Consider the following 72089-nt stretch of genomic DNA (forward strand, 5'->3'; position numbering starts at 1 on the left):
CTGGATGGCAGAGCCCAGAGAGTGGTGGTGAATGGTGCCACATCCAGTTGGCAGCTGTCACTAGTGGTGTTCCCCAGGGATCAGTGCTGGGCCCAGTCCTGTTCAATATCTTTATTGATGACTTGGATGAGGGGATTGAGTCCAGCATCAGTAAGTTTGCAGATGACACCAAGCTAGGAGCAGGTGTTGATCTGTTGGAAGGTAGGAGAGCCCTGCAGCGGGACCTGGACAGGCTGGATGGGTGGGCAGAGGCCAATGGGATGAGATTTAACAAGGCCAAGTGCAGGGTTCTGCACTCTGGCCACAACAACCCCAAGCAGCACTACAGGCTGGGGACTGAGTGGCTGGAGAGCAGCCAGGAGGAAAGGGACCTGGGGGTACTGATAGATAGTAGGCTGAAGATGAGCCAGCAGTGTGCCCAGGTGGCCAAGAGAGCCAATGGCATCCTGGCCTGTATCAGGAACAGTGTGGCCAGTAGGACAAGGGAGGTTATTCTTCCCCTGTACTCAGCACTGGTCAGACCACACCTTGAGTACTGTGTCCAGTTCTGGGCCCCTCAATTCAAGAAAGATGTTGAGGTGCTGGAATGTGTCCAGAGAAGGGCAATGAAGCTGGTGAGGGGGCTGGAACACAAACCCTGTGAGGAGAGGCTGAGGGAGCTGGGGTTGTTTAGCCTGGAGAAGAGGAGGCTCAGGGGGGACCTCATTGCTGTCTACAGCTACGTGAAGGGAGGTTGTAGCCAGGTGGGGGTTGGTCTCTTCTCCCAGACAACCACCAATAGAACAAGGGGACACAGTCTCAAGTTGTGCCGGGGTAGGTCTAGGCTGGATGTTAGGAGGAAGTTCTTCCCAGAGAGAGTGATTGGCATTGGAATGGGCTGCCCAGGGAGGTGGTGGAGGCACCGTACCTGGAGGTGTTCAAGAAAAGCCTGGCTGAGGCACTTAGTGCCATGGTCTAGTTGACTGGATAGGGCTGGGTGCTAGGTTGGACTCGATGATCTTGGAGGTCTCTTCCAACCTGGTTGATTCTATGATTCTATGATTCTATGACTCCATTGAGTAGGTAAGTAGTCATATCCTTCTGATGCAGAAAATGAGGCACAGAATTCCCCAGCCTCATATAAAACTGCATTACACATATACAAAGGCAGGATTCAGACTCTATTTTTTTTGGCACTAATTGTTTTTAAACAATACTGGAGTACCATAATTGCAAGGTCACATTCCTTGATTACAATAATGAAGTCCAGAGTTCATTGCTTCATAAAGTTGAGAAGCACTAGGAGTGAAGAGTGCATAAACACTTAGACTGTGAAGTACACATTTTAGTAGTTGGTAGGCTGTACAAGTTTGCTTTGCTTTATAAGACAGGACAGGCAGAATGTGCAAATGAGGTTTGAAATCTGGACTGCAGATATCCTCCCAGTTGGGTTAGAAGTGTCTGTGTGGTATGTTAGAAACTCCACAGGGGCTTTTTGTCACACTTGTACTGCTAATTCTCTTAGTTGCTTTAGCAAAACAAGCTGATTCTAAGCATTTTGCTTTGCTATGCCCACTGCCAGCCTCAGTCTTTACTAACTTTCATTGTATTTAGATTTTACAGCTGCAAAATCAGTGGACTCTTTTCAGTCAGTTGAAGGCATTCAGTCATCTCAGCAAGAGAGCACTAATGAACAGCAACTGGACAGAAGCTGTCTCTTCAAAATCAAAATAATAAGAGCTGTGTCTCACCTATGCCCTGCACAGATGAAAGTTCTGTGCCTGGGTTTTGCTAGGGACTGCTTTCCTCTCTCTCTGAGCCTGCACTCCAGCCTGGGCTTCATTGTTGGTGGAGTAATGGTGAGCGAATTCCCTGGGGCATTTTCATCTCTCTTTCCTTGTGTCTGCAGAGCATGCCAGCTAGCAGTTCCCTTAGGAATTTCGGCTCAAGCTGTTGCACACAGCCTCTGGCTGTTGGGAGCTTTATCGGCCAAGAACGCCACAGCCAGCAGATAGTGCTGACAGAGAAGCTTCTGCAGGTGAAAAGGCACATGTGTGGTTTTAGCATGGGCAGGATACCATTTTCCAGGCATGATAATTTAACAGAATAAGAGGTAGTAACTGTTTTGGTGGAGGAGCCATCTCGTTGGTAGAGGAAGCAGGCTTTCAGCAGGCCTGACCTGCCACGCTGGCTGTTTCTCTTGACACTGCGTAGCATCTAGAATCATAGAACCATACAATCAGACAGGTTGGAAGAGACCCCCAAGGTCATCCAGTCCAACCTTGCACCCAGCCTTGTCCAATCAACTAGACCATGGCACTGAGTGCCTCATCCAGGCTTTTCTTGAACACCTCCAGAGACGGTGACTCCACCACCTCCCTGGGCAGCCCATTCCAATGCCAATCACTCTCTCTGGGAAGAACTTCCTCCTAACATCCAGCCTATACTTCCCCTGGCACAACTTGAGACTGTGTCCCCTTGTTCTGTTGCTGGTTGCCTGGCAGAAGAGACCCACCCCCACCTGGCTACAGCCTCCCTTCAGGTAGTTGTAGACAGCAATGAGGTCACCTCTGAGCCTCCTCTTCTCCAGGCTAAACAACCCCAGCTCCCTCAGCCTCTCCTCACAGGGTTTGTGTTCCAGGCCCCTCACCATCTTCATCACCCTTCTCTGGACACGTTCCAGTATCTCAATATCTCTCTTGAATTGTGCCCAGAACTGGACACAGGAGTCAAGGTGTGGCCTGACCAGCATTGAGTAGAGGGGAAGAATAATCTCCCTTGTCCTACTGGCCACACTGTTCCTGATATGTATTATTATATATCATCATTTTAGAATAAAATAATTTAGGACTGCAAATCAGTCTCTGTCTTCAATGTTTTTTTTCCACTGACTTTAACAGTCTGTACAATATTTTTTTGGGGAGAAGCAGTTGCCTTTATGAGCTGCTTGTATTTTTTTGTACTGTACATTCCAGCTTGATGATTGTTAATTAGTATCATGCTTATGTGTAGATAACTGTGTTTTACTGCAAGCAGAATTACCTCTCTTTCTAATGACCCCTTGCTGTTACTAAATTTCTGTTCTAGTAGTTGAGGGTGAAAGTTCATTTTCTTTCTCTCGTTGTGTTTCTTCACTACCTTTGTTTTATCTGAAGTGGTTGACTGGCAAAAGTTTCTCTCTTGTAAACAAGCAGATTAAAGACAAAGGTGTTGGATTAAAGATGACAGTCTGATCCTATGAAAGACAGTACCAAATCTCCCATAAACCACGGTGAAAACAATGCCAGGATGAAAAGGGCTCTCTAGGTGTAATATTAGTATGATTTTAAAGGGAAATGGAATGCAATATCCATTAACTTTCCTCTTCTTTGGGGCTATCCTTTTTGTAGTGTAGCTCTTTTGATGAGTTGGAATAACAATGCTTTCATGCAGGGAATTTATGATGCTTTGTTATAAAGCAAAAACAGTGTAAGACCTCACATTACTGGTCTTAGTTTGAACATACTTGCATGAAAAAAACAACCCTGTTGAATAGATAGACACTATCTACATATAGATCCTGTACACATGAAGGTTCTCACATACAACATATAGACTAAATTAAGGTTGTGAGAAGCAAAAGAGGCAGGTAACCTCCTTTTTCTCTCTGTAGGTTATCCTTGGAAGAGAGAGGCAGAGGCAAACATGCTTGCCACACGTCAAGGGCTCACCCCATTGAGCCCTGGCTTGAACAGACTCATAATGGCTGGCTTACTTCTGGAAATAATTAATTAAGTGCAACTACACTGAGAAATATTGGATCTTTTCCAGTTTGAAGTTGGTGGCAAGCTGCAGCTAGAGAGAGAGGAGTACAATGTTACTCATGTTTCTGCTGTTGAAAGAAAAGCACAGAGAAATGATATTCTGTCATTTTTCAGCTATTTAGTCTTCAATCATCTTTCTGATAGCTTAGCTTTTGATTAGAAAGAGAAGTGTTTTCTTTAATGACATTTTCCTGACACCATTTGGGTTCAGCAGTATCTTACCCATGCTTAGGTTTCTCTTGGAAGAGCATCCTGGCTGCTACTGGCTGTTATGGAAAACATATCATGGCTCACTGTATGGTGGATTGGTGTACAAGGGGAAGAGATATTGTGCCACAGCTGGAGGTTTGAAGGTGTCACCTATTCCTGGTCCTCTGGGGTAGGAGGGAATTGCCTTTCTGCATAGGTCTTTCTAGCAGAGTGACACTTCACTGTTTAAACACAGTCTAACTGTCCTGCTTCTACTTTATTTTAGCTTTATGATGCTATTGATCTGACATATTTTTCTATGTATTGCTTTTTTAACAGTATTTGGAATAATACTTTATGTATTATTGTTCCCTGAAGTTTTTGAAGGCATCATTTTCATAGGTATACAATAGGAGATGGTGAACCAAAAAAGAAAAAAAAGTTCCTCTTCATACTTTTAGCTCATGAAGCAACAGCACATCCATTGAAATTGAAATGAAAATGAGGACTGTGTCACACACTATAGCTCTCTGGAAAGCTACAGTGGGAGTCTAGCAGTCCAATTCATTCCTTTGTAGAATGTACTAAGGCTAATGGTCTTGCTGGGAGTAAAATGTATTTTTTTGCAGAACGGTTCCAAGAACAGACTTTGCTCTTTACCAGAAAACATAAAAGAAAACAAATGCTTACTGTGTCTTTAGTATGCTAAATATTAAATTCTTTGCACAATGGAATGTTAGCAGTAGCCATAATCATGTTTTCCTTTCATCACCTAGTGAACACAATTTTAAGAAAGGGCTGCTGTAATTATATTTCAGATGAAAGGAAGCAGAATTTCTGGATAATATTATAGTTGGCCTGATTGTTTTGTTGATAGAGAAAAATAAAGAGGGAGACCAAATGAATACTTATTTAATGAACGACACATTTATTAAGCAGTGCAGACTGTACATAACGCATTTCATTTTGGATGCAGTGCAGTAGGCTTATTTTCTTCAATCACATTTCTTAATATTTTACTAGGGCTATTACATTCCTTTCTTATCTGTCCAGCTATTCAATTATTTGTATAGTATGTCTATAGCACAACACTAAAGCATTTAGCTTAACTACAGTTGCCAGTGCAGGTACAATCAATGTCAGCATCCACAGACTCCACGACATCCTCAGAAGCTGATTTCTTATCGCTGCTTCTCTGCCATTCGGGCAGGCTTACAGCAGTATCTGTCAGAAGACAAAAGGCATTATTAACTAGCATCAAGCAAATTAACACTTTTCAAGGAAATACTGTTTTGATGGCTGCCAACTCCCTCATCAAGTAAAGAATGAAATCCTGCCCCCACAACTGACGTCTAACTGACTCATTGGCGTGGAGTGGAATTTTCATCCATGATATAATTATTATAACACTTCCCCAAACCCCAAATGAATAACATTTCACAAAGCACAAAGACAGCAGGCAGGAGGCTGTAGAAGTGCTGGAGGTAGCCACCATCAGTATAAGACCACCACGTAGTAATACACATCAGAAATCTCTATGTTAGTGCTGCACACCGCTGTATATTTCCACTGACTATTTGTCGCAGTTCATTCTGAAGGATAAGCCCTTTGGAGAATTTTCAGAGCTTCATAAACTTCTAATTAAAGTTTCCCATATATTGTGAAATCTGGCAGCGCATTGTCAGTTACAGTATTAACCTTACCACACTGCTTTATCAACAGCAGCTTGAATAAGCCATATCCCTTAATACTGAAATAATCTAAATGGAATAATGATACTCATCCTCCCAATAAATATTCTTAGCTAGCTGAAGTTTTATCATTGCATCTGGAAGAATATTAGAACATCCATTTAGATTAAGTTTTTATAATGAGAACAGTAAAGCTTTCATAATTTTACTTCCATTTGTTTTAGCTCTTATTTGGACAATACATTTATAACATGCCATCTCTCATCACAGGGAAAGCTGGAGACCCCTATATGGGTTCAGGTTGTATCAGTTACTTATCTCTTGAAATCCTGACATTCTTTTTGGCTAAATTATTGTCCAGTCTGAGGCATAGGTTTTGCATAATAAACTGGATAATAAATATTTCCCAGAAAAGAGCTGCAGATGCTAAAAAAAAAGTAATGTTTTCAAGCTCTGAAATGAGAAATGCTATGAAATATGCTTTTTATATAAATTAATTCTGGTTGTGACTCTTACTATTGGCCACACTCTGGGTTTGATAACTGCTGCTTCTCCAAGTGACTGAGAAAAGAAATTAAAAAAACCCCAGTTTTTAAGGGATGGCCTCATATTCCTACCGATCCTTAGCCAGAAAAAAAAAAAAAACAAAACAATCAGCTTGCTAGAAAAAAAAATCACAAAATGGTAGCTCTGTCCTTCCTCTTCTTCCTTCTTCCTCTCCACCCCTTTCCTTAGGATAAATAAATCTAAAAAGCCCAGGATTAGGAATGCTGCAAGCAGACTTCTGAGCCTCTGCTTCAGTAAATGAAGCAGAGAAGCCTACAGTTGCTGTAAAGGCAGCACTAGCTGTGACAACTAACATATCTTTTTTTTTCCCCCCTGTTTTTTGTCTTTTCTCACACATTTTTATGAGAGAATGAAACAGCTTTATTATAGCCTAATATACTGAGGCAATGAGTGGCCTGGGGTGATGACATTTCAGAGATATGGACTTGGATACACAAAAGAAATCTGTGAAACATGGGTATGACAAGATTTTGGAAGTATTTTTTTGGTTGAGTGCAGGTTTTTCTTTTCATAAAAGGATACATCCATTCACATCTCAGGGAGCTGCCAGAAAACTATTAGCACTCTCTCTGTGCTGCTTGCTGAATAGGTGGTTGTAGATGGCTCGCTGTTATAGAAAGGTACTCATTGCTTTTATGGACTGATCAGCACATTGCAGATACTAGTAACATGAGCCAAGTGTGAAGTTCTACACAGATGTGTATCAAACATAAAATACCCTGTTCCTCTCCAGTTTCACTGCACTACATTGGCCTCAGTGAAACTACACTGCCTTATCCCAGCCAGTAACGAATATAGCAAACAATGGTTGACACAGACAGCAGACCACTTCAGTGGATACTCCCTAATGGTAGCTTTTGCTTTAAGGTAGGTATATAAATACTGTGTAATTCATTAAAAGACTATATCTGTAGATTCCAGGCTAGATTCTCCTCTCATGCTTATATTAACTTCAGTGTCAACCTGTGTCAGACAATGTATTGCACCCATGACAAAATGGTATAAGTGAAAGGAGAAGTAGGTGTTTTTAAAACTTTGGGGCACAAGTGTGGGTGTATAAAATACCTTTTAAACCAAACCATTTTTTGGAACAATCTAGAGAACATTTCAGGAATGCTTTTCTTTTTTTGCTGATGTATTGCATAGTGACATAGCATGGCAGCCTAATCACAGCAGTCATGTCACACAACTTGACTGATTTTCAGTTGCCTTGCTTGCCCTGGTGTAGGCAAAATTGCAGGCTGTAATGTGCATAAAAGGACTCAGTGTTGCTTATCTCAACTTTATGAAGACACTGAAAAAAATGGGAAAAAAGATAAAAAGAAAAAAAATGGCATCGATCACAGCTGCCACTTCTGCTAGCTCAGATGTTTTCCTCAGATGATGCTGCCTGCCATCATCTAACCTAGCTTTTAGCTGTCCAGTACTGTCAGTGGTTATAGCAAATACTAATGGGATTAAACCCAGCATCTCAGAGAGGAGCTGGAGCAATACAGGTCTTTGTGTGGCTGTGCCGTGTTTTGTTCTTTTGAGTGCTCTGACAGAGCTCCTACAGTACATGACACAGGGAGAGAAAAATATCATACCTTTTGGGAAACAGTGGAAGCCAACCTTAACTGAAGTTTTTTCGATTGGAGTACAGTCTTTCATACATTTCAGTACTGGGTCAACAGAGTAGCACGTAGATTCCTCTCCATCAATAGTAGGGTTTCGATTCAGCTTCACATAGCTGCGCTGCAGCTTGCACCCTAAGAGGAAAAGGAAACATAGTTAAAATTGTAGAAATAAATTCCAATTGATTGTTGCAATAATAAAGGTCCATATTTTCTCTTCAGCTTTTATTAAAACACAGGTGCCTGACAAATCATTTTCACAGTAGCAAGGTTATCAAGGTAGGCTGATAATAAGTTGGGGGATAGAGGAAAGAGTCTGAAAGAGAAGCTATTTTTCAAATCTAATTGCACAATATAACCCAAATGGAATAATGTATATCCAGGTTTTTATAACTACATAATACACAGAAAATAACCTCTCATGTCTGAAAGCTATCAAGAACAGATACTACAAGCACAATGGCTACTTCATTGCATTAGGAAGAATGTCAGCTGTAGTGAATAGATTAAAAAAAAAAAGAAGCAGCATTTATGTAATAACATCAAGGATAATTTTTTTATTGGATGATTTTTATAATGCTGCAATTATTTCACTAGAAAGGTACAATGTAACTTAACAGATCCTAGCTGTTTCTCTTTCCTGACACACAGACAAGTACAATTCTGCTGCCAGAGAAGTCAAGGAGAAAAAAAACATTAACTTCAATAAAGTTATCTCAGGTCCAAGGTAAATGGAGACCTGCAGAACAAAACGGTATTGATGTTATGGGAGACTGTCATTGTATTTCCAGCTACATGTGATGAACTTCTTTTCATATTTGCCTCAGATTTTACCCTCAGATGGTGTAGAACAAAAAAGGAAAGTTTTTATCACTCTGAAAATTTAAGTAAACTAAAGATTTGACACCGCATTAATAGACTGCAACTTGGATTAAATGAAGTCTGGAGGTAACAACTGAAACTGCTTTGATTCAGTGGTGAAAATCACACTTATTTCAGCTGGAGCTAGGTTAGGCCTTATTTTGCCTCTTCAAGGAAAAGAAAGCTACTCAGTGTGAGAAATGATAGTAGAATAATTTATTTGACATTGAACAGCACATGATACAAAGGCTTTTGTTGTGGTATATGTTGTCTATATTCACAGACATTGTTTTAAACAGTCAGTGGTTAAGGAAATTACAATTGATACATGTTGCAATTTTTGTTTCTAAATAAAAGATTGCTGCTTATATATATTTTTTTTCTAGCTATTGGGAGAGTAAAAGTGAAATCATACTCATAAAGTGTTTTCATATGTACTCACCACCAGAGCAGGTTTCTTCTAGCAATACCCATGAATGAACAAAAGCAGAACTGCTGTGTGCCAGCTTATGATTTGGCATTTGGAGTTCATTGTGCTTTTCTCTGTCATTATTTCCACAAACTCCACAGGTCTTTCCTCTCATCCATGAAGCAACAGTAACCTACAAAACAGCACATCTTTGTAGTGAATGCTGAAGTGTTGGTCTGCTACACTGCCAAGGTACTAAACAGAAAGAAAGCAGTAATGTTCAAAGCCAAATACCTTAAGTACCACACCATCAAAAATCACACTACTCAGTCCATGTGCTGGAGCTTCCACGATAATTGTTCTTCCATGTTCATAAATTCTAACATCATCTGTAAAAAGATAGACAGTGAATTGTAAGCTGTCCTGCTGATTCTCAAATCAGTAGAGAAACTGAGCAGTGCATTCTCCTTCACAACGGTAGGTTTGCTGCAGGGTTTTTTTGGTGGTTGGTTTGGGTGTTTTGGTTTTGGTTTGTTGGTTGGTTTGTTTGGGTTTTTTTTTTTTTTTGTGGCAAGAGAAAGCAAAAAACAGAAGAAATGATGTCTTTATGTGCAAAAACACTTTACTGCAGTTCCCTTTAGTTGGAACTGACTTCTGTATCCAGTCTGCAATGTCACAAGGTTATAAGGACATTGTTGGTGCTCCAGCTAAATATCTGAACAAAAGCATCTGTGATTATAACAAGAGTTTTTTCTCTAAAAAATCACCAACCTGAACGTACCATACACAAAAGAAAGGACTTTATTTACCCAACAGTTAGGGTGAAGGACAGTAAGTGTGTATATACTGAAGGAAACAGGCATGTGAGTCAATAGAAATCTTAAGAAAGTGAAGTCCCTAGCTTTTCTTTAATTCCACTTTGTTTTCATTACGTTGATATTTTTCCATGGAATTTATAGAAACAACTTGAAGTTACTGAGTTTCCAGGCCAGTCCTGGAACAGCAGGTATCGTGGCTTACCTTTTTCATACACAGAAACTTTGCTGTGTGATAGAACTGCTTCTTCGTTGCATGTCACAAGGAAAGATGAATTTGTAACAGGACAGATTGTGATGTTCCTTCAGAAAGAGAAAAAAAACCCCACAAGATATGAACAAAATGTGAAAAAAAAGTGAAAAGGAGAGAGATTTGTGACCAAATCAATTTGAATATTTGAATTTTAAATGAATGAATGAGCTGCTTTCTTCTCAAAGTGCAAAATTCATTGGCACTTTGGGTTTTGAGATTCAGCCTTTAAAGAAAAGACAGTATGGGGACTTAATGAGCACATTATCATAGAATAATGGCTTTGAAGACAAATGGAACTAAGCCAAAGTGTCTCAGAGGAGGATTCCTTCTGAATATCCCACCTTTCCCCAAATACCTGATTGGAAACCACTTTCACCTAGAAGCTAGACAGTTCCCATCCCCAGACTAATTCCCTGAAACTTTATATCTAATTCCTGAGACTTCAGGATAAACCACACTTACAATGAGGTTGTATTGATGTGAACCTTTCTCGAGAAAGACTGAGGATCAACCTTTCTTGTAGTAATGATGAATTTGGGGTGTTGAGTACAGTCCTGGGCCACTATTAGGTTGCAGCTTTTATTGAAAGAATATGTATGGCTCATGTGGTCAAATGTTTTGAATTCTCTCTCTGTGACTTCACATGTAGCTGCAAAACAAAACCAGAAGAGAAATGGCAGATGTGCCAATGACATATGGGATTCTGCAAAGTGTTGAAAGCTACCTCTATGAGATTGCACTACAGAGCAAACAGGAAAGAATCATCATTTCCTTGGCAGAAGCTTTCAATGCTACCAGTCTGTAAGGACAGAATAGCAGTGCAGAATAACTAATATACATAGACTATATTAGTATTGATTTTAATTACTGGCTAAACACAAAATTCAAGCTAACAGGGACTACAAGGTACCAGATTCTAGAGAAACTAAAAATGGTGACTAACCATGATAAAAAGTAGTTCACATTTCCCACAGAAGTGCTAGGAACCAACCACCTAAGACTCAGATTACTCCTTTTTGAATAAAATAAACAAGGCAGAAAGCACACGAGCTGTTTTGTGCCTCTCAATGAGAGATGGCACCCTCATAGAAGGGGCAAAAGACAACCTCTAGTTCTTGCAGATGGATATGATTCCTGGGCTCTGAATATTTACATTGGTTTGAAGTCTCTTCATCCACCTGCCAACAAATATACTTCTAAGTGAAGGAATGAGCTTTTCAGAAAACAAGGTTAGAGATGCTATGCTTCCCTAGAAGATCTCTATGAGGAAATGCAAGACTCAGTCATGGCAAAGGACACATCTGTAGACATTACTTATTGAAGAGACAAGCATATAAGTAATATTTACATTGATCTTCTTTTGCTATTTGTGAAGCTATTTCTGAGAATAAATTCCAGGCAGTGATATCTGGACTCTCATACACTGGAGGCTGGCCTAAAGGCAGAGTGAGGGGTAGTCGGAGAGCCTGATAGTAAAGTGTTACCTAAAAAGGCAAAAATGAAAATACAATCAGGTAAATTGAAACATACTGCTCAAGAGATGACTGCAAACAAACAAACAAAATTACTCTCATCTTGAAAAAAAAAAAAGAAGCTGCATTTATGCAATGCATTTGTGATAGTCTCTCTAGGACAGACGGAAACCCTAAGCTTCTGTGAGGAGTCCTTGTCTTCTGGTCACACTTCTTGAGTTTTAAGGACATTGGAAAGTAACCAACTTGGATGAGTCATGGAATCATGGAATGGCTTGAGCTGGAAGTGACCTTAAAGATCGTCTTGTTCCAAGTGCCCTGCTGTGGGCAGGGACACCTTCCATAGACCAAGTTGCTCAAAGCCTCATCCAACCTGGCTTTGAACACTTTCAGGGAAGGGACATCCACAGCTTCTCTGGGCAAACTGTTCCAGTGTCTCACCACTTTCACAGTAACCTAAATATACCGTCATTGTTTAAAAGCATTATCCCTCATACTATCACTATAGTCCCTCTGCTTATTTCCTGTAGTCCCTGTTTAGGTACTGGAAAACTGCTACAAGGTCTTCTCAGAGCCTTCTCTTCTCCAGAATGAACAACCCCTACTCTCTCAGCCTGTCCTCACAAGGAAGGTGATCCAACTGCCAGTCATCTTTATGGCTCTCTCCTAGACCCACTTGTGCAGGTCCATGACTGTTTTCTGCTGGGTGCTCCACAACTGAATGCAATACTCCAGGTGGGGTCTCAGTAGTTTCAGTGGTAATTACGTGATTTCCTTAACAACAAGGTAACAAGTTAAGTAACTGAGTACACTGATGGCTGCATCTATTAGAACGAACAGCATCCATTACAGGCTGAAAACTCACATGATGGGCATTGTGGTAAGATCCCTCACTAGCTACAAATTACATTTAGTGAGAGAATCAAATGGATGTCTCGTGTGCCTACTTCTTTATATCACATACTACAGATCCTGCAATACTGAAGAACCACGGCAGGTTAAAGACACACTAATTTATCTGTGTTGGAATATCTAGCTGTTATTTATTTGCCAGAGATCCACAGGGGAAATTTTTCAAAGTGGTGTATAGGGATTTGGTGGACAAGGACCAATTAATCAGAGAGATTCTGCAGAGCCAGCCTGTGCAAGCTACTCTGAAAGTGTAACTAGCTCCTCCAGCTTGATAAAGGCAGAGTTGTGTTTGTAGCTATCATAACTTGCTCAGACCTGTCTCATCAAATATGGTTACTGCAGATGTGGGACTTCAGTGCCAGCACGGACAGATGCTGCACATGGCTGCAACAGAGTGTAGGGTGTTCTCAAGGCTTCCATTATATCTTCTGAGGTCCCTGTGCATCCCACACAGCTGGTCACATTGGGAAAAATAAATTAAAGTGTGAGTGCAGAACAGGCGTACTTGAGACAATTCAGATCTAGCTGCTGCTCTTGGCACGGAAATAAATTAGTCAACTACAGAATCTGATTTTCAGCTTATTGCTACATTGCTTCAAAGCAGCACAAAATCAAGAGTACTCCTGTATGTGTTTCAGGACTCGTGTAGTGTAGTCAGGTATATAGGATTGTCTCTAAAAGGGAATGTTTTGCTTTTTTTCCTTTACATTAAATAACAAAAGCTTATTAGTTGAAAATCCATTCAAGGTAAGGAAAAGAAAATAAAAATTGACACCTACCCCAGGAGCTTTAATTACTGTATCAATTGTTCGTGGAGATGTTGCAGCTGCCCTTACTATAATTTCATGAGATGGATTTCTTTGATGTGCTTCTGAGAAGCCCAACATGAGAGCTGTACCAGGAACATACTGCATGAATCTAGAGATAAACGAGATGTGAAAAGCTCAGGTAGGTGAGCAAATGCAGCAATGGGAAGACTACTGGCAGTTCTAAAAACATAGGGGAACAACAGAAGAACCGAAAAGTCAAGGAAATAATACTGTGGATCAAGTGAAATGGTTGATTTTATCCAGAAGAAACATATTGGTTTTACTTTGCTCAAGAGTGTTTTCTGAGGTTGAATAGAAGAATATTTCAACCCCTCCCCCCCCACACCATTTTGAAATAGAAAACAATTTAATATGGAAAATTAAATTAAAAATGTCAAGTTCTTAAATATTTGGGGGATATCTTTAATATGAAACATGGGGGAAATGTAGAACACATTCACAAAACTATTTTGTGCCATTGAACTTATGTTTTCCATCTAAAGAAGCCCCAGATCAAAACAAAACCCACACATGTTTGGGCTGAAAAATGTTACCCAGCTCTTTCAGAGTTTTTAGAAAGCCAAATAGCACAAGAAAGGCAGAAGGACAACTTAGGAAAGAGCAGATTACATACACTGTGCTTGTCTTTTTTATCCAGGATGGAAGATTTCCCCATTGCACCTTCAGCTGCACAGCTGGCTTCTTTGCCAGTTGGCCTGTGGTAGCTGCGGCTGCTATCTTGTAGTCCTGGCACTCTTTGCCCCATCTCAGTCTGGCCTTTACAAACAGGGAAGAAGTCAGGCAGACTTCAGAAGTGAATCACAGAAGCACCCCATACCATTTAAAAATTCAAGTTTTTCTTCTTTCAAGACATTTCATAGCAATTCTTTATGTTTCCAAGTCTTCCTTTTGCTCTAAATACTACTACAGAGATTTTTTTTCTTTTGCCTGCATCTGGAAAAATCTGGGGCATAGTGCAAAAAATACATCAGGTTTGTCATCATTTTCTGAGATTACCTTAGACTTGGTAACTTCATATAATCAATTTGCATTGTCTTCTGTAAGACAACTACAGTATAATTTCTATTAGCCTTCTCCAATACCTCTTGATTTGAACCCCACCCCACTTTTTTTTCCGACTGAAATATCATGCTGAATTTGTTAATCACGGCTGCAAAAAGCAGAGGTTTGTAAATTGTTATGCAAATGTCACTTCCATTAAAAGGAACATGGGAAGCACAGCACAGAGAGATGAAAAGAAGAAAATGAAAGACTTGTTCCTTCATTTATGGTGCTCTCTCAGGCACCAACCCAAAGTAAACCCAACTTTACTTTTTCCATCTTTTCATGTAATCTTATGACATACAACATTTAAAATGCATCTAAGTTATGAGTCTTCTGAAATGAATTACATAGAGAAAAAACAGCCAGAATCCCAGACAAGCAAACTCATAGCAGAACAAATGATAAATAGGTTGTGATGAAGCAGTTGATTTTTCAAACATTGTTTATCCTTCTACTGATCGTATTTGGAGGTACTGTGAAAATCAGTATCCTGCCAGATTTTGAACTGGGTATTTTGGATTATTTTTTTATTCAAAAGAATGGGAGGAAGGTAGGAGCATTTTCTGAAGCGTTACAAACTTTGTGAAGCATTTCAAAGTATGTATGTTTTTAACTGTTGAGTTCTAATCAGCAGCTGCTCTGCACTTATTCAGTAAACTCTGGGTTTTTGCATGTGTCTCTGGGTGAAGCTGCCTGCGAGCTTACCTGTGCTTTCAGAGGCAGTATTACAGCATCAGCACACACTTTCCAATTGGTTTCAGCCAGCTGAACCACAACTAGTTGCACATCAACTTTGGCAGCATCGGAACGAACATATGCTGTAGCCTGATAACCTTGATTTGTGTTGTCACTCCTTACTGCCTGTGCCACAATCGTAATGCCAGGTGGAATTACGTCTCCCAGGAAGTTGCGCTGAAAAACAATCCCCAACCATCTGTGCTTAAGTATTTCTGTGTATTCACTGGGAAGCCTACAGTCCAGTTTATGTGTGCTGATAGCAGGAAGCAGCCCTTCATCCATGAGGTATTTCTATATCCCCAGTATTTAAGGATAAATTTGACTGGAATCTTGATTATTTCATTGCCTCTAGGAATTTTCTAATACATGATTGTTTTGGTGTGGGTTCTTCCAATCCATTTTTATGCACATAGTAGAATTATTTTCTCTTTAAATTACAACACAATTCCCTTCCCCACAATTTGTAAAATAATTTCCAAATCCAGGCTTTCACATACTGCAAGAACCTTTAGAAGGTTTAGAAATGAAGAAAAATATACCCAAGCAACCAGCAAACAAAATGCCAAAGCCAAGAGAGTTTGGAAAAAAGTGTTTTCGTGGGGGAGAAATCTCTCACTGGACTTTGACTTTCAGTGTACAAACTTGACTTGCAGAGTACTTCCGGACCCTAAGTCTCTCAGGTAGTTGGAATGCTACCACATTCACAATTCCTGTTCTGCAGCCAGGAAAGTCCAGCTGCTCATTTGCTCCATGCAGATAGTACCTCACGTGTCAGGCTGGAATCATGGCTGTGGAGGATACTGACTCCTCTGTGCCCAGCATTTCCTTCATGGTGGTGGCTGCTGCTGCTGCTGCTGCTGCTGCTGCTGCTGCTACTGCTGCTGCTACTGCTACTGCTGCTGCTGTTACTGTGGCTACTTCCTGAATCAGAGGAAGATGATGATGATCTACTTGATATCTTGCGATCTGGATGCTATAAAACCAAAATAAGTTAAAAAGGTATGACATGGCCTTCAGTTTTGCAGTGTAGATATCAAAATCAGAGCTATAAGCTTCCCTCTATAGGTAGCAGACAGACATATCTAAAATGTTATTTTTACTATCACAAGCAGACATGAGATATGTTGGGTTGGAATACATCTCTGACCCACTTGGACCCTTCTGCAGACAGGAAGGCTGCATAGAGAGTGATTGCAAATGGCAACATCACATTGCCCAGGTGTGATGTTAGGGAAAATAAAAATCTGACGCCTAATAAGTGGTGAAATAGATCCATTTTTTTAGAAATAAAAAAGAAACTACAATTTAATTAAAATCAACGTAAATCATCTTCCTCATTCACGTGCAGGATACCCAATAACTTTACAAGTAACACCTCCAAACCCCACTACACCATCATCCTTCTAATATATACTTAGAATACCTCTGTGCCATAATACACACTGAACCTAGTTTCTGACACAATCCACATACCTGATGATTTTGCCATGATGGTCTAAAAACTGTGGACATAGCTATTCCTATTGGAAGATCTCCCTGTTTTATAATTTCCCCATGGTTTTTATTAACTTAGTTTTGGCTTCATTGTAGAGCATCTAGCCCAAAGGTATGCTAATTGAAATTTGGGGATTGCAAGTGCTGCAGCAACAGTCAGTATTTTAGTAAGAAATTTGCTTATCTTGGTTAGCAATGTTGTTATTGAACAGTATGTAATGCTCAAGTGAAACGAACCAAGCAAAGGCCTTAAGTAACATAGAATCAGAGAATGGTCTAGGTTGGAAGGAACCTCAAAGATCATCTAGTTCCAATACCACCACCACCTCCCCACCCCCCTGCCATAGGCAGGGACACCTCCCACTAGAACGGGTCGCTCAAGGCCTCATCCAACCTGGCCTTGAACATCTCCAGGGAGGAAGCATCCACAACCTCCCTGGGCAATCCGGTCCAGTGTTCCACCACCCTCACTGTAAAGAATTTCTTCCTAACATCTAGTTTGAATCTCCTCTCTGCCACTTTAAACCCATTATCTCTCATCCTGTCATTACAAGACCTTGAAAATAGTCCCTCCCCAGCCTTCCTTTAGGCCCCCTTCAGACACAGGAAGGCTACTATAAGGTCTCCTTGAAGCCTTCTCTTCTCCAGGCTGAAGAGCCCCAACTCTCATAGCCTGTCTGCAGCCACCATGGGGAGGGACACTAGAATTAGGGACCTACCTGAGGGATGTGAGCAGACTTGAAGCGGAGTTGGTATACTTTTGGAAGGTGATATTCCTGCAAAATTCCAAAATAAATTATTTCCTACAGCGCAGTAAGGTTCATCTTCTAACAGAAGTCAAAGCATTAGACAAATTTACCCGTTCTGTGGAGATCTTGTAACCACTGTTAAACTGGGACTTGATATGTTTTTTCTCAGCTTCTCTGTCATACTTGCTTTGGCGGTAGGAAGCAGCAGTGCTTTCACTGCTGCTGCTGGTGTCACTGCTGGTACTTCTGCTGCTACTCTCTTTCTTATACTTCTGCACACGGATGGTTTTCTCTCCTTTGGCAGTGCTGGCATTTGGAAATTGTGTGGCCTTGGACTGTTTCTTAACCTTTTTCTTTATATCAGATGCTTTGCTACTGCTGCTACCTGTGCTGCTTCTGCTGCTTCCTTTGCTGATACCACTACTGCTGCTGCTGCCCTTCCTGCTGCTGCTACTGCTTTTGCTACTGCTGCTGCTTTTGCTACTGCTACTGCTGCTGCTTTTGCTGCTACTGCTTTTGCTGCTACTGCTGCTGCTTTTGCTGCTACTGCTGCTGCTTTTGCTACTGCTACTACTGCTTTTGCTACTGCTACTACTGCTTTTGCTGCTGCTGCTACTGCTGCTACCGCTGCTTTTGCGGCTACTGCTGCTGCTTTTGCTACTGCTACTACTGCTTTTGCTACTGCTACTACTGCTTTTGCTACTGCTGCTACTGCTGCTTTTGCTGCTACTGCTTTTGCTACTGCTGCTACTGCTGCTACTGCTGTCACTACTGCTGCTACTGCCGCTGCTACTGCTGCTGCTACTGCCACTGTCCCCAAAGGGATAGAATTTCTTTTCTTTGGCTTTGGATTGCCTTGCTTTCAGATTTATCTGGGTGTCTCCTTGTGGTGATGTGTTGTCAGAGTTGCTGCTGGAGGAGCTATTCGTTGTACTCTCACTACTTCCACTGGTGCTGCTGGCACTTGATGATGAACTTCTGGATTTTCTTGTCCCCTAGTCAAAGATACCATTTGAAAACCAAAATTAATTTCTGTGTTTCTGCAGAAGGTTGCAAGTAAAACCAGATACAGAGAGCTATGAATCTTCCTGCTGCTTTAGAAGACAAGATTTATAATAATGTGTGAAAACCACGCACAAGTAGAGTGATACACCAAACCCTTTGGTGGTAATGAGCATTGTTCATCCTACAGCTACACAAAACTAATGTTGATAATGACAGTGCTGTAGCTGTGGCTATCTCAGGGCAAGTTGTGTAGATAGGCATCATAACTTTTTGCTAGTTGCAGTAACTGGAAAGAACAGACTGCCTTTTGGGCACACAGCAGCTATTTTGTGTCTAACAAGAGATTTTCAGAAATACAACCAACCTGCTTTTTCCTGTCATGCCAAAAGCCTTGTGCACTGAAAAGACATGCCAAAAGCCTTGTGCACCCAAAAGCCTGTATTTTTTTGTCTTATATTTTATATACCATCATGACAAATAAAGATACTTAGTAAAAGAAACTAAGATTTCTGTAATGTCTCCCACAAATCTAGAAGTTGATTTTTACAGAAGTACCTGGTCATCTGTATCATCGAGGATTTTCTTCACTTTTCTAATTACTTCTTTGCTGGAAGATGTTTCTGCCTTTGGATCTTCAAATGCCACTAAACGTACCAATTTTGTAGGAGCTTGGTCTCCTGCCTGAACTGTGACTTGTATTTTTTCAATAGGTGCCTCTGTGTAAACTGAAATTGCACAATAATTAGTATTAGTTTCAGTATTAGCAATTGAATAATAGAATAAATCAAAATTTGCTATAATTTATTTAGCCATTCCTCCCCAAATAAAAATATGAAAGCTCATTACATATGATACTAAGCAACTTTGTTAAAACGTTTCTGCAATACTTAAAACACATTCTGGCACAGCACATGTTAAATTACTAGCATGATAACAAGTCAGTACACAGAATGATAGTGTATTTAAAGTCAACTGAACTGAATTGTTTAACTACATAACACTGTGGGATAGTGAATTAGGCATCAGAAAGGAGGAGGCTCAACTGTAAAGAACAGCCCAATGGTTAGGTCATTAGTTTGATACCGAGGAGACCTAGATTCAATGGCCTGCTGTGTTTTTACTTCTTGTGATCATGGATTAAGACATTAAGGATTAGATTCTGGCAGGGTTAATCCATGATTGCCTTTAAGAGGCTGGGTGTTTGTAGCTACAGGACACTGCATTGGATCTGCTGCCCATGACCAATTGCTCTGTGCTTGCATCCCAAATCCAGTGATTTAGGATACATCAGACACACTCTGCAGGCACAGATCAGCTCTGCTTGATGCTAGCCATGCTGGGTGGCATTGCTGGCAGAGCTGGGAAATTGCTGCTCAGACAAGTGGGGGGAGAAATGCATTCCTACTACGAGCAGTCTGCTGGCAGTACTGGTAAAACTGGGAGGTATTCTTAGTTGTACTTAAGATACAAAGATACGTACGTACATATACAAATATATATATGGATATACACCCCCTCTACCCACCCACCCATCACTTTCTCTTTTTCATTGTGCACAGTAGTATTTACCTGGCTTGAAGCTCACTCTAAAGCTGTGCTCTCCAACAAAGTAATAGAGAGGCACGTTTTTGATAAATGCTGCATGTACACTTTTCTTCTCAATGCACACTTGAACCCCAAATGTGCTTGAATTGGAGCACACGGACTGAATGTATGGCTTTCTGGGGGAAGAGAAGTGTCCAAAGGGAAAGGAATCTCCTGCTGAAATATCTTCTGCAGACTGTCTGTCCTATTAGATAAGACATGTGTCAAGTTAAACTGAACAACAGCAAGGGATACTTGAATATTCTGAGTACTCTTTTACAGTTATCATCATCAGGAATTAACCAGTTTATTTAACACAGCAAGGCCATAACACAGAACAGCTTGATTTTCAGTTGGGCAAAATTAGAAACTGAATGACTTGATTAGGCTATCTCATGTAAAAAGAGCTTCAGGCTATAAGAATGGAAAATTATATCACAGATTAATTATAAATATTTAATTTTGTTTTCCTAGAGTATTAGACAAGTTCTTGATACATCTGAATGTGCTCTAGACTGACTGGAGTTCTTTCCTTTGATTTTTGATTGGGGCAAACAACAGAACCCTTTTCTATGTCCATGAAAATTCTGTCTCAGTTGACTTAACATGAATGTGAGACTGTACCAGTCAAAGCATATCAGATGTCAGAAATTTCCACTCAAAACTATTTATATATGCTAAGCAATGCTTGCAGAGGAACAAATTAGAATTCATTAAAATTAGAATCAACTCCATGAAATGAAAACAGAGCAAATAGCTAAAGACATATAATCATAAGCTTTCGTTTCACATCTAATACAGCTTTGCAATTAATTCTTTTTACTCAGTTTATCATGTGTCACAAGATTCAAAATGTTGTATGAACAACACTGAGAAACGGTAACTTTAATGCTGGTATTTCCCCCCCCCCCCCCCCACTAATGACACTGGAAATTGCTCCAGTTAGTGCTGTTATGCAGTTGCTGTTCATTTCAGAATAACTGTAGAGTGCTGAGTCTTTAGGTAGGGCAATACACACAGCCAGAAAGCAGGAGAACACTCCTTGTTCTAGGATATTGGACATTGCTCTCACTGATGTTATGTTTGCCAATTGACTTCTCCATAGGCAAGTACTGTACTCATCCTCTTTATCTCTTTTTACTTTTTTTTCCCTGAAAACCCTTCAAAGTTGCAGGACCACAATGAAACCAGAACAAGACAGAGTATTGCTCACCTCTGTCAGCCTTTCACTGAGTGAATTGTCACAGTGATCCCTTCACAATGCTGCCCATCATAGAAAGCCTGTACTGGCTTTTGTAGAAAAATGTAGCTCAGGAAATCATTTGAGTTGACACACAAACTGTCATCCATCTTTGAATCAGGACACTTATAAGCATTAAATTTGGCTCTACAAGGTAAGCAATGGAGCGCCTCATGGAACATTTGTGTTTGCCCCAGGAAAGTGATGCTTACATAATATTTACAAACTATTTTAAGGATTGTGGGCCTCTCCTGTAGATGGCAGTGCAAAATTAATTACCGAAGAAAATGCTTCTGCTTTTGAAAGAGTATTGCAAGCCTGGTACATCACTCTCCAGATTTTAAAATAACATTACTAGAGGACTATTTGTGTTATTAGATTGAACTTGACTTATTTTGAATGAAGCAACATTGGTCAGAGACGAATTGTGCATTTTCCTGTGGAGAACAGAAATAGTCTCCCAGTGATCAAAAACCCCAAAATGAATAGTCAGACACTACATCATTTACCCTGATGTTATCAGTCTCTCCAGATGCAGAATCGGAATCGAAAGACATCTTCATTATGTCAGGCACTGCTTCAGGTACAAGAACTGGAGTCTTCTTACTAGCAGCCAGATCCCCAATATTTCTTGTAATGGCAAATGTCTTAGATCTGCAGAATAAACATTAGACAAATCCTGTACCGATAAAGCACTGCTGAGGAAAAGACCTGAACAATTCCTTGTAGCATGTACTCTGCAACAAATACCACACTTTGCAAATTGCTTGACAGATGCCGTGTCTTTCCTGTTGTATTTTCAAGGACTGCTAAGAGTGAATAAAGACATGGACCTTTCTCAGGGGCAGATCACTCAGTTAGGCTTTTAGAAGCATGTGTACAGGCTAAAAGCATTGCAATTAATGGTGTTTTAAAATGCCTAACACCTTGAAGAACAACCCACTTACTTAGAAGCCTGACTGTGGATTATATGATTAAAATTTCAAGTCTCCTGTTCTGATCTTCTGTGCATTTAGAAGCACTAACATCTATCTCAAAATTCCCCACATGCTGTTTCTCAAGTATGAAAGTGATCTGCTTGCCCTGTGGTTTTTGTGGTCTGCCAATAGAGGTGGCCTTTGTGACAGTGAATGGAAAGACAGTCTGCAAAACGGTCTCTATTTTAATATGGTCCACACTGTACTAGCCTGAGCAATTCCAATCTAACCTATTTGAAAGATGAATTTGTATTCATCTGATAGCCTTCTCTTCCTCTTGAAGGCTCCTACTGTGCTGTGTGCAATGTAAAGCACACAATTGCTCTTCATGTGGAACACCTCAATAAAACGTATGTCACCTGTGGGCTTTGTTTTCTTTCCCATCTTTCTCTCTCTTTTTTAGATAAGGACATGACAGCAACGCTCCATGCTGGGTGATAGGAGAACCTTGAAGAATGAAATTGAAATAAAATATTCTCCCTAACAAGCTGAGGGGATAAAAGAAAATACAAATCAACTTGCATTTCAGATGGCTCATCTGGGTACAGGGACAAAAAAAGGTAATGGCTTTTATTTTAATCTCATTCAATAATTCAAATGACCACTGAACTGCAGGCTGGGTCTCCAAGCAGAAAGCCCTGGGGTTTCTTTTCCATTTTTTTTTTAAAGCCAATAGTCTACTCCTGTCACCTAATGAAAGTGGAGGATCGATTCTTCCCTGTTGAGCACAGAGAGCCGACAAATGTAGCTGCATCACAGGTGACACATGTCAATGTCTGCAGAATCACACAGCACAGTAAAAATAGGCTGCAAGAGCCAGCTCTGGTGATTTAACAAGAAAAACAGTCACAAAGAAGGCCTAAAGCTATGGTATGAAAGAATCTGTTCTCTCTGATCCCACATAAGGGAGAAAAAGTAAAAAGGAGATTTTCCAATATGTATTAGTGTACTTTTTTGGATGAGAGAAGAAGCTGTGCTATAGTATAAGCCAAATTCACTGCAGGGGTAAGGGACAAGCAATTCAGCTGTGTTTGGCTGATGTTTCAGTGAATGTGGCCTTGCATACATCCTTAACATGGTGACAGAAGTGCTCAAAGCCTGTTTAAAACAAGAACAAAACCAAAACTCAGTGAAAAACTATTTCCTCGGGTTTTAAAGCACAGCATGATATAAAATCTAAATAAAAGAGAGCAAGAGACAATCCTCCAACCAGACCTTCATCTGTCTGTCTGCCGTGGTGAAGTGAAAATTCTGCCTTTCCTATGCATCGTTCTTTTGACCTTGGTGCAAAGGTGTTATAAAACCAGAGACATAGGTTAGTAGCCATTTCCCTTCTCTGTCCCCAGGCACACCATGCTGCCATGCCAGCTCACAGTGTTTGCTGGCTCTTCTGTTATTTTCTGCAACAGACACTGTGGAGATGTTGCACACAGTGTCGTAATTCCATAATTTATCTCATAGATAAGATGCCCATGTGAAGAAATTTCTGCTTATCCTACAGTTGAAACAGTCAGAAAAGCTCTATGATGCAAGCTCTATTCAAGATTATGTATATACTTCAGTAGCCTGTCATTATGAGTATGTGATGCATTTGCAAAGTGCATTCTCTGGCAATTCTCCATGTTTATACTTTAATCACAGGGCTTTAAATTCCCCTGAAATTTATTTGATTTTTACTTCTTTCTATACATTTTATTTTAAAGTATGTTTAAGTAGCCATCTGTAGTATACTAAATAATTATGTTAAAAGGACCTTAAAAACAACTATTATTTTAAATTAAATTTAACTTTGATAGGCCCAAATTGAATCACATGCTATATTTTCTCTCCATGGTACGATTACTTTTTTTTTTTTTCCTCTGATTTTTGCTATAAAATGAAGTCTGTAATGTGCTGATTTGCATCTGGAATGCAACTTCTCCATCACCAAAGTTTTCTTTTTTATTTTCCTTTAGAGTCTGTGATTGCTCACCTGAATATTTCTTCTGCTTCTGAAAGTTTATACAAATCCCACAGCTGTGACAGGTTATAACTTGTACAGTGTGTAGGATGTAAGTGAATTTAATGCTATTGAACACTGTTTGCTTCCTGTATCTGGATGTGAGAGATGAAGGGGAAAATAATATCGCATCCTGACTAGCTTTAATGACATGGTAGAAGGTAACCCACTGACCATCTAGGTAAAGTGCCCAATACTAAAATATTTTGAACAGAGCTCACAAACAAATGAAAGAGCAATAGTTTTCTTGAACCATTTCTTTAAATGGGGAATTTAAAGCTAACAAGGGAGGGTGCCAGAATCTCTCTAAAAGAGTCAATTCAATAGGCTCTTCATTCTTTGATGCATCGATGAGGAAGGAAGAGGAAGTCTATATTAAACTAAAATTTTTGACCCATTCTATAGAGAAATACATATGTATAGATATACACACACCCACATATATACACACACACACACACACACACACATATATATATATATATATATGTATTTATCTCTATGTCATGCCTGCTTGTTTCTGTTCATACCTTTAAGATTTTATTTTGCTTGGTCTTTGACCTCCTTGGTGAAGTGGTTCAGTGTTACATTCTCTAGTTATTGTACTCATTGCTGTTTCATTGCTCTGTGTGGTTTCCACTGACCATTAGTTTTGTAACAGTGAACGAGAATGCTTTTTGGAGAAAAATTGATGGTGCTAGAAGTTAGCTAGTGAGTATTACCTTTCTCATACACTTGGCATTATAGAGCTATTTCTGAGCGACTACTTCACCTTATAAATGATAACGCTGCAGGGGCTAGAGCAGCGCTTGGGCTGGAACTCAGGGAGCCCTTTGCTGTAAACCCTTGTCTCTGATAGTAACTCATTTTATGCTTTCTGGCAATGCATTTAACCCTTTTTGTGTCTGATTTGATTTCTCCTTAAGACAAGGGAGGAAAATATTTCTTTGATTTGCAGGGAGGCTTCTGCTAGCATTTATCACTCTGCTTGAGGCTCTAAATTCCCTATGAGTGTCCAATACTCTCATTTTGCTTCAGCATCCTTCTGAGTTCATTAATATCTTACTCCCTTCTTCACATGGAGAATCAAATTAATACCGTATTTGATGAAGTGTAGGAATCACCTAAGGGAGGAGGGTGTGATGTCAAATGATGGCTAGGTTGGTCTGTGTCCATTGAAGGGCAAGAGAGAATGATAACCAGCCTAACTGATGGCTAAACTGAGGAGACCTGTTCAGCTACTGCAGGCCAGCAGCCATGAATTTTAATTGTGGGTAGATCAAGCAGCTGAGCTTAGTTTAAAGGCTTCATTCCTACAGCAGAAATTTCTTAGCATTTGTGAGGATTGTATAATAGCTGATTTCTGTTATCGGTGATATTTTTTCCTTTGTGATGAGTTTTCAGCTTGTCCTTCTCAGTATTTTTTCATGTGTGTGTGATGGCTTTCTAGGCTTTGGTCTACTGCTTTGATTCCTTGGGCATATTCTTTCTGTTTCCTCTGTCTCTTTGTGCTTGTATTTCCATCTGTTTTCATTTCTTTGGCATCTGGCTACAACAGTTTTCCAGAGTGTATTGTAATTGTGTGCAAAGATAACAAATCAAGTAGACCTAACAGGTAAGAAAACCAAGCAGCCTCCACAGGGAAACAAGGTAAAAAGACAAGAAACACCAAATCCTCTATGCTTCAAGGCTTCAAATGCAAATATATATGGGTTTTCTGTTATAACTGATAGGATTCAGGTGGCTTATATCTTATCTAGTGTCTCTTGTCCAAATATATGTATTGGGATAGAAATGTTATGCCATTTGCATTTCAAATAGTTTATGGTTCTCTACAACTGAGATATTATCCTAAAGAGGATTTTCAGGTGAAGACCACAGTAAGTAATGTATATTTTCAAGGAAAGCCTTTGTACATATTGCTTCACTTAGAATAAATAAATAACACCAATCATTGCGAGTTACTCAAGCTGTCAGTCAAAGACAAGATCCCTAAGCAAATGCTCTGTTTGACATGGAACGACATAGAAAGATAGCAAGTCTTACCTTGCAGTAATTACATTAGTCTCATCTTTACATGGTGGAATTTCAATTTTGATGTTTTTCTCTTTCACATTAACAGCAGCAAAAACATTAACAGGTACATAGGCAGTCACTTCGCTTTGTGCTTCCAGCCCTGCCTGAATCAGGTGTGTGTTGATCCCCGTTACAAAGGTTATCTTCTTAGCTGTGCTGGAAAGGTAGAATCAGAGTAACATTAAGTTTAGACAGCAAACAGCTGTTGCTTTTTTATGGCCCCTGGCTCTTGGAAATATTATTTTTGTATTTTTTTAAATAGCAAATATTTACCTCAGGCTCACTTTGGATCGCACCCTGATGTTGGCATTTAGTAAGTCAGTTAATCTGAAATCAGACCTTGGAGAAGGTGTGATCTGCGCTTGAACTATGGCAAAAAAAGCAAGAGGATGTTAAGAATTCCACCCAGTCCTGACAAGTATGATTGCATTGTTCAGGTTTTGAAATACATTACCATTTCCTGCCACTTTTGTGACAGAATAGTAATAGAAGCTGGTCTCTGCTGGGAACCCAGTACATGTGGGCACAATACGACGAATCTCTGAAGCCAGGAAAGCCTTGGTCCACTGTCTCCCTACACCAGTTTGAAGGGTACTGATTATTCTTTTTACGGAACGGATGTTTTCATCAGGTCCATACCATGTCTGCAATTACAGAGTTCAATTTGTCTAAACAAGCAGAACTTGAATATCATGATCTGTGTCATTAACTATGCCTCTGGGAAAAGTTTGCCAACAATGATTATAGCTAATCCTGGTCAAAGCTTGACCTCGTTTGCCTCGATTAATACTAAAGACAAAACCCACTCTTGAATTAAAAAGTTATAGAAAAAAAGAGAGGCCACGTATGAAAGCCACAGTATTTTAAGCTTCTGATGCTTGGTGGTAGTGTTTTCAAAATGATACCTGCAATGCATTTTGGATGGTGTTTTTATCAAGTTCACCAAAGAACAGCTCTTGGCCAAACATCTTCAGGTATCCCGATGCAAAAGGCTTGTCACTGGAGAATGCCTTCCAGTCAGAAAGCTGCATCAGGAGAAGAAGAAAATCTGTTTCTTCATAATATTAGGGCAAGTAATACTTAACAATTTTCTTTTCCTAGAGAATTTACCGTTTTCAGGATTTCTTTGAAGTCATATTTTGTTTCCCAGTCCTCATTAGAAGAGTAGCTTTTTTTAGCAAATATCTCCTGAAGTCCTTCAATTGCTACTCCCACCTGTGGGAAGAAGTAAAATATAAATGCCAGTTACATGATGGGGTGAGAGGGCAACCTGCAGGTAGACCAAATTACCTCTAAGGGATCAGCCACTCTGCCAAGGAAATGTGTCCGTAGTTGGGATATTGCCATCGTTGGAATTAAGCTACCTGCATTATTCAGTACCAAGTATTTAGCTGCGACTCCACTCATGAGTTGCTCTGAAGAGAGATACACAGTAAAACAAAGCACAGTTCATTTGTAAAGTCACAATGTGCAGATTGTATCAATTTACTAATTGCATAATTGAACACATACAGTGTTGATATAAGAAAAGCTAGGAAATCCAGACACAAAACTAATATTATAAAGCTGTCACAGACAGAATAATCTGCATTTTTTTAACTACTGATGGACAAAATTACAAGCCCTTTGCTCACTGCATGATGATTATGATATTTTTCCAGTTGCTTCGGCTACATCATTTACATGTGGTCAGATTCTCTAACATCAGCTTATGAAACACATCTAGAAAATATTGTTTAGGGCAAAGGGGATCAGAAATGCAAACAGATTTGCCACCCTTTGCTAATACTTTGGAGGAAGTGGTAAGTACAGATGGTGAGGTGTATACTTGTCTCTCAAATGACTCAGTTCCAAATGCTGTAACTCCTTACATGAAATTCACTACTTAAGTAATTGTTAACTTATGTGTGAGCGTTGGATAACTAAAATTTGTGCCTATTTATTTTCTGTACTTTATGTTTATCATCTGTAATGACCATAGATACAGATGACCAGTGCAGAACACAGTCATGTGTTATTCCCAATCTGGCACAAGTCTTTACAGTTCTGTTTTCTGAGTTACAGTAATTCCAAGGCTTTTCAGAGTTTCCCTTGGTTTCAATAGGAAGGAGGCTGACATGATATGTAGGCATCTCTGTTGTGCTGCCTTTATTCCAGTTCTCCTATTTTCCCATACTAGTTGGAAGACAGGGTAATATTTCAGGAGTCTTCTATCTCCACATTAGACCTTGTCACCATATAGTGATTAAATCCCAGCGCCACTAGAAATCAGCTTTGGAAACCCAGCACAGCCAAGATAATTACAAAGCTGTGGAAGATCCAGACCAATAATTTCAATGCCAATACAGAAATTACTGAATTGCAGGAGATGTATTTGCAAACATTATGAGGAGGAGTGAGTCACTGACCTCTTTCAAGAAAAGAAATGCCTAAATTATCATGAATCATTTAACCAGAAGTTAAAGATCATTACTTTATTCACAAATGTCTCACAGTACTTCTGTAGTGACACTCTCTATGTTTCAGATATCTCACTTGTGACTCAACATTTTCTCATCCTCTTCTGAATCCATGCATGAAAACAGGGATCTTTGTTTACTCCTCATGGATGAGTTGTTTTGTAATATATTACTGGAACTAATTTTGATTTCTAATTAGCATTAACACACTGGGACATTACTAACAAGCTGACTTGAGACTTGTAATGTGAAGATCAGTTTTTCTCTGACAGCGAGAATGCAGTTACCCAGGTGTCACATGAATTGGATGCTAGAAGGAAGCATGGTACTTTTAGTGAATTTAAAGATATTTCTTTTGGTTCTAACCCATGAAAACTGTTAATTAAAAATCTCATAGTACTTACTAATACTTAATAAGAAGCGTTGTTTATAAATGATTATGAAGAATTTACTGACTTGAAAAGTGTCAGGATATTGTCCATACCTGTAATATGACATAGTGCTAATGCTCTAAGAAAAAAATTACCAGTCCTACTGACAGTCAGAAGAGGCACTGTAGCCAGTTCACTGTGAGAACTTGCATCTATCTGGCATATATATGGCACCTGCATATATCTGTCTAAATGTCTTGCCCCAAGGAAGCGAGAAAATAAAATCAATGATGACAGAAAGAAGTGTACCTATGAACACTATTAAGTCTGTGCTTATTAAGAGTGAGACTCTCTCGGTCCTCATATTGAGCAGAACTTGGGTCATCCCTTTGATTTCAGTAGTAGTGTGCAGAACATGAGGCACTATTTGTGATGGCCATATGTGACAGATTCCAGATAAAAGATAAATTCAACTGACATTATTGCCTGCCATTAAAAATTTAGCACCTAGCACAAAAAAGATCTGTGATGCTGAGGGAACATTTTTGTTTTTAGCAAGGAAATAGGTATTGCATTACAGTTGTCACTATGGTAACTCCTTCAGGATGGACTTAGATTTCACCTGTAGCTAGCAGTGACAAATCAAATCAGAAAGCTGGAGGATGGGTACTCCTCCCACACCAGTGTAATAAGAGGATTGACTTAATTTAACTAAATTATACAAGCATAAAATTAGCATATGTGGGAAAAAAAAATCTTGTCTCTTATTCTTCTTCAGGATGAGATATTTAAATACTACTTAGGCATGGTAACCATATTTCTGATGCTGGTCTTCACCAAGAAGTAAAACAATTTAGTTAAGTGCTGAATTTTCAGGCTACATCCAGAACAGAATAATCCATTTCACATGGCCCTCAGACAGCTACCCTCATGCAGACTGCACCCTTCTTTCTTATGGTGTAAAACAATCAGATAGTTTCATTTTGAAAGGAAAACCAGGAGGAGAAAATTGCTATCTAAAACTAGAAACACATATCTGAGTATTACTACAAAATGTATCTCTTTCTGAATGAATTTTAAAGTTCACACAGGCATACTATTCTTTAAGCACTCTCCATCTCTGAGGCAGCAAACGTGTATTGTATGTTACTGTGATCATTGGGGCATGTATTATATTTACTTTTGTTACAGAGCAGACTAAATGGTGATGTAAAACCCATAAAATGCAGCAAGGCAACAATAAGATCTATAAAAGACTTTCAAACCACTTCTCCCCTCCAAAAATAAGGCAAAAGTACTTGTACACTTAGCACTGTTGATTTCAGATGTTTCAAAGTCTCTTTTGCTATTGATTATTTTGGAAAGAATCCTTAGAAATACCAGCGAGTGAGAAGTGCTAACAACATCCAGGCTTTTCTAGATAAACAGCATGTGTAAAAAGACTGTGTTTGTAGATATAAGCTCCATAGTATGCCAGCTACATGCGCCAAATCACTGAGGCTGTCGTGGTCATTTACATAGGAGAGTTGCTTAAGGAAAATCTTTACTGAGAAAAAGAACATACATGGAAAACAGAAACAGCAACAATCTGGTCCAGCAAGCAGTGTCTTCTATTCTGGTCCTCCCCGCTCTGACTACATTTTTATGTGCAACTCCTATCAATGTAACTGATCAGGCTTCAAATCCTACCCATATATCTGCTCATTCCAGTAAAGGATTCTGGTAGGAAGGTGCAAGAAAAAGGTTTAGATAATGTCTAAGTTAGCTGCTTATGGCTGCAATGAATTGTTACATCTGAGAGTTTTCTGAGTTTACTGTTTAACTGGGCACTACTGTTGGAGTGAAGAGTATTTAGCATCACATCTGAATTCAGCAAGAGCAGTAGATGTTCAGCACTGGCAGAAATTAATCCACTTCAGCAGTAATTTAGGTCCCTTCTGTTTGTTTGGTGCTGAACAATAGTATGAAATTGTTAAGCACCACTGAGACTACAGCATTCGATACTGCAGCATGTGCCTCACCGGCTAATGAAAATACAGGGTTAGAGCCCCACAAGCCCTTCGGTAATTTGATGCTGAAAGTGTACAATGCAAAACATACAGAGACCTAAACACCCTCCAAAACCAGACCCTGAGATTTTAATATACTTTTTTTTTCTCTGAACATAACTGAAAATGGAGGAACAACATGCAGCTAACCAGCTGGCTAGGAGAACTGGGTTCTCATACTATACTTTAATTTATTACTCACAAATTGACATGTATATATATATATGTGTGTGTGTGTATGTATTTATGCATATTTATCTACAAAAATCTTCTGAATCTTACCTTTAAATATACTGAAGCGGAAAACCTTGCTGAACTGATACCCAGATCTGTCAAACTTATGACTTAATACTCTGATAGCCATCCTGCAGGCAGAAGCTCTGAAAAAAATTCAGTGAGCACATTAACACCTCAAAGAATTTGCAACAAGCTTTATCACTGAGGAAGGATGCAAATTTTCCTTACATCACTTGAAGATCTGGAGCTGTGCTTCTACCCAGGACCCTCAGGTGAGAGTAGATGAAATTTGCCACTTGCAAGCTAGGTTCCTTCAGCACAGCATCAGCTAACGTCATCACTATTGGAAGACCTGGTTTGGTTTCAAGCAAAACCACTGCAGCTAACATTCGGATCCGAGGATGAATTTTGTGATTCAGGAAAATCTCAAGGGTAATAGCCTGGACCTGAAAATAATAGATATATTCTAATTTAGAGTAGGTTTGAATATTTTGCTAATAAACATTCATCATTATCAAATGATCTCTTCATCACTAGTTGAGCAAAAAATTGTGTTATTGAATTATGATGGCAGCAGTGTTTCTGATTGCATCATCTGAGGTCTGGAAAGGTCTGACTGACTTCCTGCACAATCAAACACAAGGAAATTTGGTGGATAACTTCTACACCAAGGCTATTATCTCTTTTTGAGCTATAACAAAATATATCTGTAATAAAAGCACTCCAGGTAAAAGAGTTTTCATGGATGCATTACATATGTGAGAAGCAGCTTCAGTGATCGCTTATCCTTACTCATGAATCTATGCCTTATTTCTAATAAATCGATCTCCCAACAACAGATTTCATTTCTGCTAAATAATAAAAGTAAAAATAAATGGATAAAACCCAGTTTAGTACCATAATGCCATGTAGGCAGAAGAAAGTTTAAAGAAAACCTGTAATTTCCACAGTACCACTTGTGACCAACGTGTTTGACCTCAGCAATATTCAGTATCAAGACTAATTTTATACTGGAACCTTTGCAGTTTCCATAAGCTGTACTGAAGCCTTTTAATCTCAACTTCAAAATGAATGTGGATGTTTCACACTGTTCTGGCAGCACCTCTGCAGTCCCAGCTTGCCTGGAACAGCACACATCATGCTCTCCAATGAAAAGTCTGGTCCAGAAAACTTCAACGAACCTTCATAAAACCAATGGGGATGTTTTAAATTTGAACATGTAGATGATCAAACACAAAGGTAAAAGTGGTGACAAGGAAGCAGCAGGCATTTTCTAAATATAACTGTCTTTTAAAAGTAAACAATCAAAAAGACAAACCATATACCAAGTCTGTTTAATACAGATGTATGTGTGTTTGGCTGCAAACTAGGCATTGAATCACAGAGAGAGTGATTTGCTATTGGAATGGGATGCCCAGGGAGGTGGTGGAGTTACCGTCCCTGGAGGTGTTGAAGAAAAATCTGGACGAGGCACTTAGTGCCATGGTCTAGTTGACCGGATAGGGCTGGGTGCTAGGTTGGCCTGGCTGATCTTGGAGGTCTCTTCCAACCTGGTTGATTCTATGATTCTATGAATCGTTTTTTGAACAATGAAAAAAATCCATTCACAGTTACCATATTGCTCCAGATCAATTTTCACAAAAGAAAATGCGTAGAAAATGGAACTAAACAATGGTCTGGGTCACATGTGAAAGCCAGGTCAAAGGGCAGTGAGAGACACAGCACTGTTTTTAAACACCAAATTAGTTTTTTTTTGTTCTTCCCCTACAAATACCCTAATATCTACCTTTGCTATTGTCTACTCTCTCCTCCCCCCTGCCTTGCTTATCCCCACCTAGCATCTGCACTCTACTAGTTTCTTTATTCTTTTGCTTAAAAGCATACCCTGACACACTATTGTCTGTGGATCAATACATGCACTCAAACGGAGTCACATGCAACAAATGAATATAATGGAAAAACTGATGCAGATTAGTGGGAGAATAGTTAATGAAAGCTTTTATTTTACTATTTACATAAAAAACCTTATGCATTTAAAAAATGGGGGAAAAAAAGCAAGGTTTCTTTTTAGAACCAGATTGCTTTGAGGAGAAAATGATTGTAAAATGATGGCTGTGGTGGGTAAGCATATGCCTGTGTAACCACTGTATGAGATATCTAATCATTATCTCGTTCAGGGACAAAAGTCACATTTAGAGAATTTTCTGTTTATGACTTAAACCCATACAGTGTCTGTAAATTTGTAATTAGGATGCAAACCTCTGGCATCTCTTTACAATAAGATCTGCTCTTGAATTACGATTAGATGTGACACTCAGTATTAAATGTCAATTCTCTGAGAACCCTTTTTTTGTGGTCCTCTCACATACCAAAGTTGAAGCAGCACTAAACACACTTGGGTCATTAATTTAGCTTTCTGTCTAATGTCCTTGGGGAAAAAAAAAAAAGGGTTGCAAAGGAAATGCTGATTCGTCTTCAACAATAGGGTAATGAGCATATCGTTTTAATGGGATTTCTGTTGCAGTCTGAAATACCAGAGGTTAATGTCAAAAAGGAATAAGATGTCAACTAAGGAATGGTTAACTATTTTAAAACCCCAATATATTACATCTGTATTTGAAAAACAGATCTGCTTTGCCCCTCATCATCCATCATTAATTAGCAGTCTTGTGCTGGGTGCAAAAGTGTCAGCTTTGTTTTCTTACCATTTTTGGGTCTTTCACGCCAATGTTTTTCAGAGCCAGCACAGCAGTTGCATGCACCTTGAGTGGCAAATCTGAGGCACCAGCTGCATATCCTGGCAAAAATTTCTTGATGTGCTTGATGCTGGCTGGATGTCCTACATTCCCAATGGCTTTCAAAGACAGGGAGATATCATCTGTGTTAAACTTGCTCAATGCTTCTCCTGCAAAGCCATGAAGTAGCTGAAGAAAGAAAACAAATCTTCTGTTGAGTACAATTCCAACTCTTATCTATATCTCATCGCCAGCCTATTCCGAGGTTTGACTTTTATAATTTCAGTTTGTTCAGTTCACTTATTTTAAATATTTTCACATTCTTTTTGTCTTCATGAATAGAATATTTTATTCATAGAGAAAACACAGCCAAGAAAGCTCCAAAGAATGGCATCTTCATCACTATGCCTCAAGTTATCAAGTGAGATTTTTAAAGGATCAAATGATGGCTAGGAGACAGTTTCCACTGCCTTTCGGGATGGGCTGGGAATCTGGCAACAATGATGTTTGAATATCTGCCTCATGGTTAAAGACAGGTGCAAAAACCACAGACATGCTTAGATTCTTAATACCCTTGAATAAAACTCTTGAAGATAATGGCTAGTGGTGGTGCCCTTATCTTTAGCTATATCAGCCACTTTTTAGTGTGACTTAAAAGCTAGCAAAGAGATCATCAAGTCCTTTTACGGTCATCATCACATGCAAATGGATCATACTTACAATTCAGGTAAGATCAGAAGTAGTTGTCTGAAAGTCAAATATGAGAAAAGAGCTAAATCCTAATATAAAACTATTTTCAATGCTAACAAAAGGCTCTAACAAAGAAACTACATTTTTAACAAACAATTTCAGTACAGTTCCTGTGCTTTAAAATATCACATTTGAGATTCATTGATGGTACAGAAACATTCCATTTGATATTACGAATTGAATGGATATCTGAAATGTAATGAATAAACTTGTAGGATTATTAGTTTGGGGAAAGAATTTATATTCCTTGGCATTGGGCTTCTCAGATTAAATTAGTTCAATAGCATTGATGCCAATTTTAAGACAGGAGATGCATGCAGGTATGGTGGCTATGCCTGTGTACTAGAGGGAAAAAAAATTCATGGCAGTTGTGCAGTGTACTGGGGACAGCCTGCTCATACTGGGGATGGTGGACTGACCAGTGTCAAAGACGGACAACACCCATTTTTCTTTCCTTCTCTATCACTGGCTGAGTGGCTGAGCTCTGTAAGACATGCCATGCATCTCTAGAACTAGAAAATGCTATTTTCTGCCTATATAATAGTTTTCAGGCCTACTGAATAAAAGCAGTGCAGAATAAGATGGGTATTACTTTTATGAAAAGCTTCTAGTCTGTGTGGATGGCTGAGCTGTATCATTTTGGGCAAAACCCTGGCCTTTTGTGTCACTTTAGTTATAAGCAGGTGTACATATTTTTAAAGTACTTTAGAGCAGTGCCACGAGACTTCATTAATAATTGGCAATAAAGCACTCAGAGATACTCAGATAGAAAATGCTATGGATTATATTCCTCTTTCTCTCACTCTCTTTCCTGTATTAATCCAAAGATAAAAATGCTGTTAATCTAAAGATCTATCTAAAGATAAGAATGCTGTGTTTGACCAACTGGCATTCTTTTCCCCAAAGGAAGCATTGCAGTGAAGTGAAATACAGGTTTCTGAATAATGAAGAAAGAACTCAAGGCTTATTTTTTCTTTTAAATGATAAATAATGATGAGGTTACCTGGAGACATTCCGAACAGGAGTCTGACGATGAGCACTGTTTGTGGCACAGGGATGCATAGCTGAGGTGGCAAACCTTTCCAAGTACAGTACTTGAGCGTGGGCAATGTTTTTTCACTATGAGCTGGGGAGAAACCAGTTGTTCATTACCACAATTAATGAAGAGCAACAATATTAAAAAACACATTTCTGCCACATGCAAGGCAAACCCAGGCCTCTGATAGTTTTGTATCAATGGATTTATAGTACATGAGTGGATATAACTGTATTTGACAATGCAATTGTAAAGTAATTCAAAGCAACATCTGGAAGGCAGATCTGTTGCTTTTATAGTGTATCAGATTTAAATTTGGCATAAGCTATAATCCAAAGGGAGGAAATCACCCAGTTATGGAATGGAAAACCATACATTATTCAAGAAACATACATCATTGCTTTATAATTGCCTCATCTATAGGTACAAAAAACTTGAGATTCAATGTGAATGAACCTCAGCACTTTGGGCAGACAGGAATATGTTGTACAAATGTAGGAGCTGATAGGAGGTACAAGCCCCCTGCTTCCTCGAGTGGGAAGGAGAGCATTAATGCACAGTAACAGCTGCTCTGTCATGGCTTTTCCAGAGGACAAAGCTCTAGTCAGAGATTTGAGCTCTCTACCTAGGGTAGACAGATGTAAGTTCTTGCATGTGAGGCTAGAAGTAGGTCCTGCAGAAGAGCAAAAGTATTGTGAAAATCATTAGACTTTCTCCTGTGTGGGCTCCCCATTGGCATCATTCCCTTGATTTTTGATAGATCTGCTCCAATTTAGCCCCATCCTGCTAGGTCATTCGGGATGAATACATGGACACAACAAATATGTATTTCTTACTTTCTAGTCTATGTAGACATTCAGTCATAGATCTGTTATGATGTAACTATAAAGTATGTTTGGAGAAAAGGAGACCAGAAAACGCTGTTTGCAGCAGGAATATTTTACTCTTTCTTTCCTGCTATATTCTGGATTCACTTTTGCTGATCTGATTTGAATTCCCACTCCCTTAAGACAGTCAGGAAATAAATAAATTTCAACCTCACCAGGAGATATAAAATGTTTGTACTTTCAAAGCCTTTGTCATCTTGTCAAATGAATAAATTTGATAGATGCTATAGTTAGTAAAGAGTGATGCAAGAGTGTTTAGAGAATCCCACCGTTGCTTCCTCAATCACATCCCAAGTTGGTGTGCTTGAGTGCAGAGCCATGAGCAATGTCTGGGCTGCTTCCCAGTTGGTGAGTTCCTGCTTTTCCATTTTGTGCCTCAGGAACTTGAGTGCACGGTGACTGGCAACTGCAGGAATTATATCCAATATGTAGCGTCTGGAATGAGAAAGGCAAGGGCCATTTTCCAGATCCACATTTGAGCATGTCTCCAACAGAGTTTATCAGCAGAAGAATCACTGCTTCTATTGCTTGTACCTGTATGCTGGCCGACTGGAGAACTGCTTCCACACTGACTCCAAAGTCTCCTCATTTGCTGCACGAAAAAGATGCATAAGCTTAAGGGCTTTTGCTGGTGCATCACTGGAAAGCTGCTCAGATGTGGTCTCTACGAGGTCTTGCAGGCTCTCCTCTATCTGCAGGAAGATTAAAATGCAGGAAGCTCACACATGTTGTTTCCCACATGCATGGATTCCAACAGCCAACAAAGTCTGCCTGGTGGCTGAACTTTACCTGGCTTTCCACATTTTTTATTCTGAATAAGTGGACAGGAAGCTGAAGCAATTCACTGCCAAACTGGTACTGAAGTGACCCACGATTCTGGAATTCTTTTGGTGGGACCTCTGCCGTGTGCTTCTGCACATCAGTCAAAGTAAGTTTCTGCCTGGAATGGGGAAACCCAGGGAGATGACATCATAACATGCAGGGTGAAAATGGAAAATAACTATCTCCCTGCATTGCAATGCCACTACAATTGTTTTAAAGGGATTTTATTATTGAAGGACAAAGATATTTATAGAGAGATAAAGTTGAACATGATGGTCAGAACCTGAGAAGGTGTACACTTACACAGCAGGGCTTAGAACAGAGCCAGCATTTGCTTTCCTTTGGGAATAACATGGCTTGAGAATTTAAGGAACTAGTGGGAGGTAAAAAGTGGTGGCCTGAAGAGGGTCACAGGAACTCTGTGTTTGCTTTTAAGGAGTAAATTATGGATTATAGGAAAAAAAAACCCACAAAACTGTTGGGAAACTTTTTCAGAAATTATCACTTAATTTAAACCTTTAAAGAAGTTCATTAAAGCTCTTTTGTGTCTATGCCTCCTGGAAGCTTCAAAAAGAATTGAAAATTGGTAGATACAATAATAAATGCTACAATCTTTTTACTTGCGCTATTATAATTCCCTCCCCATTTTGCCTGGCAAGCTGAAAGTCCCAGGGACTGCAGAAGATAAAAGATTCTCATGAAGTTTCAAATTGGATTTCCCAAACAAAAAGGGCCAGATAAGTTCAGGATTATTCTTTGGAAAAGTACTCAAGCTCTCATCCTTTGTTAGTAAAAATATTTGAAATGACAGACTGTCTTTGTAAACATTTGCTAGCTTTGTGATATTTTTGGCTAGAGAGATGCATCCTATCCCACCACTTATGTTTAAGCTAGGTTTTTTAGGACACCATAATAAAGTTAGGAATTTGTACTGAACAACCGAAAACATTCCAAAAGCAATATTGTACTACACAGTATCTCAAAATCTCTGTAGAAAATTGGTGTGTTTACTTTGGAATCTCTATGATGATCTTCTGTATCATTTCTATCCACCCCTTCCATACAGATTGCAGAGAAGTGCTGAAGAAAATAGCATATAACTGCTCTGCAGACAAGCCACTGGAATTTGAATAGAAATCACTACAGAAGCAGGAGAGATTTTTTCTCTCTTGAGATTTTATACAATATTATCGAAAGGGCATTTGGGTCAGAAGGTATTGCAGCAGATACACTTGGACAGATTTAACTCCCCCCTCCAGAATATGATGAATCTATTATGTCTTCATCCTCATCGTTTTGGGGAGAGATATCTGTCTAGAATAGATAGGAATATGTTGTAGTCCAAAGCGAAGATCAAATGAATGCTAAAGATAGGATTAAAACGGTGAAACAATAGTAAGAACTCTTAGCTTTGAAAGATGCTGCAAGAGGCTTAAAATGAACAGAAGTGTAAATTCAGCCCTACTTTAGCCCCTTCTGCTGGGCAATGCAGAAGACCCAGAGAAAATGAGAAAAGCAAAGGTATTAACCTTTCTAGGGGCTCAATACCTAAGGAAGCACGGTAAGGAAGACAATCCATGCAGGCTTGCAGGAAGAGACTTTAAATCAGCATAAGTCCATTGGCTTCAGACTAATGCTCACTCACAACGACCTATAATTTGATAAAAGCACTATAGTTGCATCTATCTTCACCTTGATTGCATGAGATAATGAGATAGCAGAGCCACTTTCACCTTTGCTGTTTTTTGGGTTGTTTTTTTTTTGGTTAGCCAGCTTGAACGTGTTCATCATAGCAATGAAGTTAATAGGTGATTTATCGACATGAACTTTCTGATGTTGCAGTTTCCCAAAGTGTATATTATACCAATAGATTCTTGCAGAAGCTAATGGAGCAATGCAAAATTACAATATTTTAAGAGTGGGATTGAGATATATCTCCAGTACAGTGACATTAATGCAGAAAGCTTCCCTCTTCAGTAGGGCACTCTCTGTCTATAGAGTCAATAAACCAGGTCACTAAAAATACATTTGATAGACGATTTTGATGCAGACGAAAACATTTTCAAACAGTGGAATCTTGAGGGCTTGAGCTAAAAATGAGCAGGACTATAATTTCTTAGACAATAATATTCTAATTTTACCCTAAACTTGTTTAAGAAACATGCAGAATTTGTTACGGGAAAAGCAAATACATCTTACATGCCTTGTGCCCGACATTTTTGCAACAAAACACAATTTCCTATCAAAACCAGTTTCGATGTGAGATTTGCAAGCAGCCCCCTGTACTTAGGAAGTATATCAGAATCTAAAGTCCTATCTATATTTCTTGTGAACTAGTCTCTGGGGTCTCTTACTCTATTGTTATTATTTTCCAGGGAGCTCTCAGTGAGTAACTGTCTTTCAAAGTATTTTACTGCAAATATATTAGTTCACAATTTTTCAGATGGAATTACATTTGTTTTGGCTTTTATGACATAAATCAAATATCCCTGAGAAATGAAATAGTCAAACCCTGCCAAGTTCAGCTAACAAAATTTGGATAGTGATGTGCATGTTTCAGATTTACAACTAACAGTGAAGCTTTTCTCTTTTTTTAATGAACTGTTTGGGATTCTATGTAATTAAATACTGGCAAACAATAGGCTGTGGAAGTAAAGGATTTATTTCACTATGGAGTTTGACCAAATTACTGAGATGCTGAGTTAGGTGCTGAATTAAAGGTATATGTACAGTACCTTGCTTCTATTATTGCATTTCCTCCTGTTACCTCATTGAAGGGTGCAAACTGGTGGATTTCCTCAACATCAGCTTGTGCAATTACAGCTTCATTACGTGCATATTTGATTTTGTAATTGTAAGTAGCAGTTGCCTGGGAATTCTTGTTTCTCTTTATAAAAAAAACAAAGAACATAGAAAGTTATTGAACTTCTACATTCTGTGACTAGAAGCTATTACATCACCTACTTCAACCCACTCATTTTCCGGGGCTGTTTTGTTCGTTGGCCATATGACCAGTTTATGTGAATTCTGTGTGCACACTTCCATGGGAGAGGTCAGCCACACTGCCTGGCCCCATTAGTTATACTGCTAAGAAGTGTTGGCTGTTTTCCTCCTTCCCAAATATAAGTAATTGGTTATTCCCTTGAGAAGGAGACACATTCTCTGAGAGCAGCAGTATAAGCCACATGATTTCTTGTTTCAAAGACAGGATTATAATAAGATGCAGCAGCATCTATCTTGAATAGTAGAAACTGAACATTTTTGTACTCAACAGAGTAGGTGAATTAACCCATGCTGATAATTAACGGTTTCAAAGCCAGCTAGTTTGAGCTACTTGAGTAGCAACTGCAACATATCACAGTTTGCAGCACAGATCTCTGGCTGCTCGGTGGAGTCAATGAAAAAGAAAATGTTGATCACTAAATATGGCAGATCTGACTCTTCTTCTATTTCAAGGGTTAAAAAACAAGTGATAGCAACGATGCCAAATGGCTGCATAAGAATATAAAGCATATTTACATAAAACCATTCTAATTTACCTGCTGACACGTCTGGCATGGATGAGTGTATGCTGAACCTGTGATAATTTGAACTTTCTCTTCACAACTGTTCAGGTCCTTGGATTTGGTCACATAGATTAGGTTTGCTCTCTTGTTTTCCTGAATTGCATATGTTGTGTTACAAATACCTCCAATTCCAGCCTAGCAAAGAGAAGACTGTGATCAGAAGTTCACTCTTAGGCAGTGCTTCATCAATTCCCTTGTGATGGTTTGGGTGTTACCTGCCCGCCGCCCCCCCCCCCCCCCCCCCCCCCCCCCAACTCTGGAAATCACCCAGACTAGACTCGGCCAGCTCTGGAAATTTGAATGAGGCTTATATTTACAGCTAGCACAATATACAAGCAGATATTTACAGTATATACAGAAATATACAAGGTAAAATGTAATACAGAAACAACTCCCCTCTCAGAAACCTGAGTCCCCAGGAGGAGCTCTCAACCACTCCTGCAGCTTCCCCCTGCCCCTCTCAACCTTACCCCAGTCCCAAGGAAGAATAGAGGTTTGGCCAAGGGATTAGGTAGCAAAGTGGATTAGTCGAAAAATGGAGGGTGAGGTTAGAGAGATGTAGCTCAGCCAGCAGCCCCAGTGAGAGTGGTTATCTATGTTTTCATTTCTTGTTGCTATACATCTCAGCAAGCCTGTGAGTGAAGTAGACATCACCACTGATTTCTTTCCACAGCCTGTAATCTAGTTCTTCTCACCAAAACATTCTAGCCTGCTTCAAACTAGCACATTCCCTGCATCTACTTTCCCGTTTAATTCCATGTTTTCAAAATTCCTGATGGAAATGAATGATTTTGTTTTATTCACAGCACTCTCCAGAAGCAAAATCAGGGTGATCATTACTTCCATGTCTTTTTAATATGTACAGGTTTCCAGTAATCTAAATTAGAGCTTGACCATAAAAGCAAAAATCCTCTAGCATTTCATAGAGACAGGATTTGGAGCCTCAGAAAGGGTAAGTAACAATTTCCAGGTAGAGCTGTCGATTTTGAAATATGAGTTGAGGAATATTAATAAGAAGTGCCAAAATAATTTGATCAGTTGGAATAAAATCTCAATAGCAAAGCATTTTAAGGTTGGAGATGACATTCTGCCCTTAAAATTTGCTTTTATAGACAGCTTATAAATGCCTATGGAACAGACCTTGCAATATCAGATGATCTGTCAGAATATGAACAGTGATAATTAAAAAGAATTTCAAGATAGCACAGTTTTGATTGTGGGTTTTCTTCATTTCACAGGTTTAGTTCAGATCTTCAATAATATTTCAAACATATATATTTATAATAGCTCTTAAATTTCCTCAGTCAGTGAGGAGATTTTTGGAGAGAAAAATATTTGATTGCATTTTAGGAGAAAGGGTTATTTCCATGATTTTTTTTTTATTGTTATTGATAGCACAGACACTCCAGAGAGCAGCTCTGGGCTATGTGAGAACAGCAAAATGGTCATGTGGTGGTTGGGAGGCAAGACATACTCACTTCATCTTTAGTTTAACAGTATTCCTGAAGACAATGTGGCTTTAGCAAGGGATAGAAGTAAGGATTGATGAAGTTTTCTGAAAGACTTGTACAATGCAAATACAGGTGTGGGGCTGCTCTGCATACTGCAGGCTGTGGTGAAGAAATCTAGACTTTAAATTGGAATGTCCAGTGCCTTATGCTCAGTGGGATGAAGTAGTCTCCTGCCTTGTTGTACTTCCCAGCTGTGTGCAGTTCACAGCTAGTTCAGACAGTTTATCCTACACCCTGCAGGATGTGATGTAGATTTTCCTAGGTTAGTCCTTTAAACCTCTCTGCAGCTCAGATTGTGGGCCTAATAATACATATCCTCCTCTGTAGAGTGACTAGAGATTGTGAAGCAAGGTTGCCAACACTCATTAATCAGCTGCTGTCTGAGAAAAGCAAAGAAAGCTTGGAAATGATTCTAGGGTGTGAAGTCACATTATACTGCTCAGCAGCAAGAGTACTAGACATATCTAGGGTGTGAAGTCACATTATACTGCTCAGCAGCAAGAATACTAGACATATTGCTAACTGAATTGGAAACAACGAAGATGTAAAACTAGATGGAAGAAAACAGTGCTGCAGAATATGCAGTGCCACCAGCGGGGTTTTGATGTGAAACAAACAACATAAAAATATTAAATCATGTAGTTCCTTTCCCAGAAACAACTCCTAACTACAGAAAAAGGATTTAAAAAAAAAATAAATTAAAGTTACTCTGTTCTGCATTTTCAATAAAAATAACATGAAAGTATAATCCTTTCAACGTTTTTGCTGATCTCTGAATTGAATGCAGCCTCATCAACACACAACGTGGTTTCAGAAAAACTAAACACATTGCAGTTTCTGTGGTGAATAGTAATATTGAATGATTTACCTTCACTAAGATATTAAAACTTGAAAAACAGAGGAAATTCCAACAGAGCATCAACTGCAACTGTCAAAGCCATTACAGTAATGCCATGGAATATACACTGTTTTCCTCCTAAAAGAGGAGCTAGGAGAGATGAAAGACTGGAACAAAAGTCAAATTACTGCTATTTTAGCTTTAATTGTGTGCTGTATGTTTAAGCTTGGTTTAACCTGTCATTCAAATATTATGTAGGTTTCAGCTTTTAGAGGAGTGTACTTTCTCTAGAATCACAAGGGTGATTTCCTAAGGGTCTGATTTTTCTGAACTACTTTCCTTAGCTGTTGGGAACTGGCTGAAAAATGGGGGGCACGAGCCCCTAGAAGCTTCTACAATCAAGCCTTGGGATGTGAGGTCTGAGTATTGAAGAGCAGTAAACCACAGTGCTGTGTGTGAAGAAGCTCAGAGGATTTTGTCCTTGAGCCTTCTGATAAACAGCTTCTGTGGGACTGTGTCCAGAGTAGGAGGGAAATAGGAGGAATATGCAGATTCCAAAATCTAGGTGCTCTAAATGCTTTTGCAGTAACCGCAAGTAGGGAAGATTATGCATATTCAAATATTTAGATGCACCAAATGCTAGTGAACAGTACCACATTGCATGCTGTGTATGTTCACTTTTCTCACCCTAACTGAAAAGTATGTGCTTTGTAACTTGAAGTCTGATGCTCTCAATAAAGAACTGGATTGCTTGGATAGCATAGCTCATATTGAGCCATTTCCTTGCTTTCCCATTCCTTTCTGCGCTTAGCCAGCTTAAAAATCTGTTCTGCTATCCTGTTTAGCAACAGTTCCATCAAATGTCCCAGAAGAACAACTTAATCATGACTTGTCAAGATTGGATGTTTCTTGTTAGTGGAGTTTATATCAAGGATGGATTCAGAAAATGCAGCAGAAATATCTCAAGGCTTATTTATTTACAAAGTGACCACAATGGCCAAAACAAAAAGCTCACCTCCTGTAGGGTGTATGAATGCTGCATCTTCTTTATACTCAACTCCAGCACATTCAGAACCCCTCTGTAGATGTTCAGGCTATCGTCTGAGACAGAATCAGGAGCTATAAGGCTTCCAACATGGCCACTGCTGTACTCAAACTTGATGGGATTACTAAGTTGACCAGTTAGCACCTGGGTCAGTTTGAGCGATCGAGAGAATGAACTTGTAGGCCAGACACCATTGTACTCTGCTGCTTCGATTGAGTGAATCTAGAATAAAAAGGGAATATAATTACTTTCTAATTTTTTTTTGGTAACATCTAGAGCCTTACTCATGTCAAAACCCACACTTTTAAATCAACCCAAAGCCTCCCCAAATAGAAAATTTAAACGTTGTCATTTAATATTGCTAGCATTGACATACATATTGCCATATCTAAGAGAGAGTAATGTAACTGACTGATGCTTCCACAGTCACTGGACTCTGTTCTGTTTCATGGATAATCCATGCTGCCAAAGGTTGAGTTATATGAAGAAATGAGCCAAGCAAGATCTGTATGTAACAGGTTGCTACTTAAAAGTAGTAGAAGATGCAGAGAAAATTGCAGGAGAAAGTTAATGTTGCATAAAGTATCATTAACTCCTGTTGTGAACTCTGTCCTCTCCATTGATGGGGTCACAGAGAACAGACAGCAGTCAGAAGCTAGTAACAACAGGGCTGCTGGGCCAGCCACATAGTCATAATCAGTTTGAGCAATGAGGAGCAAATTACAAAAATTGCCCTTTTCCACACATTTTCCTGTGGAGCTGAAGGTTCAGACACTGTCCCCAGTCCTGCTCTGCACTTCACACTCCAGCCTCATCCTGGGGCACAGGCAGGCAAGTAGAAAGTTGTGCTAATCTATGAACAACTCAGATAATTTCTGCACCATGAGAAGGGGGCACGTTTAGCCTAAGTTCTCAGGGAACCCTTCCCTTCTGTGTATTTTGACAATTTAAGGAGACTTTTCTCTGACACCTCAGGCTGGCAATGTGATGCAAGACATAGATTAATTTCTTAGAGAGCCACATAAACTAAATCCTCATGCAGCAAATCACTGGAGACTGCAGTTTCATATTTATTTTTGTTGTTGTTGTTGTAGATCACTGCCAAGCCCAGTAACTGAAGCTTACAGAGGAGGCTGTTACAGAGCAAATCCCTCTTGCTGCCTCCTGGACACGCTTCTGGCATATTGCATATTGGACAGGTTTGGGACTGCTCTGTAGGGTCAGGGTGAGGTAGTTTTCCCCAGGCATCAGGGCCCAGCCAGCACTTATGCTGTCTACTAGGTGTTGAACACAGCTGGCAATTCTTACTTGTGGGTTTGAGATATAAAAATTGCCAGCTGGAAACTGCCCAGGGAACAGAGCTTTTTGCTTGGTCTGAATGAGAACTACGAGGCTACAGATGAAAGATTAATTCCCTAAACCATTCTTCTGAACTGTCTAATTTAAATATAACAGCAGCAAAATAAACTTTTCCCAGAGCAGAAGAGAATAAATGAAGAGAATAAATGTATCTTTACCTTTGGCTTAGAACTTGCCCCAGAAATCTCTCTCCTTCCCCCCCCCCCCCCCCCCCCCCCCCCCCGCTTTCTCTTCTTTTTCATGACTGAAGTTATTTCTGTAATTTCTGTATTTATTTTTGAAATGGATTTTTTTTTCTCAAGTTCAGGTGAAGTGATGTTGGAAGATTTTAGGGAACAGGAGTAATTTTTTTTTGGTGAAGAATCATTGTTACGCACACCAAGAGCTGTTTTGGCAGGGAGGGTGGCATTATTCGGGATGAGGATGACTGCTTCTGCCTCCTCTCTGTCAGGGAAACCTCATACTCACCAGTATAGATGTGTAGCTCTTATTTCCTTTTTGTTTTTTAATAAAAAGGAAATGCAAAGGTCATGGAAAAGCAGTATTTCCCTTCCAGATCTATAATAATTTGAATTTACCCAATATCTAGGAACAGAAAGCTACTTCAGGCTGGAAAGCTGCAGCATTTGCAAGTTTTCAGACAGTAACCAATATTTCTAATCTGCAGTTTTCAATTTGCCAAATGAAAGCTTTAAAAAAGATGATTTTTCTTCCAAATACACCAAAGACTGAGTGGAGTTTGTGTAAAGCAACTGACGAGTGCGTTTCAACATATTCATTAGAAGCACATATAGACTTCTGTTAAAGGCAAAGGTGGTTTTCAAATAATCAAAACTCTTAGTAATTACTAGCGTGCAGTAAAAATATACAACTAAGGTGACAAAGAATGTCACTTGGGTCCCTGCTGAAAAAGAAACAACCAGATTACATTAATTATGCAAAATACTGAATCACATCCAGCTACTGTAGCACGTTTTATTGCCTTGCCTTTGCTGGTTATGAAATCAGTTGATTAAATAATCTTAGGTTGTACAGTTTGGAAGAATTGGATTGATCCAGTAATAAATTATTGCACCTTTCAAATTATATTCCATTGTCTCTCTGACCACAAAGCAGAAGAAATCCTTCAAGCCCAAGGCTGGCTTGAACAGAGAATTACCTAGCAAAGTGCAAATAGAATTTAGGGCATTGCATTAAAAAAATAATAGTGTTAGTAACATTCTTGCTGAGAAAGCACAACACATGATGAAACTTAATTACTTCCCAAAACCTTAAAAAAAAGAAGTCAACTATGAAGATAATTTAACCTTTCAAACGGAATACATTTTTCTTACCCTAATAAGACAAAGTTTTGGCCCAATACCACTAATCTCCACTTTACTTTTTATTCTTATTCCAGCTCTTGCAAGTCCTTTCTCTGGAAGTCCACTCAGAAGCGTGCTTTCATAGTTAAATGTATAAACCTTGTTTTCACTGAACTCGGGCTCTGCAAAGAAATGTTTCCCATAAAACATTACATACTGTACAGAACATGTTAGGGAACCTGTATTAGAATGCATGGTGTGAAAAAAAAGAGTTCATTTGTCCACTTATGTATTCCACCTGAACCAAATTAGCTGTTGTTAAATTACATGAAACATTGCTATACTTTTCACATTCTGTTTTGTATTTCACTCATTACAATTATATTAGCTGATGGGAAATTTACTTACGGTAATTAAGTGGCTGGCACCCTGAAAAAGAAGGGAAAAAAAAACAATAAGTAATGAAATCATAGAGCAAGAAAACCTCACCCCAAAATGTTAATGTGTTTTAGTACTGAAAGTCATATCTTGTACATATGGTCTAATTCTTTGTATTTAAATTTACTTCTACTTCAGCATGTAGCCAAAATCCATTTCCCCTAAACAACACAACAAAGACCTTGTCACAAAAGATTTTTTTCCCCCATAAAAAGTTAAAGTTCATGTTTGTAAGTGAATCATATTTAGGTTCTGCAATGTTTTCCTGAGTCTATTATTTCAAATTCATCAAAGCATAAAAGTTACTTACCCGCTAGTGTTAAAACCAGGGCTACTATCAAGCCCCTCATGATGGTGATAAAATGAAAGTGCACATGCTGGGTTCTCTTTTATAAAGGCATGTCATGTCATATGTTTCCTTTGGCATGACAGTTTGACAAATAAGCACATCTTAGAATGTGTATTGATCAATCAAAAAATAAACATTTCAGAGGTCATGAATGCTGACAACTTCAAATGGCCTCATGATGTCAGGTAGCTTACTTTAAGTGTGAAATAGAAATTTCATTTTCAAAGTCTTTTTAATTACCTTCCCCCTCTCCCCCATTTTTCCACACTGCAGTTATATAGCTTAAAAAAATAATTAAAAAATGAATTTAAATAAAACCAGTTCCTCAACCATAGCTGAAATACCCTGCCTTTTTCCCAATCATGTTTTCAACCTTCTGATAATTTGCTCTTGCTAAGGGTCATAGCTTTGGAGATACACCCTGATCTGTCACACTGAAGCTCTGCTGTTAGTGGAAATTTCGCAAGTGACTTCATAGATTTAGGATTGAGATACTTTAGAGCTCACAGACAATGGGAAACTGTCTTTCTATGGCACCTGCCATAGCTGTCTTTGCAAGCATAGCTGCTTAGCCATACTTGGGAAGACAAATATTCTCAGTACAACCTTCACAGTAGCTTCTGGTTAATAGACAGAGTTTACACTATGAAAAGAAGGAGGAAACAAATGTCTTTGTTTACGAGGAGAATTTAAAAACCAAGCTGTTTCCCAGAAGGATCTCAGTGAGTTGGAAGCATCAGGTCCTTTACAGTGGGTTTTGACAGGGTTTTAGTCACTGCCACTCTTGGGAAACTATATCTAGAATTTCCCACTTGTAGTGATTTACAGAATCACAGAATTACACCAACTCTTAGCAAAACTAAGCAAGGAGGGAGTTTGCTCCCTAACCTCAGTTATACATATTTTTTGCAAGTGTTTCAATGTTTACTTTGAATTTAAACTTGTCTTTTGCTCAAATGGTAAATTAAATAGAATGTAAAAAGTCACCTGTGTGCAAGTGTTACTGAGAGGGATGGAAGGGTCAGGAATGTCTGTCTGGTATTTCTTTGAGGCTGTGAAGGGCACAACATCCTTGCAAGTAATGCACGTAGTCAGGCAGCTTGACTCTGTCAGGAAGGGAACAAGATTTTCTTGGCTACTGCTATTCATCAGGGAAGAAAAGGGGAAAACCTGAGCATGGGTCCTGAAGCCTTCACCATCAGGCCTGAGAATATATTTACTGCAGGCCACATCAACCACTCCCTTCCCACTATTATTTCATTTACTTGGAGTAATGCCACCTGACTGAGGAATAATGAAGTTTATTATTGTGGTGCCAGTGCACCTGAGCTGGAGTCAGGGATGCAGCTCTGTGGCCTCTCTGCTTTGCCACTGCTCCCTGCAGCTGTGCTGGCCGGACAAGTCTGAGAAAGGAAGAACTCAAATGAGGGCTGACTGATTTGGGCACCTTCACTACCTGTACCTCCAGAAATCTCAAGAACTTTAATATTGCAGCTTTCTTTCATATAAAACATATGGAATTGGATGGGTAGTCAGACCTTCCTCGAAATGAAACATGTGTCTTGGTGTTTTCTTCCAGGGTGCTAACTTGTGTGAGATATGACAAGATGTACCATGACTGTGGACTCTGAAATTCAGTGGCACGTATGCACTGACAGATATAGTTGGAAATGCCTTACAAGCAGTTAACATTTTTTTTGCCTAGAATGGAAGTAAATGCACAGCAGCAGTGTAACAGTGGAGGTGGTAACACGCAAAACTCTCCTGCTTTTATGGCACTGCTCATCAGTACCACAGCATGAACTCTGCATGAATACTGTGCTATTGTGCTCAACTAGTTACACTTCCATATGAAGTGTGTATGGGAAAAAATATGTATTATATACAGAAATACATGAGAGACTATTCATTTAGGCATTACTATTAACAGCATATTGGAATAATGTCTGAGGGGCACAAATACTAAAATAGAGCAATAACGTTTTTCAAGTTTAATAAAAGGCTTTATAATTAAGGTGCAACATGAACATGTTTGCTCTAACTGGGTAGTGAAAATACTGCATTTCTTTTTTTTCAGATAGGCAACACTGAGTCTAAGTTCACAATCAGCATGTAGACATCCGATTGTTAGTTATATTGTGCAGGCTGCCATGCTCACTTCATCTGCAGCATGCAATCATAGAATTGTAGAATCATAGAATCAACCAGGTTGGAAGAGATCTTCAATATAATCCAGACCAACCTAGCACCCAGCCCCATCCAGTCAACTAGACCATGGCACTAAATGCCTCATCCAGGCTTTTCTTGAACACCTCCAAGGATGGAGACTCCACCTCCCTGGGCAGCCCATTCCAATGGCAAATCACTCTGTGATGAAGTCCCTCCTAACATTCAGCCTAGACCTCCCCTGGCACAACTTGAGACTGTGTCCCCTTGTTCTATTGCTGGTTGCCTGGGAGAAGAGACCAGCCCTCACCTGGCTACAGCCTCCCTTCAGGTAGATGTAGACAGCAATGAGGTCCCCCCTGAGCCTCCTCTTCTCCAGGCTAAACACCACCAGCTCCCTCAGCCTCTCCTCACAGGGTTTGTGTTCCAGACCCCTCACCATCTTCATCACCCTTCTCTGGACACGTTCCAGTATCTCAACATCTCTCTTGAATTGAGGAGCCCAGAACTGGACACAGTACTCAAGGTGTGGCCTGACCAGTGTTGAGTACAGGGAAAGAATAACCTCCCTTGTCCTACTGGCCACACTGCTCCTGATACAGGCCAGGATGCCACTGGCTCTCTTGGCCACCTGGGCACACTGCTGGCTCATGTTCAGCCTACTATCCACCAGTACCCCCAGGTCCCTTTCTGCCTGGCTGCTCTCCAGCCACTCTGTCCCCAGCCTGTAGCACTGCTTAGGGTTCTTGTGGCCAGAGTGCAGAACACTGCACTTGGCCTTGCTAAATCTCATCCCATTGGCCTCTGCCCACCCATCCAGCCCGTCCAGGTCCCTCTGCAGGGCTCTCCTACCCTCCAAGAGATCAACACCTGCTCCTAGCTTGGTGTCATCTGCAAACTTACTGGGAACTTAATCCCCTTGTCCAGATCATCAATGAAGTTATTGAAGAGGCCTGCGCTCAGTACTGATCTTTGTCTTGTCTCTTTTTAAGAGCTCCTTTCTACCCAGGTTTGTTTCCCTGGGGATGAGGAGAAAGTGATCTCAGAGTTGTTGTACCCATTATTACTTAAAAGAGAAAACCTGGTAAATTCAGTAAGTAAAGACAGACATAACTAAAGTTTGAGGGTCACAGTATTGAGCTCTCCAAAAATCAGATATCCTTCCAGCTAGGTCTGACAGAATAAACAGGCAGTCTGCCACTTTAAGGATAGAAGGTAGAAAACTGAGAGCCACAATTTTTAAAGCCATTATAATTTTTTTAAACACTCAACATATCATGTTAGTGAGCAAGAAAACATGAAAAGAAAGCAAAATGCAATTAAGCAGGTCCTCCACAAACAACTTCTAAGTGCCTAATCTGGTTGCAGAGGAAGGAAATGTAATTTGGGCTTTATGCACAAACCGAGTCTTTTCTTTTTTCCCCTCTTTCTTTCTTTCTTTCTTTCTTTCTTTCTTTCTTTCTTTCTTTCTTTCTTTCTTTCTTTCTTTCTTTCTTTCTTTCTTTCTTTCTTTCTTTCTTTCTTTCTTTCTTTCTTTCTTTCTTTCTTTCTTTCTTTCTTTCTTTCTTTCTGTTTTTTGTTTGTTTGTTTGTTTTAATTTTAGCCATAATAATGAAGAAAAGGAATTCTTAAAAAGTAATGGAAAATATCTTAGGATGTTATTTTTTTTTTAAAGAAGAAAATAAATGATGTTGAGTGTTACAGCACGCATGATGGCTGTAGGAGTGCAGTACGATGAGGCAGACTGCTTTGAATTTACAGGGCACTTGCACCATAAATGAAACATGAATACAGCCTAATTAACCTGATTAGAGCTATTGCTTCTACACTGCAATTGTCTTTACATAACACATTCTGCTTGAGTAACAGAGTCTTAATATCTGCTGTTGTTCCACTGCCGATAGCTCTGCACTCTCCTTGTTCTGTATTCACATTGCTGAATTATGGCGCAGTGATGCCATTTCCATCCTGCTAATATATAGCCTAATGACAAAGCATGGATTAGTAAAACAGCTCCCAAGCAACCATAGCAGGTTAAAATAGATATAATCAGTTGACTAAGTGGTTTTTTTTTTCAGCCTTCAGTTTTCCTCATTTCTAAAGATGAAGAAATCTTACTTTAAGAATTATGTATTAAAAATAATCAGATCTATTTCATATTTAACATTCTTAGCTTGATGTTTTTTGTTTGTTCTAAAAATATTGAATATTTGCTATTGTGGCATCACCTCCAAGATAGCAGTTAAAATTCTCTCCAGAGGTTCCAGACATTGTCTAATGAATAAGAATGTGTTCTGGGTTGGTCTAAATTGCAATATGCTGCTTCTAGTACATTCACAAAAGGATTTTATAACGTTAGTTTGCTTTAAAAGGTGCTTTCTGATGTTTGGGGTTTTTTTGTTTGTTTTTATTTTGGTTTTGTTTATTTCCATTCATTTTACTAGAAAGAAACCAATAGGCTCAATTCCCTGCTGTTATCCAAATTTGATGCTGGCACATCACCAATGGAATCATAACTCTAGCAACTGGGTACCAGGTTTGCAAAATGAAAGAGGTACAAATGCTGTTTATGTTTTGTCTGTATTCTGGAGTATGTACAGTTTGAAATATGCTGTTGGTCTAGATTTATAGAATAATGATAGAATTTTGCTTTGATAAGTTTGTTTTTCATCAATATAGGTTCTTAAGTGAAAGCCACATCTTTGTGCATTTGAATGAAGTAGTTGGAGAGACTGCTCATGATTCCTGGATCCTGGATGCATGGATTTGTCTGTCATTTCCAGATAAAGGAATGAAATTAAGGAAGAGTGCAGAATCCAAGTCTGTCTTTCTCAGTCTTAAAGCAGATTGTTTTGATATGACTTAGCTTTACTAAAATGCTCAGAGTGTTTTATTTTCATTCAAATGCTGAAAAAACATTCTGAAGCCTAACAGTCTACTGTCATCACTATTGTCATTGGCTTATCAGCCAGCATACTGTTTATGTGGCTTCAGGATTTTCCATCTCTTTCAGCATATACTATTTCCCAAGTAATTCAACAGGGTTAAATGTTAGACAGCTTGACATCTGAGATCTGATCGTGTCATATTTGAGGACTGGTGTTTGCTATGTAATTCTATTGCACTAGAAGATAACTTCTCCAAGTTTATCTTAACCCTAGCTTAGACTACATGGTCACAAAGTGATTACCAACACTGGCATTGGAACTGATGGGAAAGCAAGTAGTCCTGAAATTTAGCCTTGTTGTGTCTCCACCTCAGTCCCTTTGAGGATGAAATGGTGACCATGTATGCAGGACAATGGAAAGCTCTGTGCACCACATTAAATTTTCTCCTGTAGGCTGAGATAATGGTATGCTTGTTTGGAGCTCTCGTGGCTAGTAACTTACCCAGAAGCAAAACTATTTGTGTAGTATTTATTTTGATGCACTCTGACTGTACAAAATATGGGCACTTTTGCAGGGCGGTGAGAAGGTTCCAGGCCTTTCCATATGCCTCAGGGTGGATGGCAGGAAGAAGGAAAGTATCTGATTTAGCAAACTTAGCATCAAGAAACCTCTTGCAGGAGGTGCTGTGGGCTCACAATATAAGTTTCCACTTCAGAAAAAGACCCATGAATCTCTGTAATCCTGTGTTGGGATACTTTTCTGTTTCGGAAAAAGAAATCCAGAGTAATTAGTGGGAGAATATTAGAAGAAGATTCTCAAGTCTCTCTTTTTCTTGCTACCAGGCCAAATGTATTATGGCTGCAAGCCTTCAGACTCTCCTAAGAAAGGAATTTGAGTAACTATTATTATTTTTTGAAGTGTGGAGCTGTGCAAATCTATAATGAATTCTCAAGATCTGTGGTTCCACCCAAAATGCTTTATGAATGAAGGGGGAACGCTGACTTCTTTCCACAGAAGCCAATATTCTCGGTATAATGATGATTATTTTCCTGTTTCATACACCTTTACCTTTGTGACTTGTTCCTTTATACCACAAAGCCACTGCAAGAACACAATGATTATGCATCATCAGGAGGAAGCTCAGTATGAACTCACTCTCAGTACAGACTATATGAGGTCTGTGATACCTTAGTTTCACAGCACTGGGTCACTGTGACATTAGGTCATGGGTCAGATAAGATAAGCAGTGCATTATTCATAAGGAAAGAGCAGATAATACTTTGCCAGTTCAAACAACAGTCATTGACTTTACCCTCAAAAAAAACCCACCTCAAAACACCCCAAAGAAAACACAACCAAAAAAACCAAAAAAACCCCAAACCAAACCAGAACACAAAAGAGAGGTTAAATCATCTACCAGTGTTTATTCAATTACTTCTAAAGATTAAAAAGCATAATTTTATAAAACTAAGGACATAATTTTATTCTTAAGTTAGTGTGAGAGTTCAGTAGAAAATTAGAGCTCCATATGTTTCATTACTTTGAAAGCTGCAACATGATTATTCCCACAGCAGCATACATTAATCACAATCCCATTGTCTGTATGGGACAACTACAGTTTAAAATATTCAATGGACCAAGATATTTGTATCTGCTTACCAAGGACTACAGTGCTATGGTTTCACATTTCCCCTAAACATCAGAGGACAAACTAATTCTTGAATATACCTTTGGCTAAAACTATGAAGAATTAGAATGAAGGCTGAACAAATTCATATATGCAGAAGAAGAGGGATCTGGATGAAGATCCAGGCCTGCAATTTTCACATGACTGATGTCTTATGCTCTTACACAACTACATTTTCTGCCATCTTGAAGAAAATTTCTTACCTCCTTTACTGGGAATAAATCTAACAGTCACATAGTAAAGAGTGTCTTTGGCTGGAGGAAGTACTTTGATGTGGCCAGAACATTACAGATTCTGCTTTCCCACATGGTACATGGTATGGGCAGCCTCACTGTTTAGCCACTCACATTCTGTTTTCAAAGATTTTTAGTATCAATACAGCAAAAGTTGCAGGCATACTCTGGCTCATTTCACTCTCTACCCTGCTCTGAATCAAATGGTATCAGCTCATGGTGTTTAACTGCAGCTACAGCTAGTCTTTACCGACACTAGTTTGCTCTTTGAGTAATACTTGTAACTTCAGTGATAAAACACAAGGAATAAAACAAATTTCAGTATGAATAGGGCTTGAAAATCTGCTCTATCATTGATACCTCTCAGAACATTCTAAAAAGTTCTTTAAGACTTTATTTCAGAAACAATCCATGTTTTTGACTGTATGTGACAGTGTGGGAGTTACCTGCCCCCCCCCTATTCTTATGAAATCACCCAGACTAGACTCAGCTGAGCTGGAAGTCAAGGAATAAAACTATATTTACAGCTTAGCACAATATACAAGCAGATACTGTGTCCAGTTCTGGACTCCTCAATTCAAGGGACTGGAATATGTCCATAAAAGGGTGACAAAGCTGGTGAGGGGCCTGGAACACAAACCCTGTAAGGAGAGGCTGAGGAAGCTGCAGTTGTTTAGCCTGGAGAAGAGGAGGCTCAGGGGTGATCTCATTACTGTCTACAACTACCTGAAGGGAGGCTGTAGCCAGGCAACCAGCAACAGAACAAGGGGACACAGTCTCAAGGGGGAGGTATAGGATGGATGTTAGGAGGAAGTTCTTGACAAAGAGAGTGATTTTCCGTTGGAATGGACTGCCCAGGGAAGTGATGGAGTCGCCATCCCTGAAGGTGTTCAAGAAAAGACTGGCTGAGGCACTTGGTGCCATGGTCTAGTTGATTGCACAGGGCTGGGTGACAGGTTGGACTGGATGATCATGGAGGTCTCTTCCAACCTGGTTCATTCTATGATTCTATGATTCTGTATACAGCTACATACAGAAATATACAAGTTAAAAGTACTACAGAAACACAACAGCCCTCCCAGAAATCAGAGTCCCCAGGAAGGGCTCCCAACCACCCTTCCACCTTCTTTCCACCCCTCTTCCTTATCCCAGAGAATGCCTTACAGTCAAGGTGAGGTTGGAGGATTGGCAAGGGGGTTTAGAAAACAGTAGGATTAGTTACACAGAAGCAGCCCAGGGAGAAAGCACAGTCTCTCACAGAGACACACACACGCACTGTCTTATCTATGCTTTGTGTTCTTGTTTTTATACATCTCAGCAAGCCAGTGAGTGAAGTAGACATCACCACTGTTTTCTTCTCACAGCCTATAATCTAATTTCTCTCATTAAATTATTCCAATTTGCCTCAAACTAGCACATTATACTTGAAAAAAAATAATATTAATATCTAAATTAATTTTCTTTTGCTCATCTCTGGTGAAAACACTATGAAGACTATTATTTTGTTGATGTTCAAAGGCAAATGACTAGGGTAGGAGCTTTTCAGTTTAATTTTCAAGGAATTCCTGCACTGATCAACACACAATATTGGCCTTAAAAGTAAAATTAGACATAATCCATTAAAAAAAAAAGTCTTTAGGAAAGGCAATGGAATGAAGACAGAGAGGTTCCATGCACATTTTCTAGTTTCATCTTGTTGGCTTTCCTTTCTCCTCTGACAGTTTAGTTGTGATTCATTCACAGACTGAATTTCTTCTGGGATAAACTGATGTAAAAATAGTCACTTAAGTGAGCTTGATCTGTATGAAATGAAAGATGGTACAGGAGGTGAGAAGACAACTTTCAGCACCTGTATGAAAGCATCCAGGGTTTTTGTGATGGTATTCCTCAACCCTGTGGCATAAGTCAAATTATGTGTAGTTTGGTCAGTATAATCCAGTTGTGTATCTAAATCAATACTTAATTTTTTTTATTGTAGGAAGATACTGGATACTCCTTTCTTTTCTAGAGATTCTCTGCCAATAATGAAATTCCTCTGCACTGATTGTGTATGAACCCTATAACTGAGTACTTAGGCTGTGAAACACAAAGAAACATAAACATTATACAGTACATAAGTCAATCATTAATTTTCTCAGAATTTATGGACACTGTGACACTCAAAATGAAGAGTGGAAGAGGTAAGAGTAAATGAATATTTGGCATTGTCTTGATTGAAAACCTTTCCTACAGCATAATAACTCCTAACTAGTTAAACAAACATTCTATAGCACTTTTCTTTGTTGGCCTAGCCATCATGGGCACCATTGGGACTGTCAGTGCAGGTGCCTATGGTGGTCATCTCACACAAAGTTACAGCAGAACTGCCTATTAACACAGCCAAGACTCTTAACAGAAGTTTGGTTGAGTTTTTTGTTTGTTTGTCTGTTTGGTTTTTTTTCATAAGGCTCAAATCTCTTTCTCCGTGTAACTATTACACATAAACACTAAAACCTTTTTGAAATCTAAAATGTTTAAGCTCTCCATGCAGCTCCTGAGCTTTCTGTAGCAGCAGTGTGCTTAAGACACTGTATTAATAGATGATGACGGTACCATTGTTGAACTTGGAGTCAAAAGATGCTATCACTTTAGGTAAAAGTGCTGATACTAAATCATTCAGTGTCTTTCTGTAAGGTAGCAGCCCTATAACCTTTCAGTTCTACAAAGAAATGTTACTGGAAGCTACAGACAAGCGCGGGAACAGATCATCTTCCAGGCACAAAGTAACTGCTGGTAACAACAAAGGGAAATTAAAATATGAGACCTACAGTTGTAAAAGAAAATATGCTCTACATGAAAACACATCAGCAGCTCCATCTGTAAATTTCCACTCATCCAACGTATTGTGAAACGCATTAAAAAAAGATAAAAGGGAGTGACAACAGTGCATGTACCAACTTAGGCAGTGTCTGAAGAGAGGGTAACACATGCTCTTTCTTAAATGAAGCATGGAAAACAAACTAATCTCACAGCACACTTTGAAAAGCCAGGCCAGTCACCTGAGAAACAAGAAAAAAGGAAAAGCCAGGAAATAGTCTATCAGCTCAAGCTTCACAAAGCATTTACAAAATCAAACTACCATAGACTATAAGCTAGTGGTTAATAGGCTCTACAGTTATAGAACTGTCTACACTACATGTGGAACCACAGCTATGTGAAAAAACTATAGCACTGAAGAAAATAATTAATTGAAATGGCAGGTTCAAAGTATATTGAAGTGAAGACCATCAATGGTATTTCTAGAGACATTTCTCTAACTCCAAGGAGTAGTTTAGCAATGGACGTGAAACAGCCTGCCTTTTCATCCTGAAATTACAGCAAATGTGGGCTTGTTGTCATCTAATGGGTAAATTGCCTCTCCTCATAGGGAAGGCTGTGACCCGTGGAGGGATGAAAATAAACCTCAGCTGAGCCCATGGACCTCTTGCTGTAGGAAAGGACCATAGGCAAAATGAGGCAGTGTGCTTCTGCATCGTGCTTCAGAAACAGTGGGAAAAGTAGTCACTAAAGTGAGCTTGAGCCGTATGAAATGAAAGATGGTACAAGAGGAGAGAAAACAACTTTCAGCAACTGTATGAAAGCATCCAGGCTTTTTGTGATGGTATTCACCAACCCTGTGGGATAAGGGGAATGTGCTTTGCTAAAGAGCACAAGACACACAAGAAACCACCCTCTGCTTCTGATTGATCTGGAGAAAGGGAAGAAATGCCAGACTTCCCAGGGAGGGAGCCATTCGATTTCTTGTCATAGCACTTTGCCCTTACTGTCACTCATTTTGCTTTGGAGCCTTATAAAATCTTCGACCCAAAACAGGTGTTTTTGTCTCACTAATGAGACTTAATTGGAAAGCTATTGTTTTTACAGAAAGACTCTTAGGTCCCAATAGGCAGATTGAAACAACATGAAAGAAAAGGAGATTTAACCTGAAGCACACAGGTGATACTTTGTCCATTTAGGATTTCAGCATTAAGTAGGGACTTTTTTGGCTATCTGTCTTGGGGGAAAATGGTTCGGATGTGTCCTCATAAACAAAACAGGATAGAGAGGTTTTAAACAGTTTAAATGAATACACATTAAAAGCTACTCTTGAAACAAATGATAATAACTTGAAGATACAAAATTTAAAAAGTAAACACACACATATATATACACATGTATATGTACATGTATGTAAATGTGTGTGTATATGTATATATAATTCTACTCTTCTATTTTGAGAACCATTTAAGGTTTTTTCTAATGAGAAAGCTGGCAAAAGGTGTCTATTTCAATCCCTCAAATGAAGCCAGGAGCAAGTGTATAATGCAGAAAAAAAGGAACCAAAAATAAACTTCTTCCCTCCCCCTCTTTCTTCCTCTTTCTCTTTGATTATTTCCTGGGTCCTTCAGGACAATAGAAGAGAGCTTTAGGTGTTTTATTTTTCTTATTCTTCACTTATGGAATATCTCTGGATTTGACATATTCTGTTTTCTCCCAGCTAGCTTTTCTTTCTTATCTATAAAAGTTATTTTAATATCTCTTGCCATTTTCAGCCTGTCTCTTGCTTTGTGGCACTGTAGACACCATGGCTCTTTCTAAACTTGAAGCTGAATGAGAAGCACAGTGCCACAATAACTCTCAGACAGTTCCTTGATCTCTTAAACATTCCATGCTTCAGTTCTCTAAACCTCTCATCAATTTACATTGCTTCACGGAGACTTAAACTGTACTAACTTTGAAGAAGAGTGAACAAAAATGTAGAGACATGAGTACTCCTCTTAGCTGCACAGAGAATGGAAAGGGAGCTCCACTTAAACCACCCTTTAAGTACTGCTGCCTCCTCCTGTGGTAGCCTGACTATGCCATTGTGACAGCAGGTTAGACACTGACCTTGCTGCTTCCTTTCCCTCCTTACTGCAAAAAGTGTGGGAGGCACTGTCTTCCCAAACAGCTCACAAACTGGTCGTGTTTACCAGACCTTGCTAATAAAAAAATGTGCGAAACCCCCAGAAGTCCCAAACAAACCCAGGAAACCCCAACCAAACAATCCCCAAAAGCCCAAAGCAGTGTTATTTGTATAAAATTTCTTGTCTGTATGCTATGCTGGTTAGCATGTATGTTAATGGCTGCCATTGGGAAAATGCCAAAGGGAAAAGAGCCCAGATTCACTTCAGCATTGCAGTACAAAGGATAAATACAAAAGGAGAAGAAACAGCAAATATGTAGAAAGACAGCCCAAGAATCTGATTCACTTGCAGCAACTTACTTTGCTGGCAGCAGTTCATGTGCTGTAATTGTGGAAAGGCACTCCAAGCAAGGATGTGAGGAGAGAGAAAAGAATGCTGACTTATGAGGTGCACTTGTACAAATAAACATTACTGTTTGCTTGTGAAGGCAAGAGACAAAAATGCTTGAGCTATATCTGCTTGAAGGAGGTTAAGAGGGATGCTATCTCTCTCCACATTTCTGTTCCTTATTCTATTCCTTTGGGTAAGAAGGCGTTAGCAACAATTTGTCTCAACCTTTTTAACAATCTCTGACAACTGTTATCCCTCCAGTTTTGCTTCCCCCAAATTATCTTCGTCAAGAAAAGTACAGTTCTCAGCTTTCTCTTCCTTGATTGTATTCATTTTTACTTTTTTTTTAATGAGAAGCTGCAGTATGTAATGAAGGACTACTGTCAGGAGCACACTGCAAAGTGTCTATGTGATGAGTATGTGAGAGGTTCATAGTCTTTCACATCCCAGCTTTTGGAGCAACTAAAAAAAAAGTTTTAAAACACTTGATTTCATTCAGGGAAGAATCAAAGAGTTTCACTGGAAGAAATTGTCTTTACTCACTTTAAAAAAAACGTCGGTTTGTAAAGGGATCTTTTAGCTAGAAGATAGAAAACCTGCATTTTGTCATACCACAGGGGTTCTTTTAATAAGTCACTGAAAAGTTCTATTTGACAAGTTAAACCTTGATTTTTTTTTCATACTTATTATAGCCAAGGAGGTGCTAACCTAATACAATGGGCAAAAGAGTGTTATCACAATACAATAGACCAGACAGGGTTAGTACAATACTGGGCAATAAGGTATCACACTGTAATGAGTGAGCGAAGCAGTGTCTGCAACATAAGAAGCATGCTTCAGAAAAGAGAAATGTGTTTGGTTTGTTAGTGGTCATTTCATAGCTGCAGTTCTAACCCAATGCAATGACCTGAAGATGCTTAATAGTCTTCTCTAAAAAGCAAAACGATCATTTCAAAGGTTCACAGGCCAAAAGAAACCATTATGGTAGCTAGACTAGGAGCCTCAGCAACACAGGCTATAGAATTTTGCACAATGTTGCTTTTACAAAACCTGGTAATCTGGAGTTATATCACTGGTGTTCACCTGAGGCTTAGTTTGGCCCTTTGTATTGCTCACGTCTATACACTGTGAGGACTGTGGAAGTATTTACAGGATGACATGAGATGATGAGATGAGATACTTCTGGCTTCTATTTAACCACATGTGACAAAAAGCTGCATCATTTAAGTAAAAAAGTCACTTATAGAATCATAGAATCAGTCAGGGTTGAAAGGGACCACAAGGATCATCCAGTTCCAATCCCCTTGTCATGGGCAGGGACACCTGTTGTGGCAGGCCTGATAGGCCCAAAATAGGCTTATACATGCCCTGGCTTGCCTAGGCATGTTTTTCTGCTCCACCAGAGAGGCAAGCATGGGAAACAGTCACAATCTGTAGCCACTGAGTCTGGCCTGCCCAGGCTCCTGTGGTGTAAGGTACACACACTTAGCTTGTGCCTGCCCAGTGCAAGGCCTGTGCTTTTCCCAAATTAGGGAAAGGTGAGTCTGTGGCTTTGCCTAACATGGTAAGGTTTGGCTAACTGCTGTCCTGATTGGCTATTCTTGTGTCCAAGGGGCAATTAATCTCGGCCCACATTGATAAAAGGAGATATGCAGGTGAACAACCTGCCTTTGCTTCCCTGCTCTTTGCTGTGCTCTCTCTGCTGTGCCCAGCCCTGCTGCTATTGCACACTGCCTTATTGCTTGCCTGCTAAACTCCACTGCCACGAATTGCCAGGACCAGACCCTGGATGTCTGCACATGATTGGTCTGTGTGACCAGCGTGACATCGTGCTGAGACTGCACAACATCTGCCTTCTGCATCTGAAGGTCCTGCCTAGAATTCCTGGACATATACACAGATCATCCAGAAGAAGCCAGGAGACAAGGTCAGAGATTGTCTGCATCCTTTCCCCAGAAGCTGGGAAGATTCAAGCCTCAACGTCCAACAAGACAGAGTCCCCTGAAAGCATTTGGGCACTGTCTGGACTGTGGCTAGCCCCCGTGAGGGTAATAATAATAATCTGAGAGTAAATGCTTAAATGCCTCTTTGTGATTCTGCATTGCCTTCTGCCATAGAGCAGAAAGAGCTTGAGCCCATCTAGTGGGCAAACGGAATTTGACTGTGGGAAGTCTCTTCCAGTTCAATTAATGTTTATATATTTTGCTGGTTGTATTAGATGTAGATATTATTCATAGAATGTTTCCATGACTGTGTAAGAACCGAAATATTATTAAAATTAGTGGTTGGGGGTGGTGAGGGTTCTGAATAGCAAAATTAATAAACAATATTAATTTTGGAAAATATCATCTCACAGCAATTAATTTCCCCTCCACAAAAACACCCTACCCTAGGTATGTTTCTGTTTGGTGGTTTTTGGTTTGTTTGGGTTTGGGTTTTGTTGGGGAGTGGGTTTCTGGTATCTGTTCCCATGATCCTTATTATATTCTTGGACTTCAAATACTTTTCTTCTACTTATGCTAACTTCTCAGCTCATGCTCAAATGTGAAGAACTAGCTTTGGCATCAAGATAATCCGACAGAAATTGTGAAGGACATTTTTCTGTAAGGACTTTGGGCAAAGGATGCTCAGAAGAAATCCATACGATGTGTGGTATGTAAATCTAAACAGGTATTCAGCAAACTACATTCTACAAATTTATGTGACCTACTTTTTCAGATTGTTTAGCACCTAATAATATCCTTGCAGCAAATCAAAGAGGAACTGCAAATATAATATATGCCCTAGATGTGGGAAGAGTAGAACAATCTGTGGACAACTTGAATAAAACGTGGGTGAGGTGTAGGAGAAAATGATATGGTTATGAATTTGAATTTACAGCACAGCTGTTTGAATGCTGGGCTGGGAAAAATGTGCTGCTCACTCACTTTTTAAGTGGGTAGAATGAAATACGTGGGGTAAAATGGTGGCATTAAGCATAATTGTAATACGCAGAGATACGCATATGACAGGCATCTTAAAGTCCAAGTAGCACCTTCCCTGATTACCAAGAATCATAAGTACAAAGCTTCATACAGAACAGTGACATAGTTCACAGTATCACAGTATCACAGTATCACCAAGGTTGGAAGAGACCTCACAGATCATCAAGTCCAACCCTTTACCACAGTGCCCAAGGCTAGACCATGGCACCAAGTGCCACATCCAACCTTGCCTTGAACTGCCTATAACTACTCACCAGCAATCATAACATATGATGCACTAACTTTTCTGATCTGGGTATGAAATGCTGAGCAAAGTTGGTGCAGCACAATTTAAGGAGGAGTGCGCTTATTTCTGAACCTGATTTTGTAAACATTTTTAATGGCATAGTACTGAGATAAAAGGGCATTATTGTCTAGCACAGAAAAGCTGTAGTGGTATATAACCTTGAATTCAAACATGACAAAACACAGCAGTTATGAACTTCACTAGAATAAAACAACCCTTTCAGCTTCAGTAAGACCCAATTTACAGGCAATAAGAGGAGGAGACTGTGAAATATTTCTGAGTTCAAATTGCTGAATAGCCTGCAGGAGTCAGAAAACTTGGTTTTGTGGTTGAGACACTGGATACAGCCTGAGAAGAACTGGTTTCAATTTATGGTTCTATGCTGCTCTTGGAGCAAATCATACTTAATACAAAAGGTGGTAGTATGTCATGCCTATTGGACTATAAAGGTTTTAAGGCAGAGAAAATCTCCCACCATGTGAAGACTCGGCATCTACTTCAAAGAAATGTCGATCTTGACTGAAAGGCTGAGTTATCCCTATATTAGAAATACTGATCAATAACAAAAACAAATATTGCTGTCTCTTCCCAGACTCTCCTGGTTGCTGGAGTTTATCTCAGATGTGAGATTTGGCACACAGATTGTCTTCTGTACTTATTTTTGTTGCAACTTTAGGGTCAAACAGCTTTTGCTTGCTGAAGGTCAGGGAAGGCTGAAGAAGAAAAAATAAAACAAACCAGAAAGGTGAGGGAAAACAGAAAGAGGGAGGAACTCTCAGAAGAAAATGAGTTGGTGAAGATACTCTGGTAGGCAGACAGTAAAGAGCAGCTCCTCTTGAAGACCTCTTGGAAGCAGTCTCCATCAAGGTTGCTCCCTTGAGACCTCAGGGAATATCTTTGGGCAAGTGATGCTTGAACTAATACTACTGAAACAGAAGACAAGGTGCTAGCAAAATAAATGTAAATTATTATGTAAACCACATGTACTGATGAAAGGCATTTCCTTGTCTGCATGCTTACAAGCCACTAACATAGATTTTCCAGGTCTTTTTTTGCTTAGCGTCAGTAAGAATAAATGTTTTTCACTTCATACTCTGGCACTACCTGAACAAAAAGTTCTCAGGGAATTTACAAATGTTGTTTTCACCTCAAAAATAAACCAAATGCAGGGGTAATGATAAAGGGGGAAAAAATTCTGATTATATCCACAGTTCAGAAACCAAGCATAAAGCATAAAACACAGCAAGGATGAGAGCTCTACGTCCTTTTTTCTTTTTTTTTTCCCTAGCCAACATTTGGTGTGAAAAACTAATCCTTGCTCTGAATTCCTTTCTTGTTCCTGTTTGATGCTTCATGCAGCCCTCACTATCCTCCTGCTCTCATCCTTTTCTTTCACAAATCCCTGTAACTACAATACTGCTGCTCTTCACTTTAGGACATAACCTGACACATAGGATGAAGGCTAATGTTTTCAATAGATATATATGCTTTTTGTTCAGAATGGAGAGGGCATAGGTTAGAAAATGAACTGCCCCCTCTCTATCAGCGTTACACTTTTCCTTCTCTCAGGGACATTTGGGCTATAATGTGGTGGGAAGACATGCTACAGGCGGTTAAAGCATGGTGAGAAGTTGGTTTTATCTGCCTGAAATTAGACTTGGGTAAAGAAAGGACAGCAGTTGCTGGACATTAGTAGGAAGGTTTGTTTGGCAGGGACTCTGAAACTCGGTCACATATTCTTCATTCAACAGCTTACAAGATAGTGTATTACAAGATTGAGTGAGTGCTTCTGACTGTGTTGGAAAGGGACTGTGGGATGAAAGCTGCCGGTGAAAGTGTTTTCAGCTTATGTCTGAAGAGGCTGGCAAGGATGAAGGAAGCACTGTTTAGTTTGGCCTTTAACCCTGGAGAACTGGACATTGACCACTGTACCACTGCTCCACGGCTCCTTGAAGGGCAGAATAGCCACTACCATTCCACTGCGGGAACTCAACACACAGTAATTACTTCATTCCTGTGCTTTCAGAAGAAGACAGCAACTTTCTTCAGTTTATATAGGTATATGCATTTATTGCTAAAGGAATCTAGCTTCCCATTAAGTGCCTCTCAACTCAAATAGCTCTGATTGTTCTGTCTTCAAGATGTGAGATGTGCTTTTTCTTTTTCTTCCGTGAAAGCATGCAGAAAAACACCTATACTACCAAAGACAACTTTTCTTGCTTTTTATCCTTCAAAGGCTTTGCAAAATGTTCCTATTTAATAACAGTTATCTTTATGTAGTAGCTGAATCTTTTCATAACCTAATAGTTGTAAAGCACTGTCTACTTTGCTTAATGATACTATTTTCCCAATATAAAATGGGGCTAATGGGTGTCAAATGTGAAAGCAATATTCCTGCAATTTATCACTTAAGCTTTCTTTCACTCTTTTGGGGTGAATTGTTGTATTTTTAAAGGGAAATTGATTGCCTTGAGTGAATTCTTTTATTCTTCTACATTAACAATTCATGAATGAAGCCAATAGCTGCAACACAATCTTCAGTTCCTTGTCCCACCAATAACCTCAGCTGTATCCTGGAGGGTAAACTCACACTGCATCAATCAACAGTCTTTGTGGTCTGTAGCACAGTCATGTGAACTGTGGCTTACACTATGTTCTCGTTTACTCCCTTGACTTCTGGCAGTTGGGAACTGCACAAAAATGAATTAACTGTTATAGAATTTCCTGGCATGTTGTACTTTACATGATTGGAAAGTTACATTACTAGAAAGAACAAAGAATATAGGCATTTACTCTGAGATTTGGAACCAAATGCCAATGGTCAAAAGATCCTTGCATACCTTTTTTTTTTCTGCTTTCCCTCTCTCCTCACCACTGCTAAGAGTCGGGCAAGTCCAGGCAAAAAATATTCTGGGATATTAAAGGTATCATTTAAAGGGTATTTTGGACTGCTTATTTCTAAAAACCAAAGAACATCACAAAACAAGACTATAAAATTGAACTTGGAAAGGCAAATACATTAAGATTGCACCTGCAGATGAGTTCATTCACTTCTTTCCATGAGGAAACCGGTGGTTCTATTCCCAAATGGGAAATAAACACACAATGTTGGGCAAGGCAGTCATCCAAGTGCCCAGAGTTAGGGTAACTCTGTGCCTACAAAACTCATACGTAGAAAATGGAAACCATGAATGTGGACTTCAGCCTAACTTGTGACGCTAGAATTATTATGGAGGTAAGCCTATCAAAGTGTGGTGTAATAGCTGTCTCTTAAGTCACTGTTAAAACCTATCTCTGGTATGTGCCTCTCCTTGCTGTTGCTGCTGCCCCCTCTCTTGAAAGCCACCTGTCCCTAGGCACATTCTCCTCCTTTACCAGCTATTTTTGGCTCGGAGGCTCTTACATAAGCATCTGCCTTTTGCTGTTTTGGCTTCTCTGCAGCCAAATTTACTGTCTCTACAAGCTGTAACACTTACCCACACACTCTCATATAGTCCCTGCTCTGGGTTGTTGCTGGTCTGCACAACCCAGACTGCACTGGAGTATGCTTCACCTGGGAGTAATCCTTTCAAATTCTATGGACACCTGAGCACATTTACATACCCAGCAAAATATCACTTGCATCATCATGTAAGAGGTCACTTCAAAAAGGTGGGACTAATTTTCAGCTCATTTCTACTAAATATGTACTAATTTAAACCTGTGAATTAGTATGTGTCTTAAAAAAGGAGACACATACATACACACTAGCTGCCTATTCATGATTTTTCAGATTGATTTTCACTATTTTCCTGTATTTTACTACATATGTTGCTAACTCATCATCAAACACTTGCTCCTAGCTTAGTTTCACCATGACACTTGGTATAGCTGGTTATACCTCTCTGAAAAGGGGGAAAAAAAAAGGTTTGCTTTACAATTAAACAAACATAAAAATCAGAATGCCTTTGGTTAGAAAAAACTACCCCCCTCCCGACCAAAACTCAATAAAATTTAATGTACTGTTACTTTATTTTTTAAGGAAAACAACAAATTGAGATGCAAATAAGTAGCCCGCCCTTGTCATTGAAACTACATTTAAGAGAAGCTGCTGTTGTCTCAGTTCTATGGCAATTGACCTCTTTGGGAGAGAGGAGATGCAAAATACTATTATTTGTTTGCAGACTGTAAGATAACAAGGAGTGCATCTGAAAATATGAATCTGGGATGACTTCTTCTAAATGATCTTGGGAGAACAAGAACAAATATGAGAAAAGGGAAAAAAAAAGAAAGGAAAGGCAGATGTGCAGGTTGTATGAATAAAGAGATAAGAAAACACCTGTGAAAATAATTTGTTTTCATGATTCACATTTCTTAAAAATCCCCAAGTAATTTGTTGTCCACTCCTCTCCTCCTCCCCCCTCCCCTAAACTAGCCACAATTGAAATTATTTGGGGTTAAATGAAACCATTTGATTTTATCTGTTTGTTTTGTGGGGTTTTTTTGTTTGGTTCATTGGTTGGTGTTTTTTAACTTTGATGTTTCTCTGAGAGTTAAAAAAGAAATGATAACTTGAAAACAAAGGATTTGATTCACAGGGTCTCAAGCAGCACTGTTAAAATTGAAGAGAGAGAAGAACAAATAACGATGGTGTCCTTCACAAAATGGAGCAGGAACAAGGTCTGGGATGTAGAAAACCCAAGTTCAGATTTCACCTCTACCAAAGCTGCGGTACAGACATATATCTAGCTCTCCTTTCCTATCCACATCTCACTTATTCAGACAACCATTCAATAAGATTTTGCTAATGTTCACTTCTCAACATGTTACAAAACCATGTCTATAGACCTCAGATGAAATCAGGATCCTATGTACATAAGGCAGCACTAAAGCAATGACCTAACTCCACATAATGGAGAGGGAAGAACTTCATTCTATTTTTGAGCTGTGGCAATACAAAGAAAGGCAAAACTTTTCTTGTTTGTCCAAAGCAATCCCTGGAAACTGAGATCAGAAATCCCAAGCCCTGATTCAATGGCTTTTCTGAGAAATGCTCCACAAGATGTGCTATAAAGACACTGATGTCTTTCCACCCCTTTGCTCCATGAACTGGTAGTGCTGAGACTCCACAAAGGCTCTGACCAAGTAACTTTGACTGACAAAATATTTTATATGGGCAAGTGTGGTGGAGAGGCAGCAGCCCCAAAACAGAGGCCTTTACATGCCTGGACATGTTTTTCTGCCAGGGACCTATGGCAGTAAACAGGTTGTGTAACACACACACCCCCAGTCCGTGTACCCCTGGGGTCTGCCCAGGTAATCCCCTATTGGGAGGGTCCAGGCAAACATCTGCTGCCTATTAAGGTAAGGTTTGGGCTTACTGCCAACCTGAATGGTCACTTTAGATGTCCAAATGAGCCATGAATCTCGGCTCAGAGTTTATAAAGAGGGGTGCAAAGGAGCACCGTGTGTTCAGAGCATTCAGAGCGTTGAGAGGTTCAAGCTCAGCTCTCTGATCCATATAGCAGCACCCTGCTGCCCTGACCTGCTTGCATGGCCCAGACACAGAGTCAGGCCCTTACTCTCTTGCAAACATTACTGAGGCTCAGCCCTCTCGAATTAATCTCAAGGCGCAGTTATCCTGTCTGCAAACCCTTTGAGAAGCAGAGCGCATGCACACCTGCACTTCATACATATATGGGGAGCTGAGAGCCCCCAGCTTAAGCCTAGAGCAGCCGTACATACTGGCTTGCTATCCTGCATTCATCTATGGAGCTCAAGTCTCCCTGCAGCATGGCACACTGCTTGCCAGCTGTCCTGTAAGTCTGGAAAGATCCAGGCCCAGCAGACCTTCAGATAGTCTGCAAACCTACAAACACAGCCTGCTAGCTGTACAGACGACAAATCCTTCTCCTGCACCTGGAAATCCTGCCAGCTGATCATCCCTGGACACGGCACCCAGAAGAAGCAGCAGCACCAAGGCAGAGACCACTTCACTCCAGGAGAGAAGGTTAGAGAAATCCTGTTTACCCCAGAGACTGGGAACACTTATCATTCACCTGCAAGCCGGGACAGATTCCAGCTTCACCAAGACCCAAATGCTGGGCATACACTGTGACAGAATCCCGGGAGGGTGATTAATGATTAATACTTGAGAGCAACACATTTAAGCAAGCTTTAATTCCTTTGTAATATAAGCTACCTCTGTCTTAAGAGCAGACACAGTTTCATCCCCTGCTGGGCAAACAGTATAGTTGTTAAGAGGCATTAAGCCTAAAGGAATCTTTCTTTCTGTCTATAGTTGTTGATAATTTGATATTTCCATTTAATAATCAAATCCCTGTAAATATATCCCAACTGTTTTCATAAACTTGCACATACGAACCTGATTTCATAGTGGTTGGGGGTGGTACAAATTTGTAAATATTAATTTTAATAAATAATTTTATAAAAATTTAATACCACCTCAAATTAATTTCTCACCTCCCCCTAACAGAGGAGGGATAAGAGAAACCCCTCCAGGTCAGCAAGGACAAGGTAAACTTTTCCAGACACGTCTGCAGGATCATAAATGTTTGTAGGATTGACTCCAGTCAATTCACTCCAGTGGCAGCCCCATGCTGCACCGTCTTTGCTGCATACAAATGAAGTCACTTCACAGTACAATCGAGTGCATACGCTGCAGTGTGACCTCCTGTTTGGTGACATCCATCAGTGAAATGTTCTGTGGTAGTGGCTGTCTGAAAATCATCTGGTACACGAATTTTTGCTCTGATTTCACTAAAACCCAATCAATAAGGGCATGTAGTTTTAGAGTTCTCATATACCTGCACTGTGAATAAAGTAAATGAAATATTTGTGCAGACTTTTGTGATTTGTTTTGAAGGGCCTGACCAGAAATAGGAACATGTCAGGAACTAGAAGGAGGCGACTACTGACAAGCAACATTACACATGGAAGAACTTCAAAGTCCTTCCTTACAGGCAGAGGAAAAGGAAAATCAACCCAAATATGAATAAACACCTAGAAAAAATATTGAAAGATTCATATGGTATAAGTTAGTATTGCACTTTCTGATGCCAGGCTTTAGTGATCACATAATTATGATTCAATTAAAGGAGCATTATAGACAAGTGTTCAAATATAAGTATATATCCCAGCTATACCTATATTTGCACAGGAACTTGTGAAAAAGGTTTTCTGGGCAAATATTTGCAAGTATGCTAGGGGACAAGGTTGTTTTCCCTGTAAAAAGTAAAACAACCAGATCAATTACTTTTTAATTATGGGAAGATTAGGTAGCAGGTGGAAACAATTGGTCACTTTTTATTAAAATAAGAAAAGAGGGGCAGATCAACTGAAAATGCAAGTAGTATTTTCAAAACAGAAGGAAATTCCATTTTACTGAATGTGTCAATAAACACAAAGTGCCTTGGCTACTGAAAAATTTACATGACTAATTGGAAAGCTTCCAAAACAACCATTAAGGTCAATACAGAACTATCATACTTGGATTAAAGAAAAAGAAGACAATAGCCCCGGTGGCATCACAGAAAGTATCATGTATGCTTATTATTTTCTGAAGCTGTTTCATAGGTGTTGCTTTTTTATTACTCTCACAGACAGGATGTAAGGCTTTGTGAGTAAGAACAGTAGTGCCAAAGTGAGGCATTATGGCTATTATTTCTAAATGTTATGTTATTGTTCTTAAAACATTCTTCTGCTAAAAAATGATGCAACAAGATCAAAACAATAGCGGAATGCTCAGAAGAAAAAGCAATGGTTTTAAAAGAAAAAAGGCAACCTAGTTCTGGGAAATGGAGAGGAAATTTTGCAAAAGAGCTCTTGTTCATTTAAAAAACCAGACACGGTATTATGTTTTGCTTTGCAAGGGTTTACATGGGATTAAACACACAATGCAACTAACAGCAGAGACCAGAGCATTTTAAATGAGCTATTCAGATTTTACTAAACAGATACATGTCTTACATCAGGGACAGATGATAGTAACTCTTTCACTCTGTCAAGTTTTTGATTCTGATAAACATATCTGCTCATGTTTATCAGTATTCTAGTGAGAGAAAGGCATTTAATTAAAACAGTAATTTACTTTTTAACTACAAAAGTTACATGGTAGTATGTTGGTTGTTGCTGTCTTAAAATCCTTCCTATTCCCTCTAGTTGTATTTACTTTTGCTTCTATCTTATTCCCTAACTCCTTTACCAGCTGTTCACAATTATAAAAGTAAATGATTTCAATATGATGCAAAAGAGTAAACAAACCCTTAGCTTGCAATTGTTCTAGGCACTCTGAAAGAACAATCATTTTGACAGGTAGACAGGAGATAGGTCAACACGATCTGTGGAAAAGTGTGTCTTCAAGCAAGGTCAGCAACATAGAATCATAGAATCATAGAATCAACCAGGTTGGAAGAGACCTCCAAGATCATCCAGGCCAACCTATCACCCAGCCCTTTCCAGTCAACTAGACTATGG

General features: G+C 39.4%; 1 protein-coding gene across 1 annotated transcript; it reads right to left on the reverse strand.

Moving 5' to 3' along the window:
• Positions 1–4922: 4922 nt before the first annotated feature.
• On the reverse strand, positions 4923–48056 carry LOC135177886 (vitellogenin-1-like). The gene is made up of 36 exons (XM_064148309.1): positions 48017–48056; positions 47677–47697; positions 47299–47450; positions 44576–44827; positions 41185–41346; positions 40381–40532; positions 37613–37763; positions 37358–37515; positions 37093–37258; positions 35904–36026; positions 34121–34339; positions 31644–31861; positions 31461–31558; positions 27591–27715; positions 27411–27515; positions 27206–27325; positions 26755–26944; positions 26574–26667; positions 26271–26456; positions 21758–21902; positions 19994–20213; positions 18980–19149; positions 17970–18414; positions 17530–17804; positions 17390–17446; positions 15940–16149; positions 15144–15350; positions 14008–14150; positions 13344–13482; positions 11529–11664; positions 10643–10829; positions 10133–10230; positions 9407–9501; positions 9146–9305; positions 7816–7977; positions 4923–5195 (listed from the first exon to the last, which is right to left on the reverse strand). Exons 1-36 carry the CDS (start codon positions 48054–48056, stop codon positions 5077–5079), a joined length of 5700 nt encoding a protein of 1899 aa, XP_064004379.1. The 3' UTR covers positions 4923–5076.
• Positions 48057–72089: the final 24033 nt, after the last annotated feature.

Source organism: Pogoniulus pusillus, chromosome 8, assembly GCF_015220805.1.
Source record: "Pogoniulus pusillus isolate bPogPus1 chromosome 8, bPogPus1.pri, whole genome shotgun sequence".
In the NCBI taxonomy this organism is placed as follows: domain Eukaryota; kingdom Metazoa; phylum Chordata; class Aves; order Piciformes; family Lybiidae; genus Pogoniulus; species Pogoniulus pusillus.

Coding starts and splice junctions, on each gene's coding strand:
- LOC135177886 (XM_064148309.1), bottom strand. CDS start 48,056: ATGAGGGGCTTGATAGTAGCCCTGGTTTTAACACTAGCGG. Junction 26,668..26,754: donor CACAAAAGTGGCAGGAAATG/GTAATGTATTTC, acceptor TTTTTGCCATAG/TTCAAGCGCAGATCACACCT. Junction 14,151..15,143: donor TACTGCCTCTGAAAGCACAG/GTAAGCTCGCAG, acceptor CTGTTTGTAAAG/GCCAGACTGAGATGGGGCAA.